General features: G+C 39.8%; 3 protein-coding genes across 4 annotated transcripts in view; 1 reads left to right on the top strand and 2 right to left on the bottom strand.

Moving 5' to 3' along the window:
* The first annotated feature begins 577 nt into the window (after positions 1–577).
* LOC137272880 (thiol S-methyltransferase TMT1A-like) lies at positions 578–22595 on the top strand. Its single transcript, XM_067805295.1, has 2 exons — positions 578–1439; positions 21654–22595. Exons 1-2 carry the CDS (start codon positions 960–962, stop codon positions 21897–21899), a joined length of 726 nt encoding a protein of 241 aa, XP_067661396.1. The 5' UTR covers positions 578–959; the 3' UTR covers positions 21900–22595.
* Positions 22596–28355: 5760 nt separating this feature from the next.
* On the bottom strand, positions 28356–51736 carry LOC137274335 (uncharacterized). Its single transcript, XM_067807483.1, has 10 exons — positions 51674–51736; positions 44037–44272; positions 43700–43795; positions 43203–43381; positions 35445–36368; positions 33546–35012; positions 33048–33184; positions 32323–32450; positions 31325–31429; positions 28356–30214 (listed from the first exon to the last, which is right to left on the bottom strand). Exons 2-10 carry the CDS (start codon positions 44260–44262, stop codon positions 30060–30062), a joined length of 3417 nt encoding a protein of 1138 aa, XP_067663584.1. The 5' UTR covers positions 44263–44272; positions 51674–51736; the 3' UTR covers positions 28356–30059.
* Positions 51737–53925: 2189 nt separating this feature from the next.
* Positions 53926–60948, bottom strand: part of LOC137274334 (uncharacterized) — an 8907-nt gene continuing 1884 nt past the window's right edge. For both annotated transcript variants that reach the window (XM_067807481.1, XM_067807482.1), the window contains exons 3-9: positions 60854–60946; positions 59725–59903; positions 58305–59228; positions 56265–57725; positions 55557–55693; positions 55232–55365; positions 53926–54906 (exon numbers count right to left, since the gene is read on the bottom strand). In XM_067807481.1, the coding sequence (XP_067663582.1) occupies positions 54758–54906; positions 55232–55365; positions 55557–55693; positions 56265–57725; positions 58305–59228; positions 59725–59903; positions 60854–60946 (3077 nt within the window). In that variant the 3' untranslated portion in view covers positions 53926–54757. The remainder of the gene's footprint in view (positions 54907–55231; positions 55366–55556; positions 55694–56264; positions 57726–58304; positions 59229–59724; positions 59904–60853; positions 60947–60948) is intronic.

Raw genomic sequence — 60948 nt, 5'->3', positions numbered from 1 at the left:
GTTAGAATTAGTCTACAGTCACTCATGCTTGCCAGGGTCGTTGAATTGGTCGACACGTGTCATCGTTTCTCCACTGCGTAGATCAATGTTCATGATGTTGATCACTGGTTTGGCCAAAATTGATTATTTTCAGACCGCCGCTATATAGCTGGAATATTGCTGAGTGTGGCGTTAAATAACAACCAAATAAAACCAAACCATGCACGCCATACGGGTGAATGCACGAAGTTCCTTGCCATTCACTGTTATGTCCAACTGTACATCACGGCTAACTCATCTTCAAACAACGGGCGTTGTCGACAACCCTCAGGAAATTGGAACGGAATGGTGGTACGCCGACCAAAATACTTCAGCAGAGCTAGATGATAAAGTGCCTCATCTCCATTATGTGGCTTACTCCGCTATAATCTGATACATAGAACATTGTTTAATTCTTCTCTGCAAAGAACTCACCTAATACAAAACATGACATCGTTAACGCATCATGGCGCTAAACATCGTCAGCTGTGTGTGATAGCTGTATATCAAAGGGAGGGAAGCGAATGTGGGAGGAATCAGTTAGCCTTTCTCAGCACAACACGAAGACCCGTACACGCGTGCCCGGAACAGCAAGAGTGACGGGGCAAAGGTGCCGATCAAATTTCTCCGATTTCGATAAGGCAACTGAACGTTGGCTAGCTGGCGATATATATTTTTCTTCGGACGAAGAAGCCAGAGTGCATTCACGTGCGTGTGCTTTTATCGGAGCAAGTCTCGCAGCTTCTTGGTGTGCGAGACTGAGACGCACCTGGCAACAGAGGTCTCAAATCCAGGGTTTGAGAAGGGAGTAACCAAAGATACGGATCCCTTTCGTTCACTGGTGCTGGTGTTGTTTTTCGTTCATATTTCCCGTCACCCGCAGCTAAAGGTAATATCCACAAGGAACCGACATTGACTTTGGATTAAACAATCCAGACAAGATGGTTTCCGTGGCAGGCAAGATTTTCATCTTGATCCTTTTTGTTATAGGATTTCTTGTATGGTATAAAAAATACAAGACAAGTCCATGGTATCTCAACAGGTTGTGGAAAACAATGGACGACAATTTAAGGAACACTAAGATTCTGTTATTCGCAAGCCTTCACCAGATGAGGGAGAACCTCAACAGGGACCTACTCATCCTCGAGGTGGGATCAGGAGGGGGGACAAACTTCCGGTACTACCCTGACGGAAGCAGAGTCGTTTGTCTCGACATCAACGCTGAATACTTTAAATTTGTTGACGATAATCTTAGATCTCAAAATACTCAAGTGCATGTGAACGATTATATATGTTGCAATGTCGAAAACCTAAGCCAGTTTGCGGATAATACCTTCGACGCCGTAGTTTCCACGTACGTCCTCAGCTCCGTACGCAAGTCATCAAGCGCTGTTGAGGAGATTAGGAGAGTTCTCACCAAGGTAAGCTCCACATGAGTCAAAACTACACTTAGAACCCATGGACTATTTGTTTTGTTTGTTGATGTGAACTATACTTGAACTATGCTTGAACCTTACACCTAACTAAGCTGAATACGTATCGTATGTAAAGGCTGAACTAACCTGGTTATTTACCAGGGCTCCATTTCAGAAAGCTATGACGAGTCGCATGACGAGTCGCATGACTGTCGTAAGTCAATGTTACAAAATAGGAAGACAACCGTAGCACAACGATAGCTTTATGAAACGGGCCTCTGTTCAGAAATATGTCGGGGACGTTCATTTAATGGCCAACTTCATAGTCTAATGATAGAGTGTGTCTAGCTTTGTGCTTGGATCCCTTGCATCGTAATAACGAACAACATTAAAGATGATACTTTTTGTTAGCTTGCCTGACGCTCGACATTGAGGGATACACAAAGCATTGGCAGATTTAGAGGCAGTAGGTTGGGTCCCATGCTGAACTGCTGATCGTAATGGACGTGCACTGCAAAGCGGTATTGGAAAGAGTTAGTGCTAGATCTTCAGCACATGCGCTTAGTAAACCTGAAATTGCGCAGAACGATGCAGGTTGGTCACTGGATTATCTGGTCCAGACTCGATTATTTACAATATTGCTGAGTGCGGCGTAAAACTAAACTCACTCACTCACTGTTTCACCCATTTACACACACCATTACATGTATTACTCCATCATTATGAAAAGTAAGTTAGTATATATTTTCGATGTGAATTCTGGCATGTAGAAGATCAAAATGTCAGATGGGCAGTGATGACACGCTTACCCTTTTCCCCCACACCTGGTATTATTCCTGATTTAATGATGATGTTGATGAGGGTACTGTAACCTATTCACGAACATCTGGTGTCATTAATTGAAGATGCAGCGAAATATATCACATTTCTCGTACACCTGGTTTCATCACCAATCCATTCATGTAATTTTCACGTCAAATTGAATCCACATTGTCGGATACCTGAGACTGGTTAATCTCAGACTTTGACGTTTTATGTTTCGAGGACGTATTGTTTCGTCACTAACTGCCAGTTATGTTACGTCGGTACCAGGATGAACTGTAAACAATTTCAGCACATTCGGCGAAAAGTTTAACTTTTGGATAAACCCAAAGGTAGTGTTGGAAATATTTTGCGGAAAACGAACATTTGGTTAGTCTGCAATCTTTAATGCAAATGCACTATATCTAGGTAAGCACTGCACGGTAAGGCGGTATGCATGGTTTATGATCTATCCATAATAGAAGCTAAAAGAGACACAAATAAAGACATTGGCTGTTAAATGTTTTCAAATGGTAAATACAACCAGGTCATAGTTTACCCTTCTACCCACTGATGCCTCTAAATCACTACCAGCTCCGAACAGCTTACGTAGCTCTCCGAGATAGGCGAGGCTTTGACATTTACAAACAGATAAGTGAAAGAACATTGTCTGCCGCACTTGTATAGATGACGCAGTGAGGAGCTCGTCTGCCTGGCCCTGGCTTTATGTATCACCTTCACCATCAGTAGAAGGAACAGATTTGTATCGATATAGCTACAACTTATCATTCTGGACTCCGGGTTTCTAATTAGAGTGAGATAGTATTGTCTTACGACTGTATATAGATGTGTGTGCTGATGATCTTCATGTACCCGAGCGTGGTACACCATTGGTTTTATCTTTCAGGGTGTATGCAAGAGCTATTTTCATTCATCACTGAAATTTCTGGCAAATGTACGGATAATACTGGTGATGCAAACAGAACGACATAGTATTTTTTTATTTGGGAAAATTTGGGAAATGTTAATTAAACTTTAAGTATATTTTACTAGGAATCCCGTGATATATGTTAATTCTTGGTGACACAGATGATTCAGCCATCTACGGTGCCGTCAGTCGCTGTGCAGAGTCCACTGAGCAGGCAGGAGATTTACGTTCTTGGGATTTGAATCCCGGTTCGCCCCGATAACTTGTTTTAGTTTTGTCAGCAACATGCTCATTGTCGTGGTTACCGCACTCGCTCACAAAAAGAGGTAAAGGTCAGAGACGTACTGCGGGCTTTCCTCCTACATCCAACAGAGACTCCGTAAAATAGCTTGAATACTGAAAACGTAACACATGTACTCTTTATTTAAATTTTCACTTATAATGTAGTTTGTTGCAAATGGTCCGTTCTTATGACATAATAATCACAGTCTGGTGTTACATCAATAGAGTTTGTTCAATTCAGCATTTTAGACATTATATAAGGGCACTTCCGCGGGTAACCATTTATATCAGACCGTTCTCACAAACAAATATATCCAAGAAAACCCATGGACGTGTAGAACAAATGGCGATTATGAAAATGGAGAAGGTCACTGCGTTCATTTTCAGCACATTTATTTATTTTTTATTTGAATATATGCTTTTCTCAGAGACCAGATGAAAGGCCACCATTGAGCGTAGAATGATATTATTACCTTGCTTCCGATCCACAAAGTTTAACTATCGCAGTGTACATATCTTCTTCGTGTCATAGTGCCAAGATAACTCACCGAGATCGTTATTCAGACACAGAAAAAATGTCGTAATGTTTGTGTGTCTTAACAGCTAGATGTACTCAATCGTCATTTTTATGTCCGGTGGAAAAAAAAACGAGACTCATTGAGGAGATTAGGAAAGACCGTTGACATAATTGATGTATGATAACACAACTTGTTGTCCTCTCCAGCTCTGTCAGACGTGTACATTGATGAAATCTGTTGTAGTGCTAGGACCTCATCCACACAAAGCATGCATGTCAGCATTCTTGTGTGTACTCCAGAGCTGGAAGACCTTCGACTTGAGACAGGCAAATGCATGGCACTGTTCTCGAGTGTGGTAAGGTTACAGACATGTTGTTGCACTTGGCTGTTGCGGTGTCATTACTTACTCGCAGCATTCTGTACTTAACGTGTGTAATTATTGTCGGTATTTCTCTGGTACGTTAGATGTTATTTATCAGTCACTGTTGGAGCCGGTTCAAGATAAGTGGCCTCAGAACTAAGGGAATCAACAACGCCCTGTCATTGCTGCCACGTTAGAAACTTGCATTTACATGTACCAACTTTTGGGTACCGTTTTAAGCCTATAAGTAAAGGACTTGGCGGCATGATATCGTTTAATATGGATTTAAATGACCTCTGTCATTTATTTAATAAAATACTTCTACTGTACTGGTAACAACCAGGTAGGGTTTTACAGAAGGCCATAATATACGATTGATATACGATTGCTTGCTCCATACGCGCTGTATTACATGAGTTTCAGCATGTTACCATTCTAACATTAAGACCTACTTTCTTGAACAAGGTCCCAGCCTAAGTCTGAGGTTTGACTTAATTTACAGTTTTTACTCAAATTTGCGAAAACGCATGAAATGCATTTCCCAAAACTAACTGAAGTTGATAGTTAACTAAATTGTAAGAGTCAAGTTAAGTTTAGTGAACAGGTTACTTGAGCTTTTTGGATTTTGTTTTTTATATTTTTGATTTTGGAATATTTAAATATTTTATTTTAATATTTTAAAATTGTCAAACTCAGTTTGAAATTTGACTAAAAACGTAAGTCTGTTTCGAGAAATCAGGGCTAGATCTGTTTGATACATTTACAAGTGAAGACGAGTTTTTCATCCACATATTTACATCACACCGTCGACAAGAAAATGTCAGAAAGACATCAAAGATGTTTAGCGCATTATGCATTGATCCAGGTGTACTTCATGTGCATTTGTCTCTTTTTTTAATGTAGAACATATAAATCAGCGTCTGCAATAGTCGGGTCTCACAAATAAATGAACAAATATTTTATGAACGAGCTCTAATGATTAGTTTTATGTGGATGTACTTTGCAGTCTATAGGAAGAGGTATCCCATTGTGCATTCAGGACCAAACTATCGGGAGTGAGTGTTATGGTTAAGAATTTTGCCGCGACAAAAGGTTTAGAAATCCACTGTGAACCAGCAAAACAGAACAAAGACAAGTCTAAAAGATTCAAATATTGTATTATTAAGCAGAGAGAGCAACTTATACAGTCACAAGTCAGTTTCACAATACCAATTTCAAATACAAATAGACAAAATCTAAGGCAATGGGTCACAAAATATATAGCAAACTCACCAAAGTCTTAATGCGAGAGAGAAACAGTTATGTAGAATGTAACACAGGAGCAGTCTGGCAGCTGTTTGTAGATCAAGCGTTGTAGGCGATTGATGATGCTACTCCAGTGAATGTGTCCGTGTCCCAATACGGCAACTAGCATTTATATATACATTAAGTCATTTCCTGAAAGTTCGAGCACATACGACCATTGCCACTAACATGGAACAATCGTAGTGGTCTCGTGTGTATGTTTCTCAAAGGGTGGTAACTCTAAAGTACTGCCTTAGATGAGTGCCACTTAAATAATTCTCTGTAGGAAATGTGGTATTTTGGTATTCTCAATTGTATTCTACAATTGCGCAGATCGATGCTCATGTTGTTGGTCACTGGGTGGCATTTATGCCATTTTTAGTAGAAATATAACGTGTTATATTTGGTCGAATTATAAAAAAGTTGTATTTTGCACGACGTGGTAGAAGTCTATGTCCATGTTCATCTACCCAGAACGATCTCTGCATGGGCAATATGCTGTCAATCAGTCACATACAATCATCCCATCTCTGCGAAAAAGTATGCAGACACTCCTTATATTGAAATCTTAACTTGCTAAGATTCCCGAACACAAAAGTAGATGTACTTTATCTTGAAACTGACGACCGTGTCTGAAATGGAAACCGTGACATTTCGAGAGGAACTCTATATAGGTTGTGTGACGGGATTGTTGATATTGGCGAACAATATGCTCTGCTTATTGACTTTTCTTTGTGTTCTCATGGATGATGAACAGTCTAGTCTTTGGTGCGCGTATTATGTTGATTGTAACAGAAACACAATAATGTGGTTATGTGGTAACCCTGTCACCTCAAGAACTATAACTGCTTTCATGTTGGTTGGTCGTCTCTTTATGAGTCTCAACCTCAGCCTGTATGATCAGAGGTATCCCCAGCCGTGACATTTCTATGTACGTGCCTTGATATGAAACTTACAACATCATTCTTCAAGACAACGTTGCCAACAAGCACGTCGCTCGTGCATGACACTGATATCGCAAAAGGTCATCCGCATTCACCAACCTACGTTATGCAGCTCTCTGACTTCGTAACATGGATTCCCACACGTGTACAACAGACTGATACCATCCCGTGCATACCAGCAACGTCACGGTGATGTGCCGTCAGCTATTTTCTTTGGCCAACAGTTTGTTCAGCGAGTTTGGATGTTCTCTTTAGTCATAGAAGTTATGCAACCACATTGACCCTGGTGAAGAAACACCGAGTTAAAATATCATAACATCTCTTTGGTAGTGGAAACATAAGCTAACAACCTTTTTGCTATAATGACAGTGCCTGCTACAACATGTTTAGATTCAATTTTCTCTCCCAATTACCTGTAATCCCCGCACCACACATGCTGAATCTAATGGATCTCGACTACATACACAAACGCCTGCTGCAGCCGTGGGCAGATCAACCATGTCTTCTTGAAAACTGATGATGAACATAAGTTTTACATCAATGTCAATACACTGTCAAGTTTGGGAGCATTTTGTGTCATCACAGGATTTCAATATGTGATTTATTTTTATTTGCTGAAGGATTTCTTTTCTGTTTTATATAAATAAATGCGATAAGGAAACTTGATGGAATTGACTAACCACACGTTGTAGGTGAGTGTAAGACAGTATGCTCTCCATATGTCAAGTTGGAATCTCAATGCATTCATCTCAAAAACCATCACAGACATCCCAGTCACCTTCAGACCCACTACTACATATATATACAGGGATACACGCGACTCAAGGTTATGTAGAGGGTAACGTCCGAGTAATTCTCCAATCATTAACGATATTGGAGTCGAGGCCCCGAAAGGGCCGAGGCACATAATTTTGTAAGGAATGGAGAGTTACGAACTTATTACCCTACTTAAATTACATTCAAAGTATTGGGAATATGTCTGAAAAAATTCAGAATTACTAAATGAAGTATGAATTTGAAACTGGTACACGTTGCTCCATTCCTGAAAATTAATGGCGCGAAAAGACAATGGAATGACGTCACAAATGTAATTTAATATGTGTTGTGGCACTCACGTTGTATCTTCTTCAATCATAGCCTGCCTACAAATACAGAGAGGCAGAGAGAATACATCTCAGTATTAAGGCTATGAGCCCAAGATACATTCATTACAACATGTATATGGCATGATATATGTGAAATTATGTAATAATATGTAAATACGCATACCTACCATTTCACTGTACAAGGGGTACAGCACAGTGGTTATACATTTAGTGGTTATAATTTCATACATCACAATCCTTGTTACTCAACACTCTCCAAGTCACTTCCTGTGCACAGATTCCTTATTTAATGGAAATGAGCATTGGCATCAAACATCTTACTTGACTGAGACTAAAGGTACAAAAGTCAAGATGTGTACATAATTACCATTTGACGATTTTGCTGAGGTTTGTGTGTGTGGCATTAATGTACATGTCAATTATTCCATGATGAAAACATTAATGTAGCGATTCTTATATATAATGTTTATGTTGTTTGACGCCGCTTTGTGCATGTGTACTCGGTGAATCTGTAGAGCAGCCAAACCGTGGAAGACAGCTGCCTGGCACAGAATGTGTTTTCCCCGTTTCCTCTTTTTCACAGTATTCTACCATCATCATACTCCTCCACCTTACTAAACCTCTTCACAGTTTCACACCACACCCACACTCCACTTCTTCCGGAATGTCTGTGTGACCCTGCACCTGGCGGATCACCCTTCTCACATCACACGTTCACTCAGTGCAAATAGACTTCAGATATTAAACACGTCGGTCCTCATCGTTTCCGAAATAGTGTAAGTAGTCTTACCAAATACATTCCAGCTCCAACATTGTCTCCGCTTTCGCTAGACCACGTTGAACATTCATTCACAAAACGTCTTAGGACCAATTCTAACTCGGGTTAAAACTGGTCTTCAGCAACCCATGCCCAGACGAACTGGAATTGGTGGTCAAGCTTGCCGACTTGGTTGACACATGCTATCACACACTAATTGCATAGACCGATGCCTATGTTGCAGACCAGTGGATTGTCTTTATTATTATATTATATTATTATATTATTGTATTATATGGAACATTGATGAGTGCGGCGTTAAACAGAAATGAAACACAGACATTAACGCAACACGTTCCAACAATGTCTAGTCTTCATGTCTTCATCATATTCGACCTTTGGACATCATGGTCACACTGACATTTCACACATCAAGCTTGTGAACTTTATAACATCACCGACCCGTGACCCGTGAAGGTTCGGGGTACAATAGGTCTTTAGCAACCCATAAGAGGCGACTATACAAGTCGTGAGAGGCGACTAACGGGATCGGGTGGTCACGCTCGCTGACTTGGTTGACACATGTCATCGGTTCCCATCGCAGATCGATGCTCATGTTGTTGATTACTGGATTGTCTGGTCCAGACTCGATTACTTACGGACCGCCGCCGAATAGCTGGAATATTGCTAAACTAAAACTAAACTCACTCACTCATTTAAACAAACATCACGCATCCCCTCTACTGAAACTTCACCACCATTTGTCGAAGATTCACACAAAATTCTCCAAACGTATCCTACCTTCACAAACAATGCTCAAACACACACAATCAGATAATCCCACCATTGCACTACATTCAACAAGTGAAAGACCGGGTTAGAAGTGGTTTTCGGCAACTCATACCATAGCAGAGGTTCACTCACCGCGCTATAAATTTTCACAACTACATTGAATTTCCCTTTTCCGAAAAACCCAACACACCACACTCCCGCCACATCAAACTTTCACAAACGACACTCCTGTTACATCAAGCATTCACACATATATCACACAGTACACATAATCTTCACAGATTGCAATCCAGCCACAAAGAGTCCTCACACAGCAGACAACCTTTACAAACCACATTCCGTTTTAGCAAAGCTCTACACACCACACACCCACCTTGTCAAACATTCACAAACGAGACTCCTGCTACATCAAATATTCATATGTCTTTAATACAACTTGCAAATTACACCCATAAAGCCCACTATGTCAAATCTTCACAAACTACAATCCCGTTTTAGCAAAACTCCATGCTCCCCCATGTCATACTTTCACAAACGGCATTCTCCCATTCAGGACACGAAGCCTTCACACAAAACCTTCTCATGTTCCCCTCCGACTGCATGGAAGTCTCCCAAATAACCTCCTGAATAAGCTAAACCTCACACAACACTCGTATTATATTATTACTTCACGGGCTTCGCTCCCACTACAGCAAAACCTTACACAACACTTTTATCATATCATTACTTCACTATAGCAAAACCTTACACAACACTTTTATCATATCATTACTTCACTATAGCAAAACCTTACACAACACTTTTATCATATCATTACTTCACTATAGCAAAACCTTACACAACACTCGCATTATATCATTACTTCACTATAGCAAAACCTTACACAACACTCTTATCATATTACTTCACTATAGCAAAACCTTACACAACACTCTTATCATATCATTACTTCACTATAGCAAAACCTTACACAACACTCTTATCATATCATTACTTCACTATAGCAAAACCTTACACAACACTCTTATCATATTATTACTTCATGGGATATTCTCCGACTATAGCAAAACCTTACACAACACTTTTATCATATCATTACTTCACGGGATAGGCTCCGACTACAGCAAACGCTTACACAACACTCTTATCATATCATAACATCACGGGCTTCGCTCCCACTACAGCAAAACCTTACACAACGCTCCTATTATATCATAACTTTACTAAGTACACTTCTACTTTTGCAAAACCTTACATAAAAACTCTCATATTATATAACTTCACACAATACACTCCCACTATAGCAGACCACTCTCATGCTACATCAAACGGTCACAACATAAATCTCGCTGCGCCAATACGTCACTCACCACACTCCCACTCGTTCCCAATAAAAGGTACCATCTCTTTGAACTTCACACACTCGCCCCATCATCTGTGGAGTATCTACAACGATGCAATATCCATACAATATTATTACCATCTGTTGATTCTATTCCTGGCCATCCAGACTGACCCTGGAGTGAGATCAAAGAATCACATGCTATCTTCCCAAGTGCCTCTTCATATACGTTAGCTAGTATTGCATAGGAAATACATAGATAGGGGCGCCGCATTGTCAGAGATATTAGATTTTAGATTCAACATAACATAACCGCTTTTGGCTTAGTCTGTCAGAACAAATATTTCGGAGATACACAGCGACGGCTTGGGTTATCATAACAGATAGACAGAGCCGAAACGTTCCACTTGTGAAAACAAGACAACTGACGGGATGAAAATAAACTATTTAGAAGCTATTAGTTGTTGCACGTCTCCATCCATGTGCTGTCACTCTGACTATAGAGGCGAAGTATAAAAAGGGTTTCCTGTGAATCGTGAACAGAATCTAATGTAGGTGTAGCTTCCAGTCAATATTCGGCATGTCCCTAACACATTCCTGCCTACGGGTAGGTACGCGTACCATTGCTTGTCTTGCTTGTGCTGGAATGCGTATCGAGAACACCTTGTGTCAGCAGTGGTTTTCAGCGATACGCCCATATACTTGAATGTGTTTTGGCGGAGACTGGTTATTGTCTCCCATTGACTTTATACATTTACATCAAGTTTATTAACATGCTTACATGCGATGAACGATTTTTGTCGTTCATTCATGCCCTCCTCTCCGCCCCCACATTGACTCTTATCTGTTTCTACACCTCTCCACTCTCCAATTATCAAATTCATAGATAACATATATTCAATACAAAACGTTATTACACGTATCCGATTCCAGTCTTCCTTATATAAACTTAAATAACGTCACTTTGGGCTGCAGTATCGCCATGAACCCGGGCGCTGTGTTACGCAAATCGGTTTGACGAATGTAACATGCTAAGAAAACATCGCAAAAAAGCAGACTGTCAAGAAGCGATATGAATACATTCATATAGGGTAGCAGAGTAGGGTAGCCTATAGGTTAGACCGTTCTTCACGCTGAAGACTCGGGTCCATTCCCCACATGGGCACATTGTGTGAAGCCCATATCTGGTGTCTTCCGCCGTGATATTGCTGGAATCTTGATAACGCGGTGTAAAAACTAACATCCCTTACTCATGCAAAATGCCATATTTCATAGTTTTCCATTTTCAAGCTGTTAAATTGTGAATAAGGTATTCATTCGTTGCAAACAGTCGGGATTTATTTATTTCCTGGCTGTTTCATCCGAATCACGTATAGACAAGGCGAGGTGAAAGGGAGTATAACGTTATGTTTCATAATGTTCATACTTGCTTTACAATTCTGTCTTCATCAATATTTGAGTTACTAACAGGTAACATGTGTCTATTAGCCACGGTAATGAATAATTGACTGGCTCCTGTTTGGGTGTATCAAACATAATTGCAAATACCAGGTATTGGCATCTGAAGCAACGTACCGGTCTATCCAGACGAGTAATTTCAGGTATATAATTAGGGACAAGATGTAGATGTACGCCAGCTTTGCCCAGAGTAATTGATACTCTCTATATCCTCATGGAAGTGTTTCGTGAAAAACGAGAAACACATGACTCAGTCATTCTGCAATGTTTGTGTTCCCATCTTAACCCCTGTGAACTCGAATTTCACACATCTGTTGTCATGTTAACCCTTGTGAATGTATGAAGTAGTTGCTCTCAGCTGCAATGTCCCGATGGTGAGGGTGACTCTATATTTGACAGTTGTGGTACTTCTTTAAACTGTTTCCTCTGATTAAAGAGTCTGTGTTCATTGCAGATTGAATCTTTGTGAACGTCATTCATACCAATCTCAAACGCCAGGGTTTGAATTTGAGGTTTCAGATTGCGAACTTCAGTTGGCTGAAATCAGGATATAAAATCACCGTATTCGGGTTTTACATATGTTTTGCTATAAGACCTTCCTTTTACCTTGTAATTAAAGAATCTTGACTTGGGTTTGATCTTAGCCGGCTTGCTCTTTTAGTGAAAAACAGTACAAACATGAGTGGAACAGTTTAGAGGCAGTGATGATAATATTGATATAACATCTATGAATATACTCATGACGTTCGGAGTGACAGTCTGACATCGGAGATAACACTGTCAGGAGGCAGGGATGAAACACTGACGGTCAAAACACCAGTGAGGAAACAGATAGTTCGGCACCAGAGAGACTTTACAAACAGTGGGAGTTGAAACACTGACAGCAGAGCTGAGTTACCGACACCAGACGCCAGACGGTTGCAGCTTGTGTTACATCAAGCCATAAAAAAGAGAAACCGGCATCATGGGAAATTCAGAACCCACAGTCAGAGCTAAATACGATGCTCTCCAGTTTATAACTCAGGACAAAATGCCGATTTATGTTGTGTCGAAAGCCTGACGAAAAGACACCCAAAACAGGGATTTCTTCCATGTCTCCGAATAGAACAAACAATATTATTCATTTGCTCGTGTTTGAGAAATATGGGAACTACTAAATAATCCCGAAGATTTGGCGAGGATGATGAAGGTCACTCTATATCTGACAGCTATGATACCCTTTAAGCTGTTTCCTCCGATTAAAGAGTGATAAACCTACAATGTGTTCATTGCAGATTGTGTTAATTATAAGTTTTATTCACATCGACGTCTGTGTTTGGGTCTGAGGTTTCAGATAGGAAAATCGACTTGGTTGACACCTACCATAATCATATTTAATACTCAGAAAACACTGAAAATGTTATTATATAAGTTTTGCAATAAGCCCTTTTCTAGTCGAACCGTGGAATCTTGGGCACTGGACTACATTTGATATGGACCCGCCATGACACGGTTAAGTTACAGGGCTAATAATAATCATATGGTATCTTTGAATAAAATCATGACTTTCGAAATGCCCTTCCCAATTCCTTGTACTGACGACCTTCCATGCTGCATCCCGTTAAGATGAAAACTAGAATTTGTCTACACCAACCCATGCTTGTCGCCTAACGGGGATCAGGTGCTCTGTCTCGGTGACTTGGCTGACACATGTCATCGTATCTCAATTGCGTAGATCGATTTCCTGACTTTGAGCACTCGGTCATTTGGTCCAGACTCGATTACGCACAAACCACGGATGATATCATGAACAACACTACCACGTCAGCATTCGTTGCAGTAAAGTCTCTCTAATGCAACTAAGACAGTACTAGACAGCTGATTATATTTAGATGAATAAAGTCGAGATATAAGACACAGTGTATTATATTCGGCAGATCTGACGGAAGCATATCTTGATAGGTCCACTCGTCTCATACGACTGGTGAGGAGGGACATATCCACACAGTGCACCTTCTCCTACACAGTGCTAGTCCACTTACATTTACTGAGTACATTGCCATTAACAACATAGTGATGTCCATGTATACACAACAAAACGTTCACTTGTCTTAGAAGAGCAGACCAATGCCTGTGTGAAACTTTCGCGAACACCTGGTATCATAACTGTTTTCCAGAAACCCATTGATTCATACCACTATGTTGCTTTTTACCCTCGAAGACATATAGTTCTCCGGATAAAAGAGTGTGGTTATTTTCTATCGTCTACGTTTCTGGTATTTGCAGGATTGTTATGGGCATGCCCTTGTGTCAGTTTGATAGGAATCGGGTACTGGACTTCATGACAATGGACTTTGGCTTAATCGGTCCCTCTTTTTCCTGATCTAGTAAATGTCAAACCCGCTGTTGCAATTAACGGCCCAAACCATGGAATGCTGAGGTACGCATTTGCAGATAGCGCTAGAAGGTCAAAGGTCAAACAAGATGCACTTGACATGGCCTCACGATCTGTACAACTGACCTTTCAACGCGGAGAACCTGTGGTCGATAGGCTGAACGTATTTATGTAGATAATGGCTGTATATTTACGTACGTAAATCCAGCACGGTGGCCATGGTCAGCTTATTCTAAACCCTGACCTTCATCAGTTGATTCCAGATGCCCAACAATCTAACATCTCATGACAGGTCATTCTTAAAAAGGCCTTTCCTATGAGTAGCGGAGAATGGACATAAGATCTCTGTATTCTGTGCTTGACTGATAAGGTACACATCTCAAATGGCAACACTGGGTTAGAGGCATGATGGTTCTGGAATTGTCAAAGAAATTTCGCTGCGTAGGTACTCGTATTTTTTTGGATAAGGGATATTTGCTCAGTGGCAGGAAATAGCTTTCATGTATTTTTACGAAGACAAACGTGAAACCTATTTATATAAAATGCATTTTCACAAAATTCCGTTTACAGCTAACAAATTGAATCCGCCGCTGTAGTGTTTCAAGCGATGCATTTCAAAAACGTAAATCCTTAACTGAATGTAATCTAGTTATTCTAGAATCTATTATTATGAGACATATCTTGAAGATGACAGTGATGAATGCAGTTGTGCTTCTGAAAGTAAACTGATAGTATATAAGTGTAAATATTGCATAATTGGGAACGTCAGGGTGCAAACTGTTTATTTCTAAATTCATAACAACTTTTTTATCTGTCTAATATTTAGGTAAATGTAGATGGACAATCTGCTGTTCACATTCTTTACTTAGGAAAAACAGGTAGCTGAGGTAACATCCCAGAGAAAAGATGTTTTGAAAGATAAGCACAATAGACAATGTTAAGAACGAACTTCCTATATCAGTGAAGAAAAGCAAGCAAGTGTAACTTCAACAGACTATTCCTGAAGAGGATGCTCATCTCTCATCTAAGTTAGATTTTAAATATTCTAGAGTCAAGCTGATACAAAAAAATCGAAGACAGACGTTCGTGCGCATTATCCTAATTAATCGCCGTTTGACAAAACGTTACCGGTCGTTCCAAGGACCTCAGGCTTCTTCAAGTGCTGAATAGGGAATGCAACACGTGAAGCTGATTACAACTAAAGTTATGGCCTACATTGACACATCGACATCATTACAAAACGTTTGACTGCCTCTTAATGAGTAACATACAAACTTTTAGGCAAAAGAATGATTCTGGGCAAAATGGTTTTCCAAACGGACTCGTGAAGACAGACGTTCTCTGCGCTCGCCAAATCTTTAAGATACTTCAGTTGTTCTCATATTTCACAACGGGAAACAAATGCAAAAGAGTGGCCCTTCTATTCATAGACACGGAAGAAATACTTGCTTCGTTGGGTGTGTTTTCTTTGGTTTTTCAGAACAACATAAATAGGTATTTTGTCGTGAATTATACAGCAAAGAACGTCGTATGTAACTCTGATGGTGGGCCCTGTATTTCCCATGTTGCCGGTTACTGTTTTTTATTGCTTGATGTAACACAAGCTGCAACCGTCTGGCGTCTAGTGTCGGTAACTCAGCTCTGCTGTCAGTGTTTCAACCGCCACTGTTTGTTTCCTCTCGTGTGTGTAACTATCTGTTTCTTGGCTACATGTCGGACCGGCATTGTTTTCATACTGCTGTTGTAGTGTCCTCTGCAGTCGGTGTGGTTAGACTAGGACGGACACTGTACCCTGTCGCCGTATTTCTATAATCTAGTGATCGGCTGCCAGTGTCATTAAACGACTCATGATGTCATTATCTCATTGACTTTACAGTAGTTCTTGTTAGGCTATAAGAAGTCAGACAAACATAAATACATGACACGATTTATGGATAACAAATTCTTTTTATTCCTTATAAGACGTTTCAGAGCTAATACTTGCTTCGTCATCGGCACCCTGACTCGTATTTTTATGCTCTAGTGATCTCCTGCCAGAGTGTCGATAACGACGCCTGTTGTCATGGTATCAGTAACTTTACGGTAGCCCGCTGTCTTTTTAACAATCATCCACCTGTATCAGTCCTCATTACCCTCACTCAAGTGGTACGGTGTCACTGACTCCGGATCCACTTTGATGCCTAGTGTTCAGTAGCTTCTCTCCTGCAATGCATATATCCTCAGTAGCAATACAATAGCTATCTATGTATGCCACTGTAAGTAGTTCGTTTTGAACATGACAGCAAAATAATTTTTACATTTTCCTCATAACGCGTATATATTTTTCTAGGTTGGTGTATTCTGATTTAAAACATTTTTTGATTCATCTAATGTTGTGTTCATACAAATCTATCCGTATGTAAATAACCCGATGACAGCTTCAAGTTTCAACTATATTTAACTTACGTGATCGGAGCTGGCTGTGCCGAGACTCGGATCATTACCGTTTCTAGAGACCATGAGAACTTACATCCATCATTTCCAGTCGTGTACACGTACAGCTTCTTCTTGTGTGCATCACTCTTGTCTTTTCTTCTTGTACCATCACTGTGTTAGTTTTGTGGAATAATCCGTAAGAGCTGAATGCAAAGGCTAGTGAATATAGGTGATTATATGTATATCCCGGACCGCCATTTTGGACGTCTAGGCAGGAACTGTTCACACACCGCCGTGACAGGGCTCTGGTTTAAATTAAATTTAGGGAAAAGGTGGCAGTATAAGTACATATCAAAGCATCGACAACCAGAATGAGGTGAATTCTGCATGAATAAGAGAAGTTTTACGCCTTTCTATCCGGGGGAACCTAGAATTGGATTTTTTACATTGTACTTGAGGGAAATAACAATCAGGCTACCCACAGAATTTTCTAACACAAGAAGGTAGGTGTACACTGACGATGGAGTCTTGTGGTATCGATTCCTTAATGGTGTCGATACTTTAATATTTCATCTTTCATTAAAACCACATCTCATGGAATTCAGCGAATAGAATCTGAATGTTGACGTTTTGGTCGGGCTTCTCGATAAGCATTCAAGGACGATGTCACAAAGAGACTTATTCCCGTTGATAGTTATGAAACCACATTTTTACGGTCGAAGACAGCTTTTGGTGAATGGAATCCACATTTTTTTCAGTTTAACAAAAATATGTTATTAGTATGTATAGCCTTATGTAGATATCCACAGATTGTATACAGCCACGGTAGAGCACATTGACAACAGCTTGTACAGCATCAAATGTAAAATAATCTTACATCAAAATAGCCACATTTCTTCTGAATATATACACATGACTTAGTTGGATCACAGAACAACATATTTGAAATTGATCACGTTGTTATGGAAGTGCACGCACGTTCCACTGACTCTAACAAACTGCAAAACTGTAATATTTATATAGAAACATATGGAAAATGATCGCGCAAGAACAAATATTGAATGCATAGCCATGTTATCAAAACACCTATTCTTCCCTGAATATCATTGAACACAGAATTATGAAAACATAGCACAGTATGTGTACTTCATGGCGAAGTAAAAAACATTATCCAGAGAAGCGCTTGTGATGTAACGTCTATTTAAACGCCACACAACCAGTTAAACTCATCTCCAAGGCATATATACTTCTTATACATCACCTAATCTCTTTTCAAGGTGCATATTTGATCAAGGAGTTAGTTTACAGTCTGCAATATACTTGTGAGTTGTACACTCAGCCAAAGGAAGTTAAAGGGCGGTGTTAACAGAGCCGGTATTACTCTATCGTCATGCCAATATTGTAACTTGATTGAAACCTCATCAAAAAGTTGTCTGTTTGACATTTCATCTCCACGTGTTGCGCGTTTGTATGCACGTGCCACAACAGTCAGAGGAAACATGTGTGCACAGGCGCCCTAGGTCTTCTACAATGCCTGTCGTTTGCTGTCTAAATATCAGCATTTCACTTCTGCTAGCAGCTGGAACTAACGTGTCCATTGTTATACAGGGGAAGTCCTGCTGTTATGATTCCTCTGTCGACACATTATTAGAATTACTTATGTTTCATCCTCCATATGCCAACTGCAATCCTAAGTAAAGAATATTGGATGTATTGTGGACAAGTTAGGTAAATATTTCATCATAATTTCAATCGAAAACACTCTAAGTCTGACTGAAATGTGCCGAGTGCAGTTCTGAGGACAGAATATGTTTTTACTGTTGCGGGTGTATTGTGAACTCGTCTGTTAAATGCTTCATCATGCTTTCCATAGATAATTTGGCATTGTAAAAGACTCTGTTTTTGACTGAAATGTGCCACCTGCAGTTCAAGGAAAAAATATGCTTTTAATGTTGCGGGTGTATTGCAAACATGTTTTGTTAAATGTTTCATCTTGCTTTCCAATATTAATTTGACATACCACAAGACGCTACATTTGCCTGAAATGTACCACCTGCACTTGTAATGAAAGCGTATCGTGGATAGGTAGGTGCATATCACGATGACTTTAGGTTTAGGAATATCATTAAACTCTTTACCTGTATGACTCATCTCACTCAAAGTAAATGTATTTACACAAATGTATGTGTAAATATCTATACCACACAGCCACTGGAAAGGACGATAGGGTGCTGTCTGGAATATGTATTATTTATGTACGATAGATGAGCACTGAGCACAGATATTCTTTCTTGTCAAAACTCCTTTATCAGCACCAGGTACACATGAGGAGCCTTTGAGCGGCAAAAAGTCTTATGAAGACAAAGTCTCTCTCTCTCTCTCTCTCTCTCTCTCTCTCTCTCTCTCCCTCTCTCTCTCTCTCTCTCTCCCTGTGTGTGTAAGTATCTATGTCTTTGAGAGAGAGAGATTAGAAGATCATGTGACAATAAAGGGTGTGTTTGTTGCCGTTACGAACAGTATTTCAGTTGTATCCGTGTTTATACTGAAGGACAATGAAGTCATGCAGGTGTTCCTGTTAGTGAAACCACCGCATGGCACAGACAAACCTGGAAATGTAATTATTTCAGGGATTCGAACATATTATCTTGTATGTAGCTCAGCAAACCTATGTCCAAATTGATATATCATGATTACTCCGAACGGGTCGTCAGGGTAAATATAATCCTACGTTGACAAAGTTCTCACAGAGGTGCGACGTGCATAAAGCTCAGGTCACAATCGGGTGAAGTTAAACAACGATGGGCGCGGACAGTGCTCGGATGGGTGACCGGAAGCTTAACGCCTGAGAGTTTCCAGGACTTCAGTCCTGCCCTACAACGAAGCACATGACGCATGTGGTCTCACCTTAGGCGGGTTTGTTCACAATTGCCTCTGTTCACCCAGCAGAAAATGGTTACCCGGTGGAATAGGTCATGTGACTATATTATACCCTTCTAGTGCCTAACAGGCAGCTTGGGTTATCCATGGTAATAATATGCCAGCTTTGACTGTTAGCGCTATGAGCATTCGCCTCGGGAGTGGAGTTTGGCGCGATATAAGTGCACATATTATTATTACGTACTGTATATAACTTACGTGCATTGCATGCATAAAGGTGGACTCTTATATTGTAGGCATATTATCCTCACGATGTAGGCACGACCTATGATGTATATGTTTGCATAATAATTTAGTTTCCACCTTATCTGTGTATATATAGATGCCATTTATATATTGTAGGCGTAACCTATTACTGTTTAGAAGTGCGTATAATGATCTTTGGGGGCTAACAGCTGAATGTGTTGGTGGTTGTGTTTAGCTTACTGTTCCAGGAAAGCCCGCTAGGATGCAGATAATGAACGATAGCCACAAACAGATGCCTGATTCTGAGAGACACAAATATTTAAACCAGGGTAGATGCAGAATTCGAACTCACAAGATTCTGCACTCCAACACAACATAACGCAAAGGTGACCAAAACTCTTCTGAAATCAGTGCTCCAAACAAGTACATCCTGTTATAACTTTATGGGAAGCTCTGTGAAGTACACGTACTGAATAATCTACAGCAGAAGCTGCCATCTTCCATTTAATATACATTTGGTTGGTTATACTTGCCAAGATATTTTAGGCACTGCCAACCGTCCTTGACCTTGACCCACTTTCACAGGTGGTTATCAGTCCACGAATATCATTTATTTGAGAAGTTCTAGACCAAGCTGGCCACCATTATGCAATACTGTTGGCGTTGGCATAGGCCGGTCTAACACCAAGGGTATGTATTTCTAGTGTGTACAGTACTGTGGTATTTCCACTCGACCTCCAACAAATCTAGGCAATGTGCTGAAACGACAGATCTATCAGGCAACCCCAGTCGCTATGTAGGCTCTACAACACACCATGTCGTTATATCGGGGGTCCCTACAAAGGCTTGAGCAATGCGTATCTTTGTGTCTTCTCTGTAGTTTCTCTGCGGAAGGATAACGCTCTTATTTACAGGATCAGCTGGGGAACGCAGTGTGTTACGGAGTATTATAGACAACGTAAATATTACCTGCTATGAGAAAGAGTTTAAAATCTATATTGAAACGAAATACATTTGTAAACTGTTGGATCTGTTCAGGGTGACATGCCACCCTTTTTGTCGAATACGTCTAACGAACTCCTGTAAATAGGGGTAATGGAAACTAAGCGTTTTAGGTTGATGTCTTAACTTTTAACTGTAACCCCATGCTGGGATAGTTTTGGTCATTTTGTATGTTAAAGTGAACACCACACCAAGGGAATACGTGGGTTTCTGAACTCTACCAGGTCATCAAAGACCCCTGCTTCTCCAGAGTCTATCTTCTGTAACCCCTGCTTGTTGCAAGGGGCAACCAGCGGGATCGTGTGGTCAGACCAGTGCCATCGTGTCCCAGTGGGAACACCCATGTTCATGCTGCTGATCGCTGGATTATCTAGTCCAGTCCCGATTATTTACAGACCAATGCCATGTAGCTGGAATATTGCTGAGTGCGCCGTATTCCCTCACTTGCGTGGACACTTACACAGTGGCTAGACCCCCAACACATATCAGATATATGTAATAACCTGTGTTATATGGATGTTTTAGTACTCAACCAAATTCCAAAGGAGCAATCATACGTATTTCACTCACTCACTCACTCACTCACTCACTCTTATCCAGAATAGATTGCAGTAGAGTTTTGCTACTGTGGTGAGGCAAAAAACAAATTACACTCACTATTTGCCCACAATTACTCACAATTTATTGTCTGTGGTAATGGATATCTTCTTTAAACGTGCTTATCTCTTTCCAGGAAGGTGCATTTTTCTTCCTCGAGAACGTGTTTGGAAAGGTGGGCGACAAGGCGAGGGTGGTTCAGCGCGTTCTGGCTCCCTTCTACCCCTTCCTCTTCGACGGCATAAAACTCATTGTCAACACCGATGAGGTCATCAACAGCGCAGGCTTCTCCAAGGTGGACTTCAAGCGGGTCGAGTTCGAACCCCCAATACCGCTCCTGTTTCCCCTCAGATCGTCAATTTGTGGAACGGCCACGAAATGAAGTCATTGATATATGAGACGTTACGTTCCATCATTTTACGTCACTCGTGACCTACGTTCATGTCAGCTCAAGGAGAAAGACCTGGTGGTAATTTCCCGTGCCAAGGTCAAGGTCGAGGTCAAGGTTGAGGACTGAGTTTGATGAATTTGAATCCAGATACCTGTTAGATGGACAACAGTATTTGGTGTTCATAGTGAATGTGTCTTCCTCCCCGTGTTTCCCCATTTGAAGGATCCCTGTGCGAGTAAACGAAGAGTTCACTCGACTGAGACAGGATTACACAATAAAACCGCTCCAGTACTCCATTCATGCTACCATTTTTCCTAATGGAGTTTCTATAGCATTAATGTTGCAGTGTAGTAGAGCTTTTGGTGTTGTGTCGTGCTAATAAGAAGGAGTCTTAGCTAGTTTACTCTAGTATGGCTGCTTATCGTTCTTCTCAACACCAGAATATATTTCTACTGACAAGTCGTGTATATATGTTCTTTCATCTAGATATGTGACTGAAACTTGCGTCCATAAATCTGACGCCCTCGAAGTTGGAAGATCACAAATGAAGACTAATAAAAGGTGATATGGATGAATATTAACTAGGCGCCAACAGATCACTGCTGTATTGAGTTTGATTTTTGTAGCTTTTTTCTTTTGTTCAGGAGACCGCTGTATTAACTGGAATAAATCCCATGTTCATCGGCATGCATTTCTCGTCTCTATACCTAAATATGTTTCAATGTGTATTGTATTTGCCTGCCTTTTCGTGTGTTTGTTACTAGCGGCAGCGTGGGGGAAGGGTGTTTCGAGGGATCACCTGGTGTTATCACTATTCTGATGGTGATACACAGAGCTGATGTAAACTGAATCAATACATACAGTGATTTTGGCAGCGATTCCTTAAGATTCTGAAACTGTATGTCGTTTTCAGTTAGTTTTTATTATTTCAAACATAAGAAATAGTATCAGCAATGAATACACGCAATACCATTGCAATAACTCTTCATAGAAAGTTATATATTTTGGTCCAAGTCCAAAGGACATCTTCCCCACTGACGTTTGGCATAAAACCCGAAGAACTTTTTACGTTTAGCATATAACTGTGCTCAGTCTGTTATGCCTCAGATATGCGCGGTTCTTTTGACCGCGTTAAATACACACCGCCCCAATGCATTTTATATTTAGATTCTTCCACTTTTATGAGAATTACAATTTTATGAGAATGTTAGATATCAGAGATACAGTCTTGAGGGCAAAAATAATATAGGATGAAGATAAAAAGTGAACTTCGAGATATACTACATTTTGATTTTACACTATGCGAACTTGCGAAAAATCTTTTTCGCCAAAAGTATAATATTATGTGTTTGTGTGATCTGTGCGGGATGCTTCTGAAGTATCAGGGGAGTATCATGCCCGTTAACTCTGAAAGAGAGTCCTGCTTCTGGCCAGATGCCCGGCAAGGGTAGCCATGGATTGATAGATGATACTGTATCCCAACTTCGAGAAACACCAAACAAGCTCGACTGAAAGAAAACATCTGTCGGATATCGTCGTAGATTATCAGAGAATCAGTCATTGTTACTATGTGTTAATTAATTGTTCATACTGTTAAAGTTTTCCATCTTGTGCTTCCAGCAACTACGGGGTTGCAGTTTGTTCTTTGCTTTCTTTAAAAAAATACCCAAAACGTTTACTGGTAGTATTTTCCTTGAAATGGTAAGTGACCTCTAAAACATTTTTTTATGTTTTTTGTGGTAGGTAGATGGAGGGCATTTCGAATTTTTATGCATCAGTGACAAATCATGCAATTGTATTTTGAACAATCAAAACAATTGAACAATTGACAAAACTTTGCATGTTTATGACGGGTGCCACCGGTCGTTCAGGTTACGCTCACCATTTCGCGAAGACCACTTCTCATACTGATTCCTGAACACTTGCTCTGTCATCGTGTCGCATAGTGCCAATCACTGGATTGTTTTGACGAGACTTGATGTGTTTACAAACAACATCGTACAGCTGTACTAATGCTGACACAAACATATTCTCATAGTCACAGTTGCACAATCGTTTTGCAGAGATTTCTTGTTAATGTGGAAAGGTTTCTGTCGCTTCTATTCCATGATATATTAAGCATGTGAGGTTCTTACATATGCCGCAGTCTGTTCTAAGGTTCTCAAGCATACATCTACTTCAACAGTTCATCTAACGTCTCTTCACGCTCTCTTCTTGTATGGATTACTTAGGTGCTTATAAGTTCAACAGGTGAAGATCTGTGAAGCTCATTAATGCCGTTTCATGGTTAAGCTGAGTTGAAGGTCCAGAGATCGCAGATCCCAGAGATGATTCTGGATCATTTAATTACCTCAGCTATTCTCACTTATTACGTTTGGCAATGATTTATAGCATTCGGGGATCAAGACATTCTAAACAACACCAGGGACTTTGAAAAACTGAAATTCAGCCGACTCAACAACTAATCTCGATGTATCATCAGCAGATATTTTTTGTCGTTCTTAATAATTGTATGCACTCGTGAAGACTTGGGTTAGAATTGTCATTTGATCCAAGATCATAGGAAATATTTGGGGTATTTTCCCAGACACGAATTATTTCAGGTCCATATCGCTAATGATTTTAGTCTGGACACTAAAGACTAAAGAGTAGATTAAATGAAGATGAAGATTAAACCTGCACTAGACACGATATCCGGACGACTCCCAGTAGTGTCATTTAACCGTCATCTGTTTATCATTACCGGTGTTCCTTCCGTCCCAAGACACTGATCACCCGTTCGTAGCGAATTTGTTTGCGTTTACTTTCATTCCAAGACATGAAACCTTAGGTACTATAGCTGATATGAAGACAATCAAACACAAACCCATAGGCCAAGTACAGGCGGGAAACACCCTGCAAATCTCCTAACGTGTCTGTGAACATGGCAGTGAGATTAGTAAATTAGATCCCGATGTAAGATGACGTCACAGGTTTTATATCCTGAGATATTGCTGAGGATAATTAATTTTGCAACGGGCATCAGATCTCACCTCGTTGAACATAGGTTGAAAGGACATCAGCAATGAGCCAAGGCAAGTCATGAAGCCTGCACCCTTGTGTTAGCATTGGTGAAAGGCACGTTACCATTCTTTGACATTCTTTGACATTCTTTGATTTTTAGCCCCATACCCATGTCTGTGTATTTCTGCTAAGTGGAGAATGTTTACAACATTCAAGGTGCCCGTTATACCTGTCGATGTTAAACTCAACTCAATATTCTTTCTTAAGATGCATCTTACAACACTGAGAAGTGGACAGGAATGTTTGTGTCACTTTTTTATGTCAGGTGTGAATCAAAGAGTGTTTTGTCTCTTTTTATACCCCTCGCCGGATGCTACCAGTGAGTTCCTCCTCAGGCATACTGTGTTGTAGCCATACCCCCAACACAAAACACATGCCAATGTTTGATGCCTCTGTGTTTCTAAACATAGGATCATTAACGGTATTCACTTCGCACATATACACTGCACATGTGGGAACCTTTAAGGAGAGATTGCGATCCTGTTGTGTGTTTACGATTAGGCATCCCGATCTTCTGTCACATCCATCTCCTGAAACGGACCCTTGTTAAGGAGTAAACTTGACACTATATACCTTTATTAGATTCTCTATCAACGCTTCTATCAATTGTGTTGTGATTCTGGGACTCGTGAAACCATGCCTTTGGTCCTGCTTCAAGACGGTAGAAATAAAACACCCGTTCATCTCAGGAACTTCTTCACATTTCGTGATCTCAAATACTATTCAATGCAGATTTCAAGCTACGTTTCTCATTCTGATAATGCATACGGCAGTTCTAGGAGGTATAGATACAAGGGACACACAACATATCACAAGCCTGTTTTAATGAGTGAGTGAGTTTGGTTTCACGTCACACTCATCAATATTCCTACAATATGACGGTGGTCTGTAATTGGGAACCGATGATATGTGTCAACCCAGTCAACGAGCCTGACTGCCCGGTCCCGATAGCCTCCTCTTACGACAAAACGTGCCTTCACGGGTTGTATTAATGAACAGTAATTGTGTTCATATAGCTGTATTAAACATTGTGTAAGAGCAGTAGGTAAAGTACTGGATGGTATGAACTATATGAAAAGTAGGTCTGTGCCGAATAGGTACAGCAAATTGACATTTTGATTACCAAAGTGACAGCAAAATGTCCAGTCCTACCTATATTGTAACCAACTGCACTAACATCGATGTACCGCAGATTACTGGAGTGTTTACGCATCTTGATGCATGTATGATTTTTCTTGCTTGGCAGCTTCATGTGGGGTGTAGACTATGTACATGTATACTGACATGCAGATGACAACTGGATACATTCTTGCATTCGAACTCACATTAATGGATCTTGCTACGTGAAAGGGACGCAGATCTGATGGCGAATTGTCCACCTAAGAGTACCTTCTTGACGATGCATAGGTGACAAAGCCGACTTACCATAAGAACAAATATTGTTGTCAGGATTCCAGATTACACAATTTGGGTAGAATATACTCGCATCAAGATCACCTGTACTCTTAACGAAACAGGTGGGGCAGAACATTCTCACATCAGATCATCTCGTATCACTCGTATTCTTGACGAAACAGGTGGAACAGAACATTCTCACACCTGTATCATCACTATCCGTGACAACACAGGTAGAACAGGACATCCACACATCTGTATCACCTGTATCTGTGACAACATAGGTGAAACAGAACATTCTCACCTCCAGGTCGCCTTGTATCACTGTATTTTTGACGCCGCAAGTTGGACAGACTATCCTCGCATCCGTATCACCAGTCTCCGTGACAACACACATTGAACAAAAGATTATCACATTCAGGTCGCCTTGTATCACTTGTATTCTTGACGACACAGGTGGAACAGAACATCCTCACATCTGCATCCATGAGTGTCCATGAGGACACAGGTCCAGAACATCCTCACATTCAGATCACCTGGTATCACTCGGAGATATGGGCGAACACTTACGTCTTGATAACTGACTTGCCACGGATCGCATTTATCATCATATAAAGTTATTGAAAATTTGGCCTACTGTTCATGTATATCTCATACATTTCATATTTTCTACAGAGATTGTACACTGTCCTTTGTTCAGGAACGATTATGTTAAACACTCCATGGGCAAACAAAATATTACTTTTAAACTCAGCAGCTCTGCTTAAATGTGTCATACGGATATCACCATGACATTCAAACGTATGTACACTGCACTTGGTTCCGTGACCCCGTCGAGGAACTGGATTCTACAGTTCACACGGCTAAAATGTGTTACGCCCATACCCGGTGTTCCACGCGGTAATATCAGGACGAACGAAGGGAATGAACTCTTGTCGGTTTATCGCAGAAGAAGAATCATTTATCCCTTTTAGGTGATTTTATTAACTCTTTGGAAGGATTTTTTCAATGACAATGTTTTTCACTTAAGAAATTAAATCTCTTCTCACTTAAGATTACATTTTCTGTACCACATGGATGTGAAGATATGACAGTTTCTAGAATTTTATGCACACACCCAAAGTATTTCTTTACCTACTCCTTAGAGAGCATATGGGATAGGTTTTACTTGGCAGTCAGTGCCATAAGCCGAAGTATACTTCCACATGCAATGTCACATTACGATATACCAGACAACTGTCAGACGAATAACATTGACACATTGAAATGTGTTATGAACGTCTCTGTGCCCCCTGTCTCTCAGATAATGGTGATAATAATGATTATTTATATAGAGCCTGTTCAACGCACTTAGTACTCCGGATAACCAAAGCTGCCTATGACTTATCTTACCGGATATCCATTCACTGTTGGATGAACGGAGGCAATTCATGACCAAAATCACTTGCCTAAGGTGAGGTCCCATGTGTATATTTCTACTTCGTTTTGGGACAAGAATGACGTTTTAGAAACTCTCGGTTGAGTCAAGCTGCCAAATACGGTCATCTATTCAAGGACTGTCGGCGATCACCGTTGTTTAACTTCAGCTGGTTTGTTACCTGTGCTTTATATATTTATGCACAGGACCATATATATATATATCACTACATGGTGATGATGTAACCATCTGTCCAATTTACACGATGCGGGAACGAAGGGTCAAACAACAAAACTATGAACTCAGCAAGTAACTTGAATTTAAAAATGAAAACATTATTGCAAGGTTTGCAAAAGTGTGTAAGGATATTTGTGTAAAGCATATTATTGTAATGTCAGTGAGTATACATCCTCTTAAAATGTTATTTTTCGGAATAACGTATGCAGTACATATTTAGGATCACGCCTTTGACCAATATCAATATGACAAAATACTTAAATGAGTGAATTGTCTCCCTTGTCCCATCTACCCGTCGTCAATTTCACTGCGTCACAAGTACAAGTAAACACATATTTGTCATGCGGAATGTAGGTTTACAAGCATAATTACTTCTTCCAGTACATGAACATGATTTTATTTCTCTAACCAGGTTTTCGGAAATGACGGAATGCAGCATGTCGAAATACCATCCTACAATGGTTTAACATTTACATGTAAGTAGCCGAAAGTGAAAATTCGGAAGTTATAGTCTGAACCACTTTGTTTAGAGATTACTGTTTGGAACGTCCATAAACATTTATTCTGGCATCAACATAACACTGACATGTAATTCAAGCACCATTAGGACCACAAGAAGAAGCACCATTAGGATTCCCATTCACACAACAAAGACGTACACCATTAGTGATCTTGGATGTGTACATTCCAAATATCTTCCAAAACAACTGTCATTGGTTATAAAGGATGATGCGTGCATTGCTGTACACCTATAAGCGGCTACAGAGAATGAATAGAATAATACAACTATCAGTGAATACAAAGGGCCATAAGCACAATAATTCAACTATCAGTGAATATAACGGGTCATGTGTATATATATATGCTATCAGTGAAGATAAAGGGTCATGAATAGAATAATACAACTATCAGTGAATACAAAGGGCCATAAGCACAATAATTCAACTATCAGTGAATATAACGGGTCATGTATATATATATATGCTATCAGTGAAGATAAAGGGTCATGAATAGAATAATACAACTATCGGTGAATACAAAGGGTCATAAGCACAATAATACAACTATCAGTGAATATAACGGGTCATGTTTATAACATATGCTATCAGTGAAGATAAAAGGTCATGAATAGAATAATACAACTATCAGTGAATATAAAGGGTCATAAGCACAATAATACAACTATCAGTGAATATAACGGGTCATAAACACAATAGTGTACAACAATCAGTGGTTATTACAGGTATTATGTGCACACAACTATCAGTAAATATTAAGGGTCAAACACATTCAATTATTAGTGGATATAACGTGACGCATAATGCTTATTATGTCCACATTAGGGCGGTGGGGTAGCCTTGTGGTTCAGGCATTCGGTCATCACTCCAAAGACCCAGGTTCGATTCCACAAATGGGTACAGTGGGTGAGTTCCATATCTGGTATCCCCCGCCGTGACATTGTTGAAATATTGCTGAAAATTGAGTAAAACAAAACTCACTCACTCACATCCACAATGCGTGGACTAAGATAATATGTTATCAATAACAAAGACTGGTTAATACATTCAAAGGGATATCCCAAGTCAGAGTGAATATATACTGCATAGGTGTGTATGCAAAATTTCCACCAATACCACAAATATATATATATATCATGTTCACGATCATTATTTTGGACATCTAGACAATGCGGTGGTGGAGCGGTATGGTAGCCTTGTGGTTAAAGCGTTCGCCAGTCACGCCTTCAGGTTCGGTTCCTCACATGAGGAATAATGTGTGAAGACCAGTTCTGGTATTCCCGGCCGTGATGTTGTTGAAACAGAGCTAAGGCGGCTTAACACCATACTCCATCTCTCTCACAATATGGCGGTATGTGTGCAGCCATACTGTATAGTGAGCCAGTTTAAAAAAATGAATATTCTTTGAGTCTTAATGAAAATAAAAACATTGAGAGTAACACCACTAAGTCATCGCCAAGTCTCGCAGCCCGACATTCGTATCAAAGCACAGTAACAGAGTTCGTTTGTCCACAGTGACCTCTATGCTGTTGAGCCCGTCTCCATGCCCGCATTCACTTCAACGGGAGAGTGTTCACCTTCTTCTCCAGCTGGTCTACGAACGGACCGATCTCGAAGCTCATGTGGTCCTGGGACGGCCGTCAAGTACTCATTTGAGACTGACATTCCTCCTTGCACTGAAATATACCGTAGAGGTATGCTCAATAGCCGGTTTAAATTAAATCAATAGTGGAGTTTCTGTTCTTCGGTCTTATTTCAGCGCTACAGTTGTCGTTGTTTAACGGCGCAGTCAGCAGTATTCCATCTGCATGGCGGCGGTCTGTAAATAATCGAGTCTGGACCAGATAGTCCAGTGATCAACAGAAACAGCATCGATCTACGAAGATGGAATACGATGATAAGTCTCAACCAAGTCAACGAGCCTGACCATCCGATTCCGTTAGTCAATTACCATACTTGGTTGCCGAAGGCCAATTCTAAGGGACCGGACCTTCAAGGTTTGATTACATCAGTGGGCGAGTTTGAGTAACCACACCCAAACTGGCAAAAGGAAAATTCCAAATGAGGCAAGCCAGAAACGGGTGCACTTACTTTCGGTTTTGGTTGTCAACTTCAAGCATGCACTGATAGCAGACTACACAGTATTTACATCGATCGGAATTTACCACAGGCTCAAGCACTGAGTATGTTTTGAATCATGGGACCCAGAAACGCATTGTACGAGCGCTTTAATGTTATTGTCATCGTTCATCGCGCTTCAAAGTTTACCTTTAATTTCAGTTAATATATTGGAACAGTAACATATATTCATCTAAATTAGAGAGTTTACAACGCATCTGGCGGTTCTGAACATGTTACACGCACTCAACCTGCTTTAAGAGAAGACAAGGTAGAAGACGTGTTTGAAAGGTAATGTCGGGGGACATCAGGATGTGAGATCGTGTGAGAAGTATTTTGGAACCACCGGCATGTCATGACTCAAGAATAGTTTGGTTTGGTTTAGTTTGTTGTTTTACGACGCATTCAGCAGTATTCCAGCTACATGGCAACAGTCTGTAAATCGGGTACGGACTAGATTGATTAATAGCATGAATATCTATTTAGGCAACTGAGATAAAGATGATACGTGTTAACCAAGTCAACGAGCCGCACCACCCGATCTCGCCTCTTACGACAAGCGTGGGTTTGCGAAAGATTCTATGACAAATTCAAGTGTGACGAGCGTTATTACATATGACGTATAAAGGCACATATTAGGGGAGTAGGTACTGAACTGCACGTTTTACCGTGGTTATTTTCTGACTTCGGAGGTCCCTTGCACTGGACTGGTGACCGCCTGTCAGCCACATGACCAAGTTCATGGTAATGATCGTCCTGGTCAAACCTCGATGCTGCAAATTATGATATGAGAAACAAATATTAGTAGAAGCAGCAAAAACATTCTACATAATCATACAATAGTATTCAATTCTTATAGCTTATTTCAAAGACATGAGCATTTCTACCTTTGGAAAATAGTTACAGTACCTGGTTGATTCTTCCATATGATAAAAGTGACGAAATCGTTTTCACTTTTCAAAAGAAATAGATGGTTATAACTGAGTCGACGTGCGACTACGTAAATTGATTGACTGATTGGTTGATTGATTGAAAAGTAGAGTGCACCTTATCCCATCACCAACAACATTTATACCGGGGCAACTATCACCTTAACAACACAGAAAGTCATGTTTTGTCACTGATGGACATACGCTTTTCTACCTAAAATGGAATGACCAGAAACAACCATTCCTATTTTTGACAAAACATATGCACGCTGCAAAGATTTTTATCATCTTTTATGACACTGTTTCCATAATTTATGTATTAGAACAATGGACCTGCTTTGCGTGAGTTCAGGAGCTACTCCCTTGTATCACTACCGGTTACGAGTGGTTCGAACAAAGGCTTAACGTACAGTTGGACTCGTACAATAGATTCTGTCTTCTGATGATTTTTTAAAGGTTTTGCAATGTTATCACAGTATTATTCGGAATGCATCCGTGATATAAACATATGGAAGGAGCTGACTATACGACTTATAAACATAAAAACGAGAGTGACCTTTTCATATGAAAGAAATATCATATATGTGAATGATCTACTTTAGTACGATCCACGAAAATGAAAATGAACTTAATTTACTTTGACACTATCGGATGGTTATTATATGTAAATTACAGTCTGCTTAACTACAAACCTTAACCGATATGGGAAAGTGGAAAACATGAACAACGTATCTCACCGTCCATGGAAGCTACTCTTCGACACGTCTTGACCAGAACAACTACCAGCATGATGACCAAGATGACCAGCACAGCCACAAACACGCCAAGAATGATAACTGGCACATTGTCAGTGTTCCCGGGATGGCTGAACGGAACACAGAAAAAATGACAGGTGTTTCAAGGTGGAGTTCTGTATGTTGCTGAAAACTCCAACAGTGACAGCTATGACAGTGACAGCTCAGAATGTTCTAACATTGACACCTGTGTGAGACAGAGTGCAGTGACAGCTGTGACAGGTAGAATGCGCCAGCAGTGATATGACAGGTAGAGTGCTCTTACATTGACACCTGTGTGAGGCAGAATGCTCTAACAGTGACAGAAGTGACAGGTAGAATGCGCCAGCAGTGATATGACAGGTAGAATGCTCTTATTTTGGCACCTGTGTGAGGCAGAATGCTGTAATAATGACAGTTGTGTTGGGCAGAATGCTCTAGCATTGACAACTGTATGATCAGAATGCTTTAACAACAACACATACAAATGTATGTGAGGAATGCTCCTACAATGAGGGCTATGTTAGGTAGAATACTCTTAAAATATTAGGCGGGATACACAAAGAATGCCAGCTGAACCCGATATGTGAGATTGATAGCACAGTAATGGAACTTGTGTAAGTCACACAATATCTGTAACGGCGGTCCTGCAGGCAAGTCGGAAGCAGTGTGATATAAACTAATTTTACCTTAAACCAGATTCATTGAATTGTCTGGAGCATATGCCACAGTCAACGTCGTTCTGACAACTAGATGACAGGTCCACTTCAAACGAGGTATCCAGGTTGGAAACCACAAACTGAACACCATGTTCAGACGTTCCAATCTGGAATGTAGACATTGTGTACATTGGTATGACATTACAGCCATTGAAGATATATAAAATGTTAAGTCTTCATGTTATCTCATATTGATCTTAAACAATCCTTTGTATCGCGTATTGTGAAAGAAAAAGGAATCGTTGGAAAAACGGGTGGTTCAGGCTAATTGACTTAGTTGATACATATCACAGCATTCTAATTGCTCAGATCGTTGCGGTTGATGCTGGAGTCTAGAATGTCAGGTGCAGACTCGATTGTTATCAGACCGCCGCCATATACCTGGAATATTGACGCTAAACAACAAATAATCATAAACAACAGTGTGCAAGAAAATAAATATAATGAATTAGTTTATGTATTACTCACCTTCTTGTAACTAAGGGCACTTCCTTCTCTGATAATCTGATAGATTGTGTAAGCTACATTCCCTTCGCCGCTGTCGTCGAACACACGGACATATCTGCCATCGTAATACATGTCCAGGCGAACGGCTTTAACCTTTTGTATTAGTTTAGCAGTGGAATACTCGGGGCAATTGGGGAACGACCCAAAGCAAGTGTCTTCAAGGATTTGATTAAAGCCAATTATCAGAGCATACACAGCATTTATGGCAAACGGCACCCATGTGTCTGTTGGACGGTATGCCGCTAAGACGGTAGAGCTACACTGAATTTGGTTTTTCTTCTTAAAGCTCAAAGGGAAATGACATTTGTTACGTTCTTCTAAGTATTCTTGCAGCCACGGATTTTCTGTTTGGTGGAGAGCTATTTGACGATAATGGTCTTCAAAAGCCGTGTTCCGTGGCAGATCCTGCCCTATGGTAAAACTGCCGCGGAGTTTAAAGTTATTCGTCAGGACCTGCATGCGTTTTCCCCAACTTTCTCCGCCTATGAAAACGAACTCCCCAATGTCCACCTCCTCATTGAGTGCAGTCATTAGAATAGGTGCCACGTGTGAGCGCACAAACACGATAACCATCCTAGCATGGCGAAATTTCCTCAATTCAGACACGTACCCCTTGAAGTTCGAAGCATCAGTTGAATCCCGTATCTGCAGAGATTGAGCGATGCAGACTTTGTGGATCTTTGCGGACTTTTCTAACGCTTCCTTCCCCGTGATACCATACACTTCATCTGTGTACAATATCTGAACATACTTAGCACTAAGAATCTTAGCAAGGTGCATTATGACATCAGCTTGCTTGTTGTCAGGAGAAACTGTTCTCATGAGTGTTGGATGCAAGGCCCGATCACTGAGGACAACAGAGCTGGCAGCGATTGCAATGAGAAGCGTATCTATCTCAGCCAAGAGTGTCGACACTGGCACTGTCACAGCGCTACTGTATGGACCAACGTATCCAATTATGTTATCAACAATCAAGGAACTGTTAACTTTAGATGACAATTTCAGTTCACCTCGATGCAACTGTATGATTTGCTCTCTTGCCCGAAAGGGGTTATTGCAGGTGTCAATCAGAATCAAACCTACTGTTTTCGCCCCGAAGGCAGACCTGTATGTAGTTTTGTGCGAGTTGGCTCTCTTAACCGCAAATGAAATACTTTCTGCAATGTCTACACTATCGGCGGTCCTTAACTCGCCACACTGCAGAAGGTCTTCTTGCTTCTTGTTGTGGATAGGAACAAGTCCTACTATGTAGTAATCTCCAGGAATGTATAACACATCTGTCAGGATGATGGTTCGAATACATGCATCGCAGGTATACAACGGCTGACACTGGGCCGCTACCGGCCTTTTAACTTCATCACCATTTCTTGTATAGGATCTGATGCGGTCCGTCGATACATTCAGGTTTGCACCATCGTAGTCCGCAACCTACAATTATAGAATAGTTTGCGAATGAGGAATTCGTTCAGTCAAATATGTGGGTCGACGTTTCAGTAACAAAGGAATCCGGAAAATTAAATAAATTTTGCTCTCTATGTGTATGGATAGTTCATGTGATACCAGCATGGTGGGGTAGCCTAGTGGTTAAAACGTTCGCTCGTGACGACCAAGATCCGGGTTCGATCTTGTGAACAATGTGTAAGGCCCATTTCTGGTGTACCCCTTTGTGGTATTGCTGGAATATTGTTAAAAGCGACGTTAAACATACTCAGTGACTCCCTCAAGTGATCCCAGTCAATAATATTGCCGTCTTGACTGTTTTGACATTTCTATATGTTGGTACGAGTATATCCAACCTCAAGAATAATAAAACATGCCTGCATAAACACAAAGCAATGCATAATTATATATTCATCTCACCTGAACATAGCAAAACGTAGTGTCACATTGCTGGTAATTGTAAACAGTGAAGGTGGAATAGTTTCCTGTTTCTCTGTACATAAGTTCTCCATTCTTGAATCCGAACTTCAGCCGAAAGGGTGACAGCTCGGGAAATTCAACGGCAGGGTTGACTTCCACTGAAGACATTTCCTCTATAAACTTTGCCTTGTTGGAGATGTAATCCTCAAGCTCCTTGCATGTACCTGTTTGTTGAGGACATTTCTTCTCATATAATGTCTTGTATGTCTTTGCAAAAGCGGCTGCAGCCACCAGTGCGTAGTTGGTATAGATGGAGAGTTTGTCCTTTTGTATTGAAGCTGTGGACCGCTGAAGACAGGATTGTGGAACGTTTGTTTCATTTGTCAGAGAACACTTGGTTATTTCTTCCATGTATTTCAACAACCAATCATTATTTTGTATGCTTTCTAACATAGCTGTACCATTCTCATGAAGCGACTGCCAATGTAATGTGAACAGCTCGACATCATAGTATGGTGGACTTGGAGTGAGAAGTCCCTTTGCTAATGGATACACGCTTCCGTCGGACTTCATCAAATATGACTCGCTTTCACGAATGGACTCGGAAACTATCATCTGGAAGTTGTTGAGTGTGATCTCAAGGTAAGTGAACATCGCTTTGGCAGTTTCAGCTTGTCCGAAAAAAACCAAGCCAAGGACTGGTGATTGTGACTCTTGTTGAATCTTATCCTTAATTGACTCAAAGCGTTTTCGTAGATGGTCGCTCGGGGATCCCGACGTTACTGAATCGATCACGGGTATGCATATACCGTGACTTTCTGCCATGGATTTCAGAGTTTCGGCTCCTTCTCTGCCGTAGGTGTCATCTTCATACACAATAGCGATGTAGTTCCACTGAAGTAACTTCATCAAATGAACCATAAGCTGAAAGAATAATATTAATCACACTGTGACTGTAAATGTCATTTAGAAAGTGGTCAGATATAACAGATTCTAGTTCCTTTTTCCATTCGTAGCTACTCGCTTCTTTCCGTGACCTACAAGAAGACTCGTACCTGCATTGTATGCCGTTTTTGCTAAGAATCGTGGCAAACTAATCAAATCGCGGGTAGTAAAATAATATATGAGTCAAATAGTTTCGAATTTCCTTATCATGTCCGTCCATATGAACTTACCTTGTTTCTGATATTTACTAAGGACATAAGAAACTTATTTTAAGTGGGTTTCTTGTTGTATTAATTCAGATTCTAGGGGTAACCATGTTTCTAAATTCAGAGTTATCTTTTCTTGGAAATGAACCTAGCCCTTTTGCGCTTAGACAAGATCCGACCGAGAACATTGCCACGAGATGGGTTTGAGCAGTCATCTGGCTTGTCGGAATGACACAATGATACGGATGGTACCTTTGTTGAGTTACGTTCCTTCCAGTATTCGAACCCACACTCAGGAACCTAATCTCTATCACACAAGATCGGCCCTGACAATTCCGCTGTAAAAGTGGAATCCCAGATATAACACGTGTGGCACAATCATACGGGTAGAATAGGATCATGTCTGATAACAGAGCACACCACCCTCGTTCCTCTCTTAATCGTTTATATATGCCAATCAATTCTGGAGGTCGGGGTTTGATTAATGTGGAAGCTCTTCATGACAGAATTTTATTGTGTATTTTTGCACATATTTATTTATCGGATTATTCTCTGGTGATGCATGTCAATACTCACGATGAAAGCAAGGAATTCCACAGCTATTTTAAGCGTGCCAAAGTTGTTGGACACGGAGGCCAATTAAACAACTAAACGTGTCTTTTCCCAAAAATGAAATTGATTTACTTAATGAAATTATCTCTTTAAAACTTCCTGCGGACTGTTCATTACATGAAGTAAATTGTGTCTATGCTGCCGCTCGAACTTTGGAGGAACTTCACACAGTTTCCAAAGAACAATCTCCCAATACTGAGAACAATAAGCCAAAGAAAAACCGGTTTCAAGTTAAAATAACAGAAACAAGAAAACATATTTCCTGGATAGAGCTGTGCCTGAAATTAAGATCATTAGGGAATCCCATGTCTAAATGACAAAAGTCAATTTGGAGAAAATTAAAATTACAGTACAAAACAACAAAAGAAAAGGTACTGCTCCAAATTGTCGATTCCCTTTAGGCAAAAATAAAATTTTGGTCTGAAAGAATGAAAAAATGGGAAAAGAAAAACAAATTTATCAAACAAAACAAACTTTTCAAAAATAATGAAAAGCAATTCTATAGGCAACCTAAAAGAAGTGGTGATGGTGAGCATGATAAAAGGCCTCCCATGGCTGCCAATGAAAGGTTCTGGAAACAGTTGTGGTCTGTACCCGGCAACTGTAACCTGGAGGCACCATGGGTCAGTGATTATGACCATGCAATGCATGAGAAAGTAACTAGGTCGTTTGGCTGTTACATATCACCAGATTGCCTGAAAAGTCTCATTAAAAAGTCCAAATCTAATACAGCTCCAGGGCCTGATGGCATTCGAAACCAGTATTGGAAACTGTTTCCCTGTGTCCAAACACCATTACTTCACTGCTTTAATTCTCTTGTGGACACAGGTGATGTTCCTCCATGGTTCTGCAAAGGTCGCACAATACTCCTTCCTCAAAAGAGGAGACTTGACTGATCCCCAAAACTTCCGCCCTATCACATGTCTAAATACTCAATACAAATTATTCACAGGGTGTTTGACAAACCTCGTGTCATTTTACTGCTCTTCAAATGAGATAATTTACAGAGAGCAGAAAGGGGCGAGAAAGGGATGTTGGGGGTGCAAGGATCAACTTCCTGTACAGAAAATGATTTTGGAAGAGGCTAAAACATACCACCGCAACCTCTCCATGTGCTGGATTGACTACAAAAAAGCATATGACTCTGTCCCTCACGAATGGATTCTGAAGTGTCCTCAGTGTATTGACCTCCCTGAGCGACTACTTGATGTACTCAAGTCTTTAATGAGTTGCTGGTCGACTCAACTTGAGATGTACTCGCAAGGAGAGGTGCAGACTTCGGAATCTATCCCAATCAGAAGGGGAATTTTCCAGGGGGACTCCTTCAGTCCTTTGCTTTTTTGTCTGTCTCTAAATCCTTTGAGTTTCCTGCTCAACAGGGAGGAAGATTACCATCCCGGGCCTCCTCAGCACAGTTCCCCAACACCTCTTATTCATCTCCTCTACATGGATGACATCGAGCTCCTTGCCAAAGGAGATACCAATTTGAAAGAACAGGTTCTCCTTGTCGAGTCCTTCTCTAATGATATTGGCATGACATTTGGACTCGACAAATGTAGTACTCTTCATTTGAAACGTGGCAAGGTAACTAATGATGGATCGGTCAAGTTACAAGGGGGAGGAGTTATTGAGCATCTTGTGGAAGATCAGGCCTACACCTATCTTGGAATGCAAGTTCGAGACAAGCTCCAGAATGCCCAGATTCAAGATAAACTTCGGGCCGAGTATAAATCTCGTTTAAAGAAAATCTGGAGCTCAGAGTTAAATGCTCGAAACAAGATCAAAGCCACCAATACCTTTGCTGTGCCAGTCCTTTCCTATTCCTTTGGAGTAGTTGATTGGACAAAACAGGACATCCAGGATCTTGACCGCCTGACCAGGAGGATCATGTCTGATAACAAAGCACACGACCCTCGTTCCTCTCTTAATCGTTTATACATGCCAATCAATTCTGGAGGTCGGGGTTTGATTAATGTGGAAGCTCTTCATGATAGAATTCTATTGTGCATTTTTGCACATATTTATTTATCGGATCATCCTCTGGTGATGCACGTCATGACTCATGATGAAAGCAAGGTATTCCACAGCTATTTTAAGCGTGCCAAGGTTGTTGGACACAATTTGAAATTTGAAGTTGATTTTGTTGATGGTGATGTACTGCTGGACGGTACAGCGATGGGAGTAAACCAGGTGAACTCCTTCACCAAGTCAGCCCAGAGTCGGTCCTTTGTGGAGAAGCTGTCTGAGAAGCCATTGCATCGTGTTTACATGCAGTGTGTGGAACAGAACAGCAATCCAACCGACTCCTTCGCCTGGATGAAGTCAACTGGTCTCAAATGTGAAACTCAGGGCTTCCTTTTTGCTGCTCAGGACCAGTCACTTCCCACCCGCAATCGCCAGAACGTTATTCCTAAAGAAAATATCAATATGAAATGTCGAAATGAAATGATTTTACAGAGAATGTCCAACACCTTGTCAGTGGATGCCCTTCCTTGGCACAAACAGCTTATCTTAAAAGACATGATGGCATGGCTCGCTGCTTTTACTATCGTCTCCGCCATGCCTGTGGCTTTGACCCCGAGGTCTATCCATGGTACGACCCTGAACATGTCCAAGGCGTCCTGGAAAATGATGCTTTTAAGCTTCCCTGGAATAGGCCAATATACAGCCTGAGACGAATTCCAGCCAACAAACCCGATCTTGCTCTTTTTGATAAAGGCAATGACATTATTTATATCATAGAATTTTCTGTCCCTTTTGACAGCAATGCGATTGGCAAGATTCATGAAAAGCATGATAAATATGCGGACCTCGCCTTTGAAATGTCTCGCTTGCATCCCAAATTCACTGTCGTCAAGCTCCCTATTGTTCTTGGTGCCCTTGGTTTGTTACCTCCTGATCTCTTGGCGCAGATGAGGAGAGTGCCCGGGTTCTCCACCGGGAGCACAGCCCTTCTGACAATCTGGATAATGCAGAAGGCTGTAGTGTTGGGGATCCTCCATATTCTCCGGAAAGTTCTTGGTGGGTTCGACTGGGCAGTGTTTCCTGGGAGAAGTCCCATTCGCTGTCTGGGTTGTGTGTAGACAGGGTGAGGGCCCTGAGCTGATGATGAGCTTGACCAGCCTGACTGTGCCAGGATCACCCGAACCCTCTCTGCTGCATTTAAATTTTTAATCTGTAAAACTAATAATAAAAATAATAATCGTGTAAGGTTATATGTGTTTGTGTGTCTCTGTTTCCAAGGTGTTATCAAACACGTGCAAAAGAAACGATGTGATGTATTGCATGTCATCTTTTTACTCACCGCCTGGAGAAATTACTATGTTAATGAATATTAAGCATATCACTTATATCAGCTGTTTAATGTATACATAAGTGTAAAAGACTTAAGTTTTCTGAAGCTGCGAAACATGACAAGACACTGACAAGACCATTCTCACATAAGGTTCCTCCAAGCAAGTTATCTCCCCTTATACGTAAGTAACGCCTGGTGAAAATAGGGACTCTTTGACGCTGTGTTTCCGTTCATCGCACTTTATCGCAACGGCAAAAAAAGACAAATGCTTATTTGTGGGTTAATTTTTGTTCGTACCGCTGGTTATTTGTCTGACAGTATCAACCGAGTAAAAAGCCACAAGAGACAATTGTTTCTCAAACTGACATTTTGTCGACCTGACTATTTTTATTTGTTTCCTACAAAGGGCGCGTAGGTTTTTAATAGGTATATTGATTTAGTGTATATTTTGTATTCTGGTCTTGTATGATATATGACAGATATCCCATTTTCCCGTCATGAGATTATGCCTAACTTCTGATATTCACGTAATAAACTGGACAGTGATTTTGCAACAATTTACGCAAAATATGTAACACCAACAAGGAAATTCTCTAGAAATAATACTCCTTTTTGTACTGCGTTCTAAAATATAGTGTACATTGCTATAAGATAAACTGCATTTATGACGTCAGGTGATTATTCTAATATAAATACTGTCGAGATTTAAATGCATACATTTTGAATTACAGACGACTCTTTTCTGTTTATGCTATTCAGTCTAGCTTACACGTGCATGATAAGATCACAATTTAACAACCAAACGTGGCCTGAAACGAAACTTGGGATGAATCATCTTTCGGTTGTGTGAATGTATTTGACACCTAGCAGTGAAGATATTAAGCTATACAAGTACATGAAGAACCGTTACACCATAATCATTTCGTAGATGTATATATATATTTTAACTGTCAACACTGAAAAGCGTTTTCAACCGATTTACTGCCATTTGACACAGAGAAACGGGCATTGCACTTTGGTATTGATGGTTGTTCGAGGCAACGAAGATAGATCATTGCTTTGATTGGCTCCAGGATGATTTGTAAGCTTTCGGTATATAGTGTTCCCAGAAATTATTGAGAAAATCTTTGTTTTTTTCTAATGATGCTAAGATTGGAAAAAGGGCTTTCACTATGCACTAAGCATACTAAATAAGGGAGACAACTCTGGAAGGCTTAGAAGGCAGCTCATTACGTCAAGAGTTATCTCCCTTGTCTGAGCAGACGGCTTCCTGTGTTGACATGGCAGAATTTACAGCAAGAGAGAAAAGAAAGCTCATTCTAGATGATTTTGAAAGGGGTGAGGCTGATGCTAAAGTGTTAGCTTGTAGACATGGTATTCCTCTGTCTACAGTATACAGAACTTTGAAGAATATTCAAACAGGAACCGGGATAGAGCACAAAGCAGGGGCAGGTCGGCCTAGGAAATTCAGTGTTGTGGATCGCCGAAGACTTGGGCAGATTGTGAGTAGAGGCAAATTGAAAAGTGTTGAGAACATCAGAAATGAAATGATTAGCAGAGGAAGTCCTCAGGTATGCAATGAAACAGTTAGGGAGGAATTACAGAGACTTAATTGGGTGAAAAAACGTGGAATTCCCTCGCCGTTGATGAAAGATGCACAAAAGGAAAAACGTTTAAACTGGTGTCGGGCTCATGAAAATCAAGATTGGGATAATGTTTTCTTTTCGGATGAAAGTTCTGTTTGGCTTTTCCCTAATTGTGTGAAAATTTGGACCAAAGATACTGTCAAACCTATCTACCAGCGACCAAAACATAGCCCGAAGTTTCACATGTGGGGTGGCATATCGGCTCGCGGAGTGACGCCATTGTGTGTTTTCACGGGAAACTTGACAAAAGGAAGATACGTTGACATTCTAAATGGTCACCTTCTTCCGACAGCACAAACATTGTATGAAGATGATTGGGTTTTCCAGCATGATAATGACCCAAAACACACTGCGCGCTACACAAAACAGTGGTTTTCGGGCGAAAATGTTCACGTTTTAGACTGGCCCAGTTACAGCTCAGACCTAAACCCAATTGAGAACGTGTGGGGAGTCATGAAGGACAGAATAAACCAAAAGGGACTGAGAAATATTGAAGATATGAAGGCCGAGGTGGTCCAATATTGGGATACCCTGTCACACGATTACCTACAAACTTTGATGGGTAGTGTGCCTAGGCGTATTCAGGCATGCATTGCTGAGCGAGGAGGTCTAACAAAGTACTAAAACAAGACTGAGACTGTAAAAGGATGATGTTTTAACATGTTTATGTAAGTAAAACGCCAGAAGTTAATAAACGTAATGACTTACATGACGCAACATGATTCTCAATAATTTCTGGGAATACTATAACTACTATTTGTAGACGATGTCCTTATGTTCTTATAATTATATATTTTTTTAAGCATTGTCCTAACAAGCAGCAGTCGGTTCGATTCGGACAGCAACATTATGATCTTTGATTTGTCAGCATAATGCTTTTTAATGTTTTTTTCGGCTCAACACTACTGAAACTCTTGCAAACAAACCTTAATTCAGTGACTGATTCATACGATCCCTGCTTTTCTGATCCAGTTTCGCCATCTTTTACCAGTGTTTGAATACCACTGCCAAATCAGCCCAATGTATAGCTCTCAAAACATTTCGGAAATCTTACCCTCACTTGCACATCATCCGTTTCTATGACCCGATACAGGTTTCTGTAGATACTCTTGTCAGAGAGGATGGCGGCTGTGGCGGAGTAGCTGATCTGCAGCAGACGATCTTCCTCTGGAAGGGAACTCAGCAGACGAGATACGTCCTGAGTTTCTGAACTGAAGTCGGGTCCAACAACACCTAATATGATCAGATTTCACTATAGCATTATCAGCATGCAATACTTCTCATGACATATTTGATAAATAATGAACCAGATGGTGTATATCTACAAAGCTTAACGTTCTATTTTTGTTGGATAAAATAACTTTAGAGTTTACAGTTTACAATATGCTGATTTGAACAATGATCTGTTAATAAAATATGGCATGGTGAAATCGTGGTGTAATTATATAACCATAGAAAGACCACCTTGAACTGCAGCGCAGAACAGATGGATGCTACAAGCGACGACTGAAGATGACAAGCGAAATATGTCATGATATCCACAAGCCTTACCTTGAAGTTTCGATATACCATCCCATGTATTCGTCATGGCAATGGTCGCCTTTACCGCCAAAGGGGGCTGACCACAGGTTTTGTATGCATGTAAACCTGCAACATATAAAGTCAGGTACTGGTCATGTATGTCATTTATTTATCAGGAATTTATTGTTAAAACTGATATTATAGTATTTCATCAGTCATGTGAAGTTATCAAAACTAGGCATTCTTACATGAAGCTGGATAAGTGGTTTGGGAATATTAACTGTCAAATGCAACAAAATGATTTTCTTGTTTAGCACCGAAATATTCCAGCTGCATGCCGATGCAGAATTTGAAAAGTGGAACCTACCTAGGGAGACATTTGCAATATAGTTCCTCTCATTTAGCTTCTTAAAGAACCATCTTATCGCTTCGTGGGCCTGTATGGAACTTGGAACTATACTCTCACAGCGTCCCTCTCTATAGTCTTGGATACTGAACAGTCCCCCAAGAATCACATCGCCATCCATTAAAATATCGTTGTTGACAGTGACGACTCCCGGCACGCACAACAGCGACAACAGTAGCAGCAACATCACAGATATCCTGGTGAGAATCAAACCGCAATGAACAATTTCAGTCTGACATGTTGTGCACCTTGTCTTTTCTAAAAGTCACAAGCATATATGTGTTGTAATGTTGTCGAACGAAGGCATTAGTTGTGAACTTTGTCTTTTCTTAAAAAAGAGAACAAACTATGTATTTTATCTGCCCAAGTTCTCGATGAATTAAATATGTTTTTCACGTTCAGTTGTGTGTCTTTACGTAAGCGGTGGGGTGGAAAAGCGGGTAAGCGCTCGCTCGTCACGCCAAGGCTTGGGTTCAATTCCCAACATGGATAAAATATGTGAAGCTCATTTCTGGTGCATCCCGCCGTGATAGTGCTGGAATATTGCTAAAACCTCAAATCACTCACTTTAGTTAACACAATTATCTGGGAATAGGACACGTTTCCTTTTTAAACACCAGGTTAATCTCACTAGTGGAACGGATTTCCCCTTTCTGTGCTTTGTGTGTATCAGCCGTTTTTTTATGTTTTCGTATCTTGTTTGACGGTAATTTGGTTCAGAATGTATAACAGCCGGAGTACTATGATGCATTCCATTAAAACCCAGGAAGAAAACCATAGGAATTTCTATTGATATTTATTGTAGTCAAGAATGTCTTTCATTCAAAATATTTCCTTATAACATGCAACTAAATAACAGAGTAAAATATTTATATTTACCTTCCTTTATGGCATATATTGTTGAGAGGAAAACATCTCACCCGATTATTGATTGAAACATAAAACCGGGGGACACCAGTGAGAACTGGTCGCCTAATAAGACAATGCCATTATGTATGAATTTCGTAAAGCAATTGGCCAGAATCTTCTGCTGTTAAGACAGTTTACGAAAACATCAACATTAATCATGTGTTATAGTTTGATGAACACTATAAGTTGTATGCTTCTATCGAGGTAATACGGTCTGGGGTACGCTTCTTTGTAGCAGTGTCACCCAAACATGCGTAGGCGAGACCGTATTATCCATGGGAGAAGCATACAAAGTATTTATCTTACTGACATGTTAAATGTACCAAATATCATTTGGAAGATCGCTACCAGCTATGTGACATGTAAACAAAATGGCATTTTTTGATTGTGGCAGTGGATTTTTAAAATCAGTGAAACATATTCTGAAAAGCTTGAAACGACTGTAGAAATGGTTAAATATGTTTTGGTTGAGTGTGCAAACGATTCAATGTATAAAATAGTTTAAAAAATGAAGTGAAAGTCTTTGAGACGAATAACTATATGTTGAACTTAAAAAACACCTAATCGAATGACTTTCAAACTCCAGGCACTGCATGCGTCATATCTTTATGTCATTCGAGTGTGTGTCATACGGCGGAGAGTCTGGCCGTTACCGTGGCAGCAGGAAATATTTTTTCCATTTGTCAGCCTCCTGGTAAAGCGTCGTCGACCTTTGAAATTAAAGTATTTTATATGAAGGTAGGATAAGTAATGCTATCTACCTTGTTTCTACATTGAATGACAACGTAAAGATATTAAATGCTATCTAATTTGTGTCTATATTGCAGACAGCGGAAAGGTATGTAATGCTATCTAAATCGTGTCCACATTGTGTGTCAATGTAAAGATATGTAAAACTATTTACCTTGTGTCCACCTTGAGTGAAAACGTAAAGATATGTTATGCTATCTACTTTGTGTCTGCATTGCATACAAAGTAAAGATAAGCAATGATATCTACTTTGTGTCTACAGTGCAGACAACGTAAAGATATTTAATATCTACTTTGTGTCTACATTGCAGACAATGAACCGATATTTAATTATATCTACTATGTGTCTACATTGCAGACAACGTAAAGATTTTTATGATATCTACTTTGTGTCTACATTGTAGACAACATAAAGATATGTAGTGCCACCTACTTTGTGTCTACATTGCAGACAACGTAAAGATATTTGATGTTATCTACTTTGTGTCTACATTATGGGCAGCTGTCTCTCTATCTAAAGACGTCTTTGAATGCAACTGTTCTTCATTTGAGTCACTTGAAAACGCAAACTGCCTTGTGTCTATTTTAGGGTGTGAGCCCTCGCTATATACAAACAGGATATGTGACAGTGGACAGTTGCCCTTCTTCACTTGAACTTCATGCAAGTCTAAAGATACAGAATATTACTTACCTTGCGTTTGTTTGGGTTTCGCCTGTCACTTTATTCTGGCAGGCCCCTCTTTATTTAGCATAGGGTTTTGATTTATAATCTACATTGATTTACTCTTGTCCCTTCATCCACTCCGGTGGTATAACATTAGTCGTGATGTTGTACCACGTGAACTATACCAAATACAACGAATCTTACTTCCTAATTGCCTTGTATTTTCTAATCAGACAAAGACCAGTCCATGTTTAAAGAAGGTTCATCTTTAACTGATTTTGGGATATCATAATCGTAATCATTTGTATTTGCAATTAAAAGAAATATTGTTAAAGATATATGACACTGTTTTTAAAGCAAAACATCTATCCCTATTCTCCATAGAAAACACTATTAAAGGGAATGTATTCTTCTTGAGGAAAACAAAGTGCATGTTTTTCCAAAAACGTTTACATTCTGTGAAAGATAATTTCAATAATGGTTTTGTCTTTAAACTTGTACTAAACCAAATTATGACAGTTTTTTTCCCGAGACAAATTATATTCGCAAATTATACTGGATGGCGCTTAACTTTATATTCACAGCATATGTCTGGTTGTCTACAAGGAAGAAATTGTTGTATTCACGAGACAGAGATCCTGGTGGTCCTGTATGAGAAGGAAACATGATTCTCAAAGCTGTCTTAAAGATAAATTTTCTTTTTAACCCTTTATTTCTTTTTGGTATGGGTATAGCATTGACAAGTCAGCATATCTGTGTATAGAGCAAGTCAAACTACGAAACTATTATCTGTGTAAATCGATTATGGCAAAACGACCAGAATGTCACAAACGTGTCATATTTTCAGTGGGTGTATGCATTACATTTATGGAGTTGGTAATTGTAATTCAATATTGGTTTCAGACCAGCGAGAGAAGGTACAATGCTGGCTACCTCTTTATGCATGTATATATATGTTCTTTAGCTAATATGAAAATGAAATTTAATACATCATTTCTTGTCCCTTTGAGTCCGAGAATAATGGTTTCTGCGTTTAGTTTCAAATGGGTGTCTGTTTCATCTAAATCCATTCTAACAGATCTTGCCACGACTTTTTGACATGTTTGCATCCATGTAACAAATGAAAGATCGATACTATTTCTACATCACACAAAGTACAAAGTGGTGATTATATTAGTTTGTATTTACGTAAATCTTTATTGGTTGTAAGAATCCTAAGCAGAATACGGTATTGAATCCATTTGTGGCTTGAACCATACGATGGTCGAAATGGAATAAAATTTTACAATGTACATGTACATAGATTAAGTGTGATATCTATGTTCAGCTCTTTTTCCCACTTACTTAGATTAGCCGTTTTTCGTTTATAGTATCCCTGTGAAGGAGCCTGTTGTAAAATATGCTAGATCCTTTCTTAGCTTTGAGTAGTATTTCCAAATTAGGGGGATGAAAGGTAAGTCTTTTAGAAAATCAATGTGGAACGAACTCTGTTTCGCTTATTATTTCAATAAATATTATATCCCTGTATATTCAAGGAAATTTGTTTTAATCCCATACAGTTCTACGAATTCTTTATAAGAAAGAAATGTATTATCATCTTTCAAGAAACCATTTACAAATTTACGCTTGATTGTAGGTAGTGGTCATATACTACTGGTTTCTCTCTGTTGTTATCTTGTCATTTGCCCATAATGTATTGTTTGCTGAAAAGGTCATTTTCGTATTTACTTTGTTCTTGTAGTTCAGACGAGTCTTCGAATACGTCTTTCCAGAATGGGCTGATGAGTGTTGGAATATAATGTGTGTTCGGATACAAATGTCCCATTTCTATGAGGTTTAGTTTACTCACTGATTGTGAAGTATGCTCCGAGAGTGTATTTTCTGTAAATTGTATTATTAATTAAGTAATATTTATTATATGGGTCATATTGTTTAGAGTTTTGAGTAATAATTACTATGGGTCACACTTCGTATCATAAATGCTTTGTGCTACATAACCGCTGCCTGACCGTTCGCTGTGTTGCATTCAGTAAGCCTGTTTCTCACTCTCACACCAAGACTTCGGTGAGTTGGCATTATATTTTTGACCCATTACTTTAGATTTGACACAGCTACATTGTACATGAAACCTCTCTTGTGAATTTATGTATCTTGGTTTTAGTTGATGAAAAAAAAAGAAATATTGAAAATTTCAGACTTCTCACTGTTCTGATGGAATTTCTTATACCTTTTGTCACTGCAAGTTATTCACCAGAGCAAGTGTATAAAAGATTGTTTAATTTTGTGCCATTTGCGAATAATCTTCTGATCCATATTTCTGGGACTTAATTTTTTCAAGTATTGCTGGTACTTTTAGACCACCGTCTTGGTATGTTTTTGTTATCAGGCATCGTTTTATTCTATCAGGCTTACCTTTCCAAATATAAACATTTCTTTTGAAGGTTCACTATCGTTTCTAATTAGGGTTTGCCAACGGGGTGAAAAGATGCTCTTTAGAACAGATAATTTCCTAAAAGCGTAAGGTCTCTCAGAGACCACATTGTCGTTACTTTGTCAATTTTTTAAATTTTATCTTATAATTCTTTTCCACCATTTCGGCTTTATTATGCTGAAATAGAATGCCTAAGAGTACAAACGGCTTTTGTGACCAGTCAAGGTTTTATTATCTGCATTATTGCACTTGAATATTGTTTCAAACCTATCCATACAACTTTAGTTTCGTCAATATTTATTTCAAGGCCAGAGAAGGAAGCGTATGTTTTATGTGTTTGTAATGTTTCTGTATACGAGCGTTCTGACCCGTCTAAAATTATAGTTGTATCATCGGCAAATTCAGTCAGTATTTATTCTAAATCAGTCATAGTTATTCCTTAAATCCTTTTGTTTTGTCATATGGGCCAGAATTTCTGCCACTATGAGGAACATACACATGTATACGGCGAGACGCCTTGTCTGCAACCCTGCGTAATTTGAAAGAATTCTGATGGAAACACGTTTCCAGAACACTAGAGTTTATGTTATTGTAAAATGTTTTCAGCCAAGCGTTGACAGAGGGTCCGAAAATAGAAAAGTCAAGTCATTTTTCGATAAAGGACCATTCCACTGAGTCGAATGCTTTTTCAAAGACTATGAGTATCAAATGTACAGGTTTATTCGTATATTTTTGTAGTCCATAACTAGTCGTGTACATTCTCCAATGTATCTACCTTTCATGAAACCCTTTTGATCATCACTAAATGTATTAGGAAGTACGTTTTAAAAACGTGCTGATATCACGGCTGAGGCTAGTTTATATGATATGTCTAATAGTGAAAGTTTAAAGTATTTACGTTTGTCCTTGTTATGAGACCTTGTTTTTGACTTATAGATGGCTCACCTTTCCGATATGCTTCATTTAATGAATTGATTAAGTATTTATTGATGTCTTTCCAAAATAGGTTATAAAATTCGGCTGTAAGTCCAGATGGACCAGGGCTTTTTTCTATTTTTCATATCTTTTAAAACTGAAATTGCTTCTTCGTATGGTATTTCGCCTTCGAGAGACTGGGCTTCGTTTACAGATAGTCTAGGTATTTATCTTGGAATGAAAATTCTAGATCGACATCTTTGACATGTATACTGGTATACAAAGTCTGAAAATAGGTCTTTGTATGATTGATGATATCGTGTGTTTCGCATATTTGTCCACCATCAGTTTCCAGCTTAGTTATTGCTTTGCTTAAGAAATTCTGTTTTTTCCAGAGATAAGAAGAATTTCGATGGATTTTCTCCCTTTTCATACCATTTTGCTTTTGATCTCAATATAATGCCTTCCGTTTTGCATTTATTTATTTCAAGTTGTTGATCTTTTATTGTATTAATTTCTTCTCTCAATTTTGTCTGTTCACACTGTCAGTAATATCTAGTTTCACTTCGGGGCTCTCAAGTATTTCATTATATTCTTCTACTAGTGTACGTTTTTCTTTCTTTTTTCTTAGTTGAATTTTTTAATGTCTGACCTCGAATATTACACACGAGTACCCCGAAAAACAATTGATCATGTATCTTTAGTACTTTCCATCGTCGTCTGGAGTTGATCTACAGTTTCATTAATGATACCTTTGATTTCTCACACATATTTGGGATCATATAACAAACCATTGTTAAATTGAAAAAAACATCTTTCCTTTTACGAGAGATGTAATTTCAATATACAACGACATTACTGAGTGATCTGATCTGTAACAATGTTCTGTTTTAGAACTAATGATAGACTTTTCCGTTTTTCTAATAAATGTGCTTGTTTCAAGGGTTTGGGTTTTTTCCACGTATATATCTTCATACATCTAAATATAATTCCCGCCAGGGATCACAGGGGTTAAGTTCATCCATCAAATCAAGGATCGCTTGTTTTGAATTGGGATTATTTATATGTAAATAAATCAAAGCATCTCTCTGGGCTCCTTTACGTTACATTTTATGATTATTGTTTATGAACAGATTCTATAAAATATGTTTAAAATAAAATGTCGTAATGTGCAGGGAGGTTTCAAATAAGAGCCAAACCTCTGAAAAATGCTTGGGTCCCATTGGTACACAAATAGGTTCCCAGAGCATGCCACCACTGAGATGAATTACAAATTAGTTTCCCAGTAAACTTATGATATGACTACGCAGTGTCAAGCAACAATAGAAGCTTCGCAATAATAAGCAATTTGGCTTTGACGGGAATTACCCGAGTCTTACCCGCTCAGCAAGATATGCAGTGTATACAACTTTATCCAGCATTGGTGACATTTTTTGCAGTGATCAATTCGCATAATTTTCGCCACTATATATCCCTTTACACCAAAATGGAACCATTTTATTCAGAAAATCGAGACTCTGCCTTTATTAAAGGGACTTCACGTGTTCCGCAAACAATTTCAGCGCAGTCACGTTCATAAACCTATTTTATAGTAACAGATTTACTGATGTTTACGTTGCAGATCACTTTGTGCATGGGCCACTGACCAACACTGCATTTGAATAAGTTCTTTTCGACATCAACGAATGCTCTTCACTTGATCCTCGCGGCTTGCATTCCGGGTACGCATTAAGAGCTCCACAGTATTAACTTGTATCACATCACTTGAAACATTACGCTAAGGTGTTCAGCTATGAATGGAATGTTCAGGGATCTACGCACTTAGAAATTACACTCACTAAACACATGTTCGCTAAGTGAAAATCAGTTTTAATACCAAACCGTGAAAAAGAGGTACAGTACCATTTACTAAAACAAATGTTCACTCACCAGTGACTAACAGTGGCCAAGATGTCCGACAGGGCCGAGGCCAGGCACGAAGACAACAGCCTGTCAGCCTTGCTAGGTGGGTATGAGGTCACATTACAAAGATAACTCGGAAGGGAAACCCCAGTCTTTAAAAACTCCAGAAGGAAAGAAACAGGTAAAATTGTATTAGGAGAAACAGGTTACAGTCATCGTTGTAGTGAATGTCATGGGGTGTGTTTAGTCTTGGATGGCTAAATGGGTAAAGCGTTGCATGGTTACTCCATAGTACCGTGTTCGAATCTCTAAATTCTACTACTACTTCTACTACTACTACTACTACTACTACTACTACTACTACTACTACTACTACTACAACTACTACTACTACCCACATTGGTACAATGTATAAAGCCCATTTCTGGTGCTCCCCGACGTGAAATGTTGCCTGAAGTAATACTCTCTCACTCTCTCTCTGTCATTTGTCTCTATTATTGCTAAAATGTAACAAGAAGTCATTTAAACCACTCATTATATTTCACCTAAATCACAGATCTCTTAATGGTAGAATCTACGTTACCGCTGGTGATATTTCAGGTTTTAAAGAGCTGGCTCTGCATTCCCTGAGTATTTAGATAAACCATCTACACATACCTTGAATTCATTTCCAAAGAGTCTCCGGGATATCTGACACCAACTACCATCTCACGTCCACAGGTTCAAGGGGCAGAATGGTAGACTTGTGTAACTCCGATTCTTTTCTCATTCTTTAGTAATGAATTGTCTTATAATATTCGAGAATCGGGCATGCATGGAATGTTACCTGACATTGTTGAAATATTACTGTTGCTCTTTGCTGTTGATGTCATATTAGTCTCTGACACAGTTGTTAGATTACAAAATGAAATTAATATTTAAGCTTCCTATAGTGACGAATGTGGTCTTGCTGTTAATATTAACAAAACTAAAATTGTTGTATTTCACACCTGTGCAAAAGAAATCTGGTTTTACAAGGGAAGAAGTATTTCTATAGCTAAAGATGATAAATATATTGGTTTTCTCTTCAACTCTACAAGCAATGTAAAGACGTCTGTTGTCGAGCTTTCACATTGGGCAAAAGGGACTCTTTTGCGTGTTTAGGTGTAAGTGATAAATTAGGGATGGTACCATCCCATTTGTTTTTCAATGTACAAATTCAGCCTATTCTTACTTATTGTTTAAGAATGTGGGGAAACATTAGATTAGATGGATTAGAATTTTAAGACATGCCAACAACACGCTATTGCGCTATGAATCTTGGTAAAGTCACATGTGCTTCTCATATCCGTATGTTACTTTTGTCTCTTGGTCTTGAAGATTGTTGGGTAATCGACGGATAACAATTCTGCCTCACCTTGTTCTCACCTCCAGGGGTGACGGTCTGTGATAGAACTGCCTCAATGAACAGGCCGAGCTATCCCTCACGTCTATTTATAAACAAAAATGTTTTGTAAACCTACAATCGTGTTAATGCAATCTGTAATCAATCCTTGCGCATGTTTGAGGTATTAACAACCGCTATAGGGGTACTCTCCAGAACAGTGACATGTAAGGGTAATGTTCGCCGTGTATTATTATCGGTTATACTCACAAAATATGTTTACGTCTGTCGGTGCCCTCGATATACCGCTTCCTATGGGCGTTAAACTTGAATAACATGTCCCCGTTAGACTCAATTACCCGTGTTAGATCATGCGTCACGCAATTCGCCAACAAAGCCATGGTAGGTATTTGTTTCTCAGGTTATCAGAACAAGGATGTAAAACCAATCCATACGTGAAGGGAGCTCTAATCGTTCTTTTCTACACATTCTTTGTAATAAATACGCCTCACTGCCTAGTAGGCTGGCTGGCTGGTTGCGTGGTCATTGCTTTGGCTTTGGGTTGGGTTTGGGTTGTGTTCATATTTAGATTCAGGTTGGTTGGATGTTGGATGGTTGGTTGATCTGTTGGTTAGATCGTGAGAAGCAGGCAAGTATAATACTTAACAGTCGACGACTTATCTCTAGTAAAAACTAGTTTATAAAGTATATGAGTGATATGAGATATGATAAATCAGTATCAAACATAGCCGTAAAAGTCTCCTGTGCACAAGGAAGAGACTGACTGACGGAGTTTGGATTTTCTCCGCTTTCTGCATTATTTCAGCAACATCACGACGAGGAACGCCAGAAATGGGCTTCACACATCGAATGGTGATTTGAACCCGGACAAGGAAAAGATCAGAGAAAACTAACATATGTTTGTTCTTTTATTGCTGTAAAGAAAGAGATCAGCAACACAACGGCATTAAGCAATAACAATAACAAGTAAAAATGTAATTCAAATACTCCGTCATCTAGGAGCTCACAAAGGCAGGATGACTTTTCTCTTAGACTGGCAAGGCTGGTTGACTTGCTGTTTAAAGCCGCACCCAGCCATATTCCAGCTGGAAGGTGGCGATCTGTAAATGTTCGAGCCTGGACCAGACAATCCAGTGATCAACAACATGAGCATCCATCTACCGAACAGGAATACGATGACGTGTCGATCCGTTAGTCGCCTCTACGACGGGCATGCGCAAGAGTAACGTTACTGAATATGAGTTCTAACCCTTCAGTCAATTGTACAATTGTGACCGTATCACGAGCATATTTTTGTTCCAACGGTATTGTTTGTAACGTTTCCTGAAATGAAGTAGATACCTGAAATACAAAAGCAGTGGGCTTAATCTTTAATACATACGTGAGCTTGCTAGATCAGTGAGTGAATTTTAGGCTGACTTTAGTAATATTTCAGCAACGGCGGGGGACACCAGAAATTAGCTTCACGCATTGTACCATGTGGGGAATTCAACCGTGTCTTCGGCGTGAACAGCGAGATTCCTCAACTGAAAACTATTCACGTGTAGTCAGTGAGTTCTGTCTTAAGACGCTTTTAGAAATATGCTTGCAATATCATGGTGGCGGACACCATAAATGAACTTCACACATAGTACCCAGGAGGAGAATCGAACACGGATCTTCGGCGCGACGATTCAATCAATATAACAATTAGGCTATTATACCGTCCATGCTAACGTGTATATATGCTAGCTCTCTGTGATACCGGATGAAACTCTGTCCTCGCTGAAACTCGTGTTAACAGCGGCAGATGTCGACGGATCTCGCAGCTGAACGCTTGATATACTGTCGTAATGGGGTCCATCCACGGGATGTAGGTAGACGTCCGTATATGTACCTGGAGAGGATTACATTCATGTGTAAAGATGAACACACAATACGTACCCATAGAAACGTTAGCCGTGGTACCTATATATCCAAATTAGTACACTCCCCATGTACATGCGGTACATAAATTGTTTAAATAAGCTGTTTTAAAAAACAATTACATTAAATAGCTGAGGGAGCAGGTCGCTGAGGGAGTATAAATAAATTCGCATTTCCATCAGCCAAGCAAATGCCTGTTAATGTGAGCATGAACAGGCTACTTGAAACGGGTTTTTTTACATGGATAAGAAAATATGCATTTTCGAAAGAAATACAACGAAACACGAAACACAAACCTTCCTTATCAACAGGTGCTTTGTTCTTCCTCCAGCAAATGACTCCCACCACAAACAGACCGATGATGACGACCAGTAACAGTGCGACAAACACACCCAGACCAATCAAAGCAGAACGGTCTCCGTTTTCACTACTGCAAAGAAAAGGTTACTTGTGAACTCTACAGATCACCTTCACGTCGAACGTTTAGCTTAATGCTAATGGATTCCAGATATGACGATCATCAGTCGAAAACGTTTGAGGGATTGACTATGAAACAGAGTTACCTTCTTTTTGTGACATTATTTCTCTTTCATAGCTGTTTATGTGTTTATGTAACATTACCTTGTATTCGTTGTGTCCGAGAACTGTGCGTTGCACCTTCCACATTCAACATCATTTTGACAACTGGAGGCAAAATTAGCATCAGAACTGAGACGTGTCTTGAAGAACTGAATACCATCCTCTGATGTTAAGCCGACCTAAGAGGTAAATGGGTATATGCTCAGTGAAGGACCCAATAACAAATAATGCATACACTACCATAAACTGTTCCACTCCTCAGTGTGTGCCGGCAGACTGCCGAACAGCAGTTCGTAATGCATATTTACTTATAAGATAAATAAAAAATAGCAACCATTTCAAATATCAGTAACAGCTTTACGATGAGTCCACCTTGAAAATTCATATTTCTGTAACAATTATAGCTGTAAAATGTGAAGGTAAATGGTTTGCATCGAACCCTCTCTATTCCCGGGTGCTAAACAGTTGCTTGTGGTCACTATTAATTGGACAGATTGTCACAGTGTATCGTGTATTTATTCACCCTTCCATCTGAACAAAAATGCTCATGATGTTGATCACTGGATTGTCTGGTCCACATTCGATTATATACACGCTGGAATTTTGTTAGATGGCTTTAAACAGCAACAAACAAACATCTGAAAAAAGGTGATTCCAAAAAGCCTAATACCATGCAGGGTATACAGATTTTGAAAGAAACCATCTTTGCTCATCCTGCTAAGCGTTTTGAAAATGATTTCACAAACTCACCTCCTTATATACCAGGTCACCGTCCCGAATGATCTGTGAGATTTTGTAACCAACGCTTCCTTCGCCATTGTCATCAAAGACTCGAATGTTCCCGCCGTCGTTATAGATGTCGAGACGAACGTTTCTGACGTTAGCGATCAACGCTGCTGTAGAATACTCGGGACACATGGTGTAAGTACTGTAACACTTCTCTTCTAAAGTTTTACTGAATCCAAGAATCAGAGCATACACACCATTGATAGCGAAAGGTACCCACGTGTCGGTCTTGCGGTTTTGGGCCAACAATTCAGAGGTGCATGGTCTACTGTACATTTTGTTATAGCTCATTGGAAAATAACAGTTTGAGGTTAATTCTAAGTATGACTGAAGCCATGGGTTTGTTGAAGTCGTCACATTCACTCCACCGAAGTATTCTTCAAATGCTTGGTTCTTGGGCAGTTCCTGAGCAAGAGTCAAGCTTCCCAGCAACTTATTGTTTCCTTCTATCACTTGTCTTCGTTTGCCCCAGCTCTCGCCTCCAATGAACACAAACTCGCCACTGTTCATCTCTTCGCTCAGAGCCGTCATCAGCTGTGGTGCTAAGTTGGATCTGACGAATATCACAACAAGCCTTGCATGTGGAAACCTTCTCAACTCGGACACATAACCTCGGAAGAAAGCTTGACTTGTCCCTTGCTTGACAGCAATCGTGTTGGCAACGCAGATTTTGTATTTCTTCCCAGAAGCCAACAATGATGCTAGTCCTGCCTTACCATATTCCTCATCCGTGTGTATAATTTGCACATAGGTAGATGCAATCTCTTTGGCCAGGTGCATTATTACATCAGCCTGTTCGTGGTCAGGAGAACATGTTCTCATAAAATTAGGATGCAAAGTTCTTGAGCTCAGAGTTGAACTTGTGGAAGCATACGAAATGAACAGTTTGTCTAATTCAGTCATTAAGATGGACATGGTAACACTTAATGAACTCCCGTGTGGGCCAACGTATCCGATGATTTTATCAACAATACTTGAACTGTTTAAGCTGTCAGTGAGTCTTAAAACACCTCTATGAAGTCGTGTCACTCGTTCCCTAGCAATCGTGGGCGTGTTACAGGTATCCAGTAATACCAATCCAATAGTTTTGCTCCCAAGAAGTGAAGTAAACCTATCTCGTCTTGCATTGACACGATTGACAGCAAACACAATACCTTCAGCCATATCAATACTGACGGCCGTTCTTAGTTCACCACACTGCAATGGGCCTGCTCCCTGGTCATGTATTGGTACAAGACCCACAACGTAAAAGTCTCCTGGTAGAAATATCACTTCTCCATAACTGCCTGGATTTTGACATTTTGAACAGTGACGGGTTACTTGACACTGGGCCTGAACCGAACTAGAGCTCTCTTCTCCTTTGTCATTGTAGGATTTGATCATACCTGGTAGCAAGGTGAGCTCTTGTAACACATAGTTACCCACCTGTTGAAGAAGAAATGATATTATTCACTACAACAATAGGAATATACAGTAAACTACGTTTATAACGATCACCTGTATAACGAACTGACAGAATGTGAAGAACTATTTTCCCGACTACCTTCAAACTGTATATGATGGTCGAAATTAATATGTTGAAGGAAAAGTGATGGTTGCTTTGGCTTCGTTGTATGCACGGCGGAATTGTTGTATGTAGAAATATGTGTATTTGGGTTCTTTAATCTCCTTCAATCATGGGAATATATGCTACGTTTGTGACGAACATTCTTTAATAACCATCTGTACACATGTATGACACCGGATCATGAAATAGGGATGTGGAATATTGGTAGGCGGCGTAAAACTAAACTCACTTACTCTTTGTTGTGTAATGTTATTTGGTTGATGCAGATCATCATATTCTAATTTTAATGGATGGATACTCATTTTTCCATTGACTGAATTATCTGATCCAGCCTCGATTATTTGGAACTGCCTCTATATAGCTAGAATACTGGTAAGCGTGCCGTTAAGAACACACTTCCTATGCACAACTTCCGGAATGTCGCTGATTTCTCTCACCTTTATATTGCAAAATCCATTGTTGCATTTTTGGTAGTTGTACACGATATAGGTCAAGTGATCCCCTTTTTCTGTGTACATAAGTTCTCCACTCTTGAATCCGAACTTCAGCTGAAAGGGTGACAGCTCGGTAAATTCAACGGCAGGGTTGACTTCCACTGAAGACATTTCCTCTATAAACTTTGCCTTGTTGGAGATGTAATCCTCAAGCTCCTTGCATATACCTGTTTGTTGAGGACATTTCTTCTCATATAATGTTTTGTATGTCTTTGCAAAAGCGGCTGCAGCCATCAGTGCGTAGTTGGTATAGATGGAGAGTTTGTCGTTTTGTATTGAAGCTGTGGACCGCTGAAGACAGGATTGTGGAACGTTTGTTTCATTTGTCAGAGAACACTTGGTTATTTCTTCCATGTATTTCAACAGCCAACCATCATCTTGTATGTATTCTCGCATAACATGGCCTTGGGTATGAAGCGACTGCCAGTGTAATTTGAACAGCTCCACATCATAGTATGGTGGACTTGGAGCGAGAAGTCCCTTGGCTAATGGATACACGCTTCCGTCGGACTTCATCAAATATGACTCGCTTTCACGAATGGACTCGGAAACTATCATCTGGAAGTTGCTGAGTTTGATGTTGAGAAACTCGAACATAATTTTAGCAGTTTCAGCTTGACCAAAAAAGACCAGACCGAGAACTGGTGATTCGGACTCTACTTCCAGTTTTCGTTTGATTGATTCAAATATTATCCTGTATTCGTCGCTGCTGGCATCCGTCGCAATAGAAACGTATTGTGGTACACATATGCCATTTTCTTTTGCCTTAGTTTTGAGTGCACTGGCTCCTTCTTCTCCGTAAGTGTCAGCTTCATACACGATTGCAATATAGTTCCACTTTAGTTGTTGCAAGAGTTTTATCATAACCTGAAATAAAAAAAAATAACTGAGTAGATCGATGTCCATTGTGTTGATCACTGGATTATCTGGTCTTCATTCGATTATTTCCTGATCGGAGATATATAGGTGGAATATTGCTGAGTACGGTTTTATGCAACAAACAAACAAAAAACAAATATCATTATAACTGCATCACTGTTATGGAGGTGTAACCGTTTACGCTTCGACAGTTGTCATCTTGGACACAAATATCGCGGTCCTCATTCGACAAGTTAGTATCATCCTGCTATATACACTCAAATCTCAGTCAGTCTGGGTAATAGCTACGGAGGGTTATACGGCCGATTGTACTGGTTTAGGTGGATGACGGGTTGATAACGTGTCAGCTGACAATATCGACCAAAGGCTTCTCTAGTCAAGATTTAAAATCGCCATCGTATAACTGCAACAGTACGTTAAAACGCACACACGCACACATGCACACACGCACTGCATACACTTTCAAAAATTAAGTTTGTCTTACATTAACTTGTACGTCGTCCGTTTCTATGACCCGGTACAGGTTTTTGTAAATACTCTTGTCAGCGAGGATGGCTGCCGTTGCGGAGAAGCTGATCTGCAGCAGACGATCGCGCTCAGGGAGCGAACTCAGTAGACGAGACACTTCTTGGGTTTCCGAACTAAATTCAGGTCCAATGAGGCCTAATAAAAACAAAGTTTATTGTCCTTGTGTATTTTCCAGACTTTTAGTTTTTACCAATTATTAGGTATATGTGGCTTGCTTTGATAATTAATCGTGTCATGATCACAAGTACACATACACTTGCTGGTACTGTGCATGTTTGCTTTCGTGGAAATAATCTAAAGAAAAGGCATGGACCATCCGAATATTCAATATTTAAGTATTACATGGATAATAATATGAACTACAAAATACTTTAATATCGAAAATTGGAGTGGTCCTTATCTTTTTGTGTAAGTATGAATACAACGAACTAGGAAAAAACCCGATTATTACATCAATGTGACTCCTTTGTAACCGTGTTGATCTAATTAACTAATTATTGTGCATGGTGAGTTGTAATTATAAAAAGGCAATGAGAAACTAAAAGTGAAGTGTATATGCTTTAAGTGGTTAATGGTTGAAATACTTTTGAAGCCCAATCGGTACAGGATCTAATACTCGCTTAAACAAATTTCAATAACCCTCTTAACACGCAAGCTATAGCATCGTGCCTCAACCTTATATGCTGTGGATGTGAATGAATGCCTTAAGTGCATGTGGTATTGTTTTGTAGCCTTTTCACAGGAGGCAAATCGCATCTTCAGGCTCGACAGTACGTATTTGGAGATACGTATCTGAATCGAATTCGAAATTATCAATATTTAAGTCTTATGTAGTATTCTTTGAACACTAAATCATTATTCTGAGCTATAAACATGTTTGAGGACAAGTGAAAACATGACAAAATGTATTTTAACTTCGCGTTTTTAGACAGTGTGTCCCACAATAAACATTCTTTCCAATTTGTAAAACGTATTTAATGATATGCGCACATTGTCAATGCTCTACATTTATATTGACAAGAATATTATTCCCTGCAGTGCTAACGGATAATGTCTCACAAAGATGATTGGGTACGGGTACATACCATATATCTGTTTCTGTTTGTAAGTCTGCAGAATATCTAGAGTTGTTGCAACAGCCATAGATGGAATTCCGCATGTCTTGAAAGCATGGAGACCT

This window comes from Haliotis asinina, chromosome 2, assembly GCF_037392515.1.
Source record: "Haliotis asinina isolate JCU_RB_2024 chromosome 2, JCU_Hal_asi_v2, whole genome shotgun sequence".
In the NCBI taxonomy this organism is placed as follows: domain Eukaryota; kingdom Metazoa; phylum Mollusca; class Gastropoda; order Lepetellida; family Haliotidae; genus Haliotis; species Haliotis asinina.
Note: the sequence above shows the minus strand (reverse complement) of the source record. Positions and strands in the feature narration are given on the sequence as shown.

Coding starts and splice junctions, on each gene's coding strand:
- LOC137272880 (XM_067805295.1), top strand. CDS start 960: ATGGTTTCCGTGGCAGGCAAGATTTTCATCTTGATCCTTTTTGTTATA. Junction 1,440..21,653: donor TTAGGAGAGTTCTCACCAAG/GTAAGCTCCACA, acceptor ATCTCTTTCCAG/GAAGGTGCATTTTTCTTCCT.
- LOC137274335 (XM_067807483.1), bottom strand. CDS start 44,262: ATGTTGCTGCTACTGTTGTCGCTGTTGTGCGTGCCGGGAGTCGTCACT. Junction 43,382..43,699: donor TGGTATATCGAAACTTCAAG/GTAAGGCTTGTG, acceptor TGATCATATTAG/GTGTTGTTGGACCCGACTTC. Junction 32,451..33,047: donor TTCAATGAATCTGGTTTAAG/GTAAAATTAGTT, acceptor TGTTCCGTTCAG/CCATCCCGGGAACACTGACA.